Here is a 72,089-nt window from a genome sequence, read left to right as displayed (position 1 = left end):
AAATATCCCCCACACCATTACACCACCACCACCAGCCTGAACCGTTGATACAAGGCAGGATGGATCCATGCTTTCATGTTGTTTACGCCAAATTCTGACCCTACCATCTGAATGTCCCAGCTGAAATCGAGACTCATCAGAACAGGCAACGTTTTTTCAATCTTCTATTGTCCAATTTTGGTGTGCCTGTGTGAATTGTAGCCTCAGTTTCCTGTTCTTAGCTGACAGGAGTGGCGGCCGGTGTAGGTCTTCTGCTGCTGTAGCCCTGCTTCAAGGTTGGACGTGTTGTGCATTCAGAGATGGTATTCTGCATACCTTGGTTGTAACGAGTGGTTATTTGAGTTACTGTTGCCTTTCTATCATCTCGAACCACTCTGCCCATTCTCCTCTGACATCTGACATCAACAAGGCATTTTTGTCCACACAACTGCCTCTCACTGGATATTTTCTCTTTTTTGGACTATTCTCTGTAAACCCTAGAGATGGTTATGCGTGAAAATCCCAGTAGATCAGCAGTTTTTGAAATACTCAGACCAGCCCGTCTGGCACCAACAACCATGCCACGTTCAAAGTCACTTAAATCCCCTTTCTTCCCCATTCTGATGCTCGGTTTAAACTTCAGCAAGTCGTCTTCACCACGTCTAGATGCCTAAATGCATTGAGTTGCTGCCATGTGATTGGCTGATTAGCTATTTGTGTTAACAAGCAAATGAACAGGTGTGCCTAATAAAGTGGCCGGTGAGTGTATATTCCAGCCTTCAAACATCTCAGTTCACTGACTCTTGTTTGGTCACGCTTCCTTAAAAGACCGTACTCACACCTGTAATGGCACAAAATGTCTATGAAAAAGTTTGTTCATGTTTTCATTTAGCAGCAATGCTTTATAGTTCAGTGCTACTCACTTAAAGAGCCATAAGGATCATCTATGTATTTAACATGCTGATTATATGAAGTAAATCTACATTAATAATATACTAAAATTAAAAAGTAATTAAGTCTAAATAGATAGGAGGGGGAATAACCAGTTCATTGACTAAGGCACTATAAAGTACATGACAGCCAAAATAAGATTATTTATGCTTATTATGCAGATTGTGACATAATGATGCAAAATAAAAAGCCATATGCTCATAATGGAGAATGTTTAGGTCGGCTGCTGAAACAAAAGAGATTAGAATATATTTTGTTCCCAAAGTCAAGAATGAATCTATAAAAACATTATAAGAACTACTCATGAATATTTACAATGTATAAAACTATGATATCTACACACCGGTAACACATGCTGTAAACACACTGATGGCATGAAACAAACGCCCACATCTATATATTCTTATCTACACAGATACTCGTTTATTTCATTGCATCAGTGTACTGATGCTGCAGAGGGGCATCAGTACCTCAAACGCCTCACTGGGGCCTGACAAGACCTCTGAGATCTGACCAACCTCTGATTGGCTGTGGTTGTACAGTCATACGCATGATGCATAGACGTTGTGTTTCTTTTGAGTGTAACATTAACACGTGAACGTGATCAACAACAGACAGGGAAGTTGCCGGGCTAACCACTTAGAGGTCCGGTCGCACCCAACTCCTCCCCCTTAAACTAAAAAACTAGTTTAAAATCTAAACAAAAACGAATGGAGCTGAACTACCGGGGTTCTCCAGCTCAAACAAAAGTAAGAAATGTAATCAGGAAAAACCAAACAAAAAGGAAAACATTTGCAGAGAAACAAAAACCTATAAGTCTCTGCAACAGTGTCATTGCCGACAGTACAAAAATAACATTTGTTATTGCAGAGCCTTTACAGGGGCATCTCTGAAAAAAGCTGTTTTCTATGGTAGTTTTTCTTATCAAATAATGACTTAATCTGAATTATAATATTATTAATGATCTCAAGTTTGATTAGCAATTTGTCCTGCACACTTTATTTGGCAAAACCTAAGCAACAATTTTTAGCCACATGTAGAGGCAGGTGTGGCAACAGGTTGCAGTTTTCTTCTTGACTTTAGTTAATAGTAGATTTGCCCTATTGTTTGTTGTATCCACAATGTGGAGGCATTTCAGCTGTTACGGGACATCTGACTTTTATTTCACAGTAGTGTAATTCTGTTAAATCGGTCAATATCTTGTGCCATTATTGACATGGCTCATTTCAAAGAGCGAGCGGCTCAATGCCAAAACATTCCACAAAAGAATGGATGGAGTGGATTTGCCTGAGACTGTATTCTTGGCAGAGTGAACACAAAAGAGTTTAGACCAGTTGTTGCAAATCTTGAACTACTGAGTCCCAACAGAATGCAGGTTCCTGTCTAAATAAGCTCTGTCGTTGGCAGAAACCTGGAGATATTCAGACCTCTTAAAGTGCTGACAAAGAGAGAAAGGCTTATGACAACCCAACATATTTTTTTTGTTTATTTACCACAATGGTTCCCACAGAACTCTGGAAGAATTCATCAGGTTTGAAATGACTGGTAGGATTTAAACAGCGATGGTGTTTTAGAGCCGTCACGGTCGTCTCTTAATGCCCTGGCATCAAATTGAATATTCAATTATTGCAGCGGCAAGAAATGTACGAAACAATAATAAACAGAAGCAGCAGTGCCGAGTGACTGGGAATGTGACAGTATTAAATGTGTGAGATGCTCCCGTTGGTTTAAATGGCACCGAGCGATATTGATTACAGCTCACAGTTAAAAGTACGGAGCCGCCAGCTTAACCCAGTGTGACTTGTAACGAGCGTGACAGCGACGACTGCAGAAATGAAATGACATCTGAATATAAATGACAATCTTTGTGACATGACAGTCCTACCAGTGTATGCCAAATCCACACACCATTGATCCACACACCATTGGTTTAAATGACAGTGATTGATGTTAATTGTAATTTTTTTCCTGCCTGCTTCTCTGCTGCATTCACAAAGATGCACAACTCAAATCCAGTTGTGCAGAGTTAATAGGTTTCTCCTTCAGTGAGCTGTAAACTTTCTCTAGTTTCATCGACGATGAAAGCAGTTTAAGTCCTTGTCGCATCATATTTTGGCTGTATCTATAACTGCTGCAGTAATATAAGTGCATTGTTACAGTTGGGAAGGTCGAGGAGAATCCTTTGTGCTCTTTCGAGTGCTTTCTAGTTACCAGCGGAGACGATTGCTCTGCTGGACTTATAGCCTCAAATAAATCACTGGTTCTTTCAATCTATTACTAAACTCAGAGTGTTTCCAGTGGAGCTGCTCGTTGGCTGACAGCAGTTGAAGTGGCTTGTTCTCTGCTGGGTGAAAAACAGCACACATACTCGGTCAACATGCCTCAGATTAAAGGGTTCAGCTTTAGATATGTGTATGTGCTCGGCAATTATTTAATTTCTTTCTCATCATTAAGCGTGTGGTAGTATTTTCAATGTGCCTGCACCTAACTGAGGCCAATAATAGCCATCTGTATACGGCAAAATACAACCTTCAGGCATCGATCGATGTTGTTATTACACCAGCATGTTCTAAACCCACCGTGAGAACTATAGTCTCCATTGAAAAGTTTATTTAAATGCTTATGTTGATCCAGATGTGAGCATTCTTGCTCCTATGTCTTAATATTGCAGGTGTTTATGTACCTTTAATTGCTGCTGTTGTCTGTTTGCTGTATTTCTCCTCATTCCTTGTAATCCTGTGTCATTTAATTTTCTCTATTGCAGATTCATAAGGTTTCTATAAATGTGTAGATGTCAAAGTAGGCAGTGAAAGTCCAGTCCAGTCCTTTGGCACTAAATCCAATTTAATTTCTTACATTAAATCAATCCTGTTTGCTTATAAACTTTGTAATCATTGATATGAAAATGCTTGGAACAACAGCTTTAAGAATCTAAACAGAGGAGGCTGATGCTTTTCAGCTTGGGGCCGCGTCACTTTCTCCTATACGGCGACAGGCAATAATTATAAAGCCTATGTATTAGTGAGAAATAGTGCCTTTTTTATGTCCTTGTGGGTTACATTCCAATAAATGTCCTTATATTTTACGTTATAGATTAATTAATTCTATGGAATTTTTTTTTTTATGCTTTTATTTTGCGGCAAAAACCCCACATGCTGGCTGGAGAACAATGTGGTTTTTTTAGTGAAACTGAGTACCCTTATTGTCACTGGCTAGAATAGTTTTAAAATGTGTAATAAACTTAATTAACTTATATTATGTCACATGGGAGGGATTGCCTGCGGCGATTTGATTGGCTATTGGCCAAATAGCCTTCTAGTGTCATAATTTGCTGGTAGTAGGCAGAAGTTGGGCGGCTGTGGCGTAGTGGAGAGCAAGGTAGTTCTCCAATCAGAGGGTCGGTGGTTCGGTGCGCTTCGGCAGTCCATGTGTCCTTGGGCAAGACACTTAACCCCAAGTTGCTCCTGAAGGCTTGCCATCGGTGTGGACTGGATGTTGCATGAATGTTAGTTAGAGTCTGATGGTGGCACCTTGCATGGTAGCCTGTCATCAGTGTGTGAATGGGTGAATGATATGTAATATACTACTGACTGTAAGTCGCTTTGGATAAAAGCGTCTGCTAAATGACTGTAATGTAATGTAATGTAAGTTCCTTTTAATTTTAAACAGCATGAACTCTGTGGATTATCTTCCTCAGCACACATTTGAAAGCCTATTGTTTGAAGAAAGAAAATGGGGGATGCTGGTCTAAACCAAACCTCTGGTAAAAAAAATCCTCAGATTAAACATGGAGTGGTTCTCCAGGACAACTGTTAGCGTGTCAGATAAATTTAGCTCCTGGTGTGTGTTGTTCTGAGATGATGGTGCCAAACAGTAGGCTTTCATGATCTCAGGCATCTTTCTAAAAGGATTACAAAACATGAAAATTGAAGGACAACGCGGCGAAATTGGGCAAACGCTACCCAAATTGACAGCGCATGTAGTTTAACAGCAGTTTGAGGGGAACAGGTGTAAATCAGATTATCACCTGTAAAATTACGCATTACGTCAAATGGTGTAATCCCCTGGTTTTGCATCTGTGCAATTTAAATTGTGTCCAGATTCTTGGTCATGAGTGTATTCATGGACCTCAGGGAGATTTGCATTCTCATTAGCAGTTTATATAAATCCTCACAAACATTCTGCATCCCAACGTTCCCCTGCTGTAACTTCCCAGCAGAGATATCAGCAGCCCTCTGTATGCAGCATGTATTTGGTATGAATGTCTCCACACCATCTGTATTAATATGAATTAATTCTACCCAGGCTTTCTCCACAAGAGCAGCATCATCGTCAGTAGCCGGCCCTGTGTGGTGGATCAGTCAGTTATTATTGATTTTAATCCCATAAGAAATGCATCATTCAGGCGGCATCTGCAGCAAGCCAACTGTGGCAGAGCGGCAGCGTGAGACGGACCGACACGCAGATTGACATGATGAGGCAGGCTGAAGTGTTTAGCTCGGTTTCAAGGCTCCTGCTGCGAGAGGGTCACGATCGGTCTGCGAAATAATGTCCAACATGTGGAGCATCGCAGTCAAAGCTTCAGCACTTTGTGAAACCACAGTCTTTGTTCTAATCAAGTCGCACAGAGATCAGACAGCGCTTTTTTAGGACAAATGACCGAGTGGAACATGACAAAACTTGAAAAAATGTAACATGATGTAAAGCAGACACAGTTGTTGAATTTTATAGCACATACATGCATTTAATACCATTTCTGTGAGAAGATTTAAGAACAAAGTGATAACTATAAGGCAATTAATATTGCACAATATTAAAACAAAACAATTTCATTATATCTAATCATGATAAATTGTTGTATAAAGACATATTACCACTTTGCTTGTTTTATTCTTTATCTTATATCTTCCTTTTCATAGAATAGCAGTTTCTTATGAACCTTTGTCAGTTAAAGTTTACAAAATGAATACATTAAAATTCTGTAACTAATGTTTGATGGATTAGATGCACGATGATTTTGTGATAATCTGGCATATGTCATGTTTTGAAAGCTTTGTCGGCCAGAGTTTTCTTTGAAAACTATTAAGAGAAATAGAGAGAAACTTATCCATGAAAGATGAGCTCTGGTGAACTGACTCACATTGACTTTAATGCTGCGAAGTTAGAGCTTATTCACTACTTTATTGAATATATATAAATAAGATGAATTCAACCACATTAGTTTTGCCTCTGAGAGATTCAGTTGGGTAGCAACATTTAGCATTAATTGCTTAAATTATTCTTTAAAGGATGAGGCTGATGTTATTTTAGCTTTTATTAGTAACTACAATTTAATCAACAATAAATATATTCTACTCACAAGTATCTGGGTGTATCAAAGCCTGATATATATTTTTCCTGTCCGCCATAGAGATCCATTGCTCAAAAAAAAAAAAAAAAAAAAAAAGCCAATGTGTGGCATTTGGTGATATAATCCATCATCAGGATGAACACAGCCATTGTAGTTTATTCTCTCAGCTCATCAAACAGCAGTGTTTACATAGAGGTGCGTTCCTGAGCATGCTCAGTGATGTCTGAGCTTCTATGAAATTGTAATTCATGGACTTGTTTGACAATGAATTACATCCGCTCTTTAAGAAAATAGGAAGATTTGATCATCTTGAATAGTGGCTGCATTAGAACACAGCCCTGCATCCAACAAATTCAGTTTATGTTCAACTAATTGCTAGCTGACTGGATTATTTTAATGTTCAGCACAGCCGTCAACCTCTGGTGCTGAGAAATGAATCTAACGTGAAAGTGCCAAAACACTGCAGTTCCTCGTATGGACACTAATGGCAGGCTCCAAAAGTGTGTCAATGTCTGTGGACCAGCATGATAAAATGTCCAACTTAAACACGTTTTCAGCCTGGTACCAAAATATATATATTTTTCTCTGTAGCTAATCTGTATATGTATCAAGTCAAAGATCTGAGGGTCAGAAGGCTACTGTCTCAGGTCGCTAGCTGCTAGCTAACTCCTCTGATGAATGACATGACCCCACCTTTCGCTCCACCAACGCACAAACAGCTCTTCAGAAAACCTATGGGTGACGTCATAGGGACCTCCATGTATTATACATTCTGTGGTTCAGTGGCAACTTTTTCGCTTGATTTACACACCAGTCACGCATTCCCTAGTCCCACAGGGTCAGGAAAGAACACGCTTTTAGTTGACTGCTCATAATATGAAGGCCCTTCACATGGAAGCAACAACATAACAACAAAGCGTACCACTCCCCATCCAATAGTGTCCAACTTTGGCTTTTTTCAATATTCAAGACCTTGATCTTTCCATAACTTTAACCAAGTACCTAAACATGAACATTAATCACGCTTCAGTAGTCTGAGATCAGATATGTTCTGGATTATGTTTCTTTCATGAAATACTTTTACTGATTATGAGGATAAAATGTAATAAAGATGGCAACAAGCCTCTCCCAAGATTACCTTCAGCTTCAAATTAGTTGCTTTTTATTAATATCGATGATAAAAAATTGGATATAGTCGGAAGTGAACAAAAAGGAAAGTAGAACCTAAACAGGAGGAGAGCAAAGTTGTTCTGTGACAGGTCACAGTGCAGGCCACAGCAGCATGTGATGTAGAAGGTGTGATAGAGAGTGCTGTGGATGAATGCAGAGGCAGCAGAGCTCATTGTGACAGAGAAGAAATTAGTTCAGAATATTTACAGTGTGATAAATATGAAGCGGTCGTACCCCTGTCATATTCTATTTCCCTCTGGGGGCCGGTCTCTGTTTCTGTTCCAGTAGCGCACAGCTCGCTTTAGCACAGTGGCCTCGCTTTTCTCTCCACATTGCGCAAGTGTGTGTGAGTGCGTGCACAAATGCTTGTTTGCATATGTATGTGTGTGCACGTTGCTAAAGATGTAGCACAACATCCCCACCAACTGGATGAAAGATGCAACTTCTTTAACATGAAGCGTCTTCTTTCCCTCTCTTGTCTCCCTTCTCAGCCGAACACGCCGCCTCTCATCAAACTCCTCCTCCTTTTCCTCCCCCTGTCCTCTGTGAAAGCTCTTTCCCTTGTTTATTGGCTCCTCTTCTTCATTTCCTTCACCTTTCCATCCTCTCCTCATCCTAGGTATCATCCTCCTTCAGTATTCTTGTTTTCCTTCCTCTAATTCCACCTCCTTTCTCCCACTTGGCTCTTTGCTGTTTGTTGTTTATCTCAGTCTATAAATTGACATGTCACCTGAAATAATTAGCTGGCACCTCAACTGTGTGTGACTGTGCTTTTAGCTGTGAGTCTCTTGGTTCTGTTGTGTATTTTGTGGGCTCCTATGTATGTTTGTGTGTGACAGACTGTTGTGTCGACAAGACGTGTTGTCTCTGTCTATAACCAGTAAACATCCTTGTGTTGGGTTGACCCTCTCAACCTGCTCGAGTAGCACACCTTCCTCCACTGTCGGCGCCACATGAATTTAATGTTGTTTTATTACTACTCAGCATTGAAGCTGCAAAATGTCAGCCTAAGAGTTGTCATTCCTGTATGTGGACTTACTACAGCCTGCACAGCACCAACTTGTTCTTCCATCTCGACAGCTGACAGGAAGAGACTAAACAAACTTCAGGAAGGCCAGCTGTGCGCTGGGGTGTCCACGGTGGAGGTGGTGGGTGACAGGAGGATGATGGCTAAACTATCATCCCTGATGGACAACACCTCCCACACCATGCAGGGCACTCTGGCGGCTCTGTACAGCTCCTTCAGCCACCGGCTGCTTCACCCCCGGTGTTTGAAGGAGAGGTACCGCAGGTCCTTTCTTCCTGCTGCTGTCAGGCTGCACAACCAACTATGGTTACCATCCCAGTAGACCACAAATACCCCAAAAAACGGACTTTATCAATCTGCGCAATATAAAAATATGTGCGATCCACTGTGCAATACAATAATTATACAAAAATGATATTGTCTGTATATATAATATTTTAGTTATTGTGGATTTTTAGCTTTTTTAATTATTGTGGCTTGTGATGTGGCTTGGTCCACCACTTTGGGCCTGACGGAAATTATTCAACAACTATAAGATGGATAGCCTTGATGTTTTCTACAGACATTCATGTTCACTTCGAGATGAATCTTACAAACTTTGGTGATATTCTCTGACTTTTCCTCTAGCGCCACAAGAAAGGGCCCTTTCATTTATTCAGTGAACCATTTCTGATTATACACATTTTCATTGTGTGCCATCTTTAGTTTGAAATGTTTGAAATGCATTAGAGTGAGATGTCTGGATGGATTGCCATTAGGGCTGAGCGTCAGTCACAACGCAGGACAAACTATTTGTCAAACACGTCATGCTACGACTTTTTTGCCACTTTACATGTAAGCTGTTCAGTGAGCCGCCGATCACAAGGCTGAGCTGTGTGATGATAAATGGAGCACACTCTCCAGTCCCAATTTTTTAAATGGGACCCATAAACCCGGCTTGCCGTTTTATAGGCACTGACCCCGACCTCCACGCGACACTAAAAGGACGAGACAGCCCAACAATCTCAAAAGCCTTCAGTATCTCAGTAGAACCTGATCCACCCCCTGGAGTTCCTCCCGCAATAGGGCTTTTGCCTCTTTCACCACTGGTGTCCACCAGAAGGTAGATAAGATAAGATAAGATAAGATAAGATAAGATAATCCTTTATTAGTCCCGCAGCGGGGAAATTTGCAGGCTTACAGCAGCATAGAGGATAGTGCACACAAGAGACATAGCAAAGAAAGACAAGATAAAAAAAAAAAAAAAAAAAAAAAAAAAAGTATTATAAATAAGCAACAAAAACAGTAGAAAAACACAACAACTGAAATATAATATTTCCAGACAGAAAAAAACTATTTTAACTATTATTGCACAGTGTTTTTATTGTCATGTGTCATGTGGTCTGCTGGGAGCAGAGCTGGTTGTGCAACCTGACATCAGCAGGAAGGAAGGACCTGCGGTACCTCTCCTTCACACACCGGGGGTGAAGCAGCCGGTGGCTGAAGGAGCTGCACAGAGCTGCAGGGTGTCCTGCATGGGGTGGGAGGTGTTGTTCATCAGGGATGATAGCTTAGCCATCATCCTCCTGTCTCCCACCACCTCCACCGTATCCAGTGGACACCCCAGCACACTGCTGGCCTCCCTGACAAGCTTGTTCAGTCTCTTCTTGTCGGCTGCTGAGATGCTGCTGCTCCAGCAGACCACTGCATAAAAAATGGCTGATGCCACCACAGAGTTAAAAAAGGTCCTCAGGAGTGCTCCCTGCACTCCAAAGGACCTCAGTCTCCTCAGCAGATAGAGTCTGCTCTGACCCTTTTTATAAAGTGCATTTGTGTGATTAGTCCAGTCCAGTTTATTGTTCAAGTGAACACCCAGGTACTTATAAGATTGCACAATCTCAATGTCCTGTCCCTGGATGTTCACTGGTTCCGGAGGACAGTGTTTACCCCGGCGGAAGTCCACCACCAGCTCTTTGGTTTTACCAGAGTTGATCTGGAGGCGGTTCCGCCGGCACCATCCTGGCACCGGCACCATCCTGGCGCCGGCACCATCCTAGGTACTCAGATCGCCGGCCCGACAGGCGGAGATAACCATCCAATCACAATGGAGAGTGGACAGTGGAGACCTTGAACATGGCCCACTCAGATTCCACATCCTCAGCATCCCCAGAAATTCTAGAAAAAATCTTCTGTAGTTGGGAGTTGAATGCCTCAGCAAGACATTCCCATTTCACCCTCACTACATGTTTGGGTTTATCGAATCAGACCGGCAGCCTCCCCAAACATCTGATCCGACTCACCACCATGCTTTAATCATTTGACAGTTCTTCACCAGAGTGTCCAAGACATACGGCTGCAGATCTGATGATACAACCACAAAGTTGATCATTGAATTATGGCCCACCCCCCTCCAGGTTTCTCCATCGTTGCCCCCGTGAACGTTGAAAGGATACAGCAGAACTATAAAGTTAAAGATGATATGAATGTTTTCACTTTGCATCAATGTATGGATTGTTGATCATTGAATTGACCGATCCAAGTCGAGGGGTCGTGACTCTAACAACAACTGAATCAATGGACAAAAAACATTTTAAAAAGTTCACTTACTTTTGATTAAACATGTACTGTGAGTTTTGATGAGTGGTAGTTGTGTAACCTCACGGTGATCACCACTAAAACTTTTCATTCACCTTGAGCCTGGCTGAACTTGAAACATTCTCATTCATGTGAGAAGATTGGTGAACTCCAGTTGTCCCTCATTATTGCCCACAGGTCCTCCCATCCCCATCATGCGCACACTCCTCAATTACCCATTGACATTTGAGTGTTGGGTTTTGAATTCTCCCGATCATTTCCACTGAATTTATCTCATTCCATTACATCTCTCCCATTACTTCCTCACATTTAGCCCGCATCCTGCACTCTACCCCGTTGTGAGGAAATGTGCACACTTCCTGTTTTGTATTCCGCTCTGCAAGTTGAGGCGCAGTTTGAATATTTCAGCACCGTAAATAAAAGAGAGCGTCTCTTTTGCTCCACTGTTATTTGCAATCGACCTTCCTCCAGTCACTCAGCATCTAACTCAAGGGACCTTTTTAAAGAGCGTGTACATGTTGGGGTGCGCACACGTGCATGAATGTGTGTGTGTGTGTTTGTGTGTTGGCGTGCATTTCTTTGGCATATGACTCCTGCTTGTGTGTGTTTTAGTTTTCTCCTTGTGAATTTATTCAGGGTGCCGTTGAGCCGAACGTACAAACTGAATGGAGGGAAATCAATATCGATGTAAATGTATTCCTTTGTTGCCTCAGCTGGAAAAGTTTAGTCTCATTTTTATGCACATAAACAACTATGAAACTTATGAAGCGAGGCAGATAATCATGCAGAGGATAATTTGTGTTCTTTACTGTTACTCCTAATGTTGTAATCACGAGTGCAGTAAGCTTAATTGATCATGTAAGTAGCCCAGTGTTGACTTTCACTTTCCCAGGACATCTTACTCAGCAGAAAAAGAAACACCAACTGCTGCACCAACAAACTCTTGCTTTCAAACTTTCCTCCTGCTTGCCCTGGTCCTAGCAGTCCTCTGTCATGGTGCATTTACTAAAATACTTTTCCGGGGAAAGTATTAAAGGAAGAATTCCTATGTTGTTTGTAAAAAGCACAGAAAATGTCCAGATATAGGCAGTAACTTCACATCTTCTGCAGCCATTCTCACATGCTGTGTCACTCTGCAGAATTATCTTCATTTATAGAGTCATCAGCAGTGTTACTGGGGGGAAAGGATGGATCTTTGATTTGGGCAAAGCATTGTATTGTTTGACTTTAAAGTCATTTTCGGTCCCCTTCTGGATTTTGAACACCCAGTTTGAGAGCTACATGAACTGACTCCCGCTGTCCCTTCTCTCTCTGTATTGCAGCAGGAGAGCAGCCATGGACGCCATCTCCTCGCTGCTCCACCCGCTCCTCCTCCTCCTCCTCTCCGTCCTCCTGTCCACCCTCCCCTCCGGCGGCTCCTCCATGCTGTGTCCGAAGCGGTGCACCTGCCAGAACCTGCTGCCGTCCTACACCGTGTTATGTGCCAAGACGGGCCTCCTCTTCGTCCCGCCCAACATCGACCGCCAGACGGCCGAGCTCAGGCTGATGGATAACTTCATCACCACGCTGAGGCACCGCGACTTCGCCAACATGTCCAGCCTGGTCAGAGCTCACTTCTCTAAAATGCCTCTACATTTCACTTTGAGTTGCACAATCACTAGATTCTGCCAAGCAGTTTCATACAGATGTATTCCAACTGCTTTTCGTTTCCCAACGCTGTTTTGTTTCTGTGGTGGCCAGGGAGCTACTATAGTCAACAACAAGCCCTTATTTTTTAAAAATCTGACATGATTTATCTGACTGATGATTTTAACTATGATTATGGGAATTTAACTGAGCTGCTTACAGAACTCAAGCTTTAAAATATATGACTCACAGTCATCATCAACAGTTACACGTAATGTACACTGAGCCAGCCATAAAAAAACAGAAGTAGTCAGTCAGTCGTGGATGAATCTTGAATCTGAACCAAACCTTTAGAGAGATGTGAAAGACAACATGAAAAAAGCTTTGACCATGCAGAAGAAGGCATCTTTCATTTCCCTTTATCTTGGCCTTGCTGTAGTGTGTGACCCCCCAATGCAGATGGTGTAGAAACTTTAAAAGCTTTGTAATATAACTTAATGCAGGCTGGTGCAAAACCAGTATATGCATTCTTCTCCTCGCGGCTCAATTTATTCTTGGCCTTTGTTCGCCAGTGACAAACACTCTTCAACATATAAAAGTAGGGATAGATGCATTCTGGTGCTCCATGAAGTGGTGTTGTAGCTATCTAAGCAGAGTAAAGACAGACTAGAGGTCATCTCTGAAAGTAGAGATGATGGACAAGATGTTGCTGGAGTTACTTTAGGGACCCACAATCCAAGACTTCACTGCCGAGGGGCCAACGGATCTGTGGTGGGAATCACCATAAAGGTGACTTACAACTGCAGAGTATGTTAATAACCTAACATATAACATTGTAAAATGGCACATTTTCAGTTACTGCAAGCATTGACGTATTGGTTGCAGCCATGACAACCACTTTTAAAAGTAAAGGTCTTGCCCTGCTCTGGTTGTTTGCTTGTTTTGCAGCATTTTGATCTCATTAGTCTCGGGTCAGGTGGCCTGTGTTTCTCATTCACCCTGTCAAAAAATCCCAAATATTCCTTTAACTTTTGGACAAAAAAATGTGTTGCATCCCAAACCACACAAACATCTGCTGTTACGGCAATCAAGTTGGCTCTAATTGGAGTTTTGTCTCAAACTGGATGGTAATACTTGTCTTTACATTGCAACTTTAGTGAATGGATGCACCGGATCACAACTCAGCTGTGTCCACACTTCAATGCACCTTGCCTTATTGGATAGCGCCCAGATACATTTTGTGGTCAAAGGAGCAGGTGTAAAACAGTTGATTCTTCACGATAAAAGCCCCTTATTATTTTTGCTGCTGACACTTCCCTGCAGTAATAGCAGACTTGTTTTATTGAAGAATTACCGCTAATGAAGCCCTTGTTATTGGGTAATAAATACGTAAGTAATACGTATGTAAGCAGAAGGTATACGTCTTTTATGTAAGGACTATCATAACGCATTCTGGGAAATGTGGGACATCACTATTTAAACCAAAAGTGCACAAGGAAGGCTGAAGAAGTGGGTACACCAAAAGAGTAAATTGCATCAGTACCGAATATCTTCTAGAATGAACTGAGCACCACAGATGATGAGTGATGGCCTGATTAGATGTTTCAAGCATTCTGATTGAAAGATAACTTCTCTCAGTGATGTCAGGAACATGTAAACACACTGAGGACACTTTTCATGTTTATTCCACACTGAACGCAGCAAACATTAGGAACATCTGCTCCTTCCAACACATATTGACTGAGGTGAAATCCATGATGTGTTACGGATTTCACCAATTAATCCCAGTGTAATCACGTAGCGGAGGTGGAACGCAGCAGCACAAAAAAAGAAAAGTAACAACGTCGATATTCAACCGCAAAATAGTGACGCAGCTGGAGACTTCCTTCAGTGTTTGAAAATTAAGTTTCCTCTCCAGTGTCATCTAACAGCATGGATGATGTTTTCTCACACACACGGCAACGTGGGAAATTAGGTTTTAATCACTTGGCGGTGAGCAAGACACGGCTGTTCTCCAAAACAGGTTTAGAAATGTGTGGGTGTTGATTGACCTTTTTCTCGGGTGTTAATGGAATGTATTTCCGCATTTATGTGTTCCATGTACAGTGGAAGTAATAAGCAGCCTGCGAACTCCAGACCTCAGCAGTTTGTTTTCTGATCAGCTCGTATCTATTAATGAAGCCCAGACTTATTTTATAACTATTTTATCAGTAATTCCATGTCTCAACTCTACTCTAGCATTAATTACTAACATTATTATTAATGAAGGGTGACAGGGTGGCTGTGTGTTTAAAGGGAATCTTGTAACCTGACTGTCAGTTTAATCCCCACCAGTGTCCATCCTGCTGAACCGTTCTTAAGTGAAACATCGAAACCCTATTATCACAGGGTGGTGGCTCATCTGCTAACCCTGACCTTTGATCTCCCTGACAGAAGGAGTGTCCCTCTAAAGAAAGGACATAGTGTTTCACAGGAGTAAAACCTAACTATATTATTGCTGGTATTGAATTAAATCATCTTATAGAGTTATATAAAAAAGTGGGAAATTTCTGTGGCAACTTCTTCACAGTCAGAAATCCAGACTGAAAAAGGTGATCCAGTATTCTAGATTTAAAATTTCACACTTTTCTTTGCATGTCCAGATCCATTTGACCCTGAGCAGAAACACCATCAGTCAGATCCGGCCGTACGCCTTCGCTGACCTCCAGGACCTCCACGCCCTCCACATTGACGCCAACCGCCTCACCACCCTGGACGACTCCCACTTCCAGGGCCTGGTGAACCTGCGGCATCTCATCCTGGCCAACAACCAGCTGCACAGCATATCAGAGGGAGCCTTCCAGGTATAGAACACTTCACCTGAACCTAGTTCATGAACACTACCGCTCTTAAAATACATGAAGCTTTTGTCCGGGAGACCGCTGTTAGTGTCTTATGCATAACTAAAAGTAAATGTTGACATTGCATCTCCTCACCGTAAATGTACATCACCTAAAAGTGCAAGTGTTAGGAAGTAAAACGGGTCATAATTATAATGAAATACAATATTATATGTTTCTAAATAATTTAGTTACTGCAGATGTATTTAAGTTCCTCCACAGCTTATTTTGGACTAGCACCAGTGAGACATTGTGAGTGTCTCACTGGTCACATTTACAGAAATATGAGACTGATCGGCTGGTCAGCGGTCATGAAGACCGGCCAGTTTCAATTGGCAACCGATCCATCCATTTCCCCCTCTTCTCACTGTTCATCAATGAAGTCAAAGGAAGAGCTAAAAGTTCCGTTGGAATGTTGGACCCGTCTTCACTTTAACTTGCAGTCGCTGGATTAACAAATATGTCTTTCTAATGACTTTGAATGAAATTGCATCTCTAAATTTTGACTTAAAGTATTTTTTTTGCTTAAACTTAACCATACCTTAGCCCTTAGCAAAGAGGTGGCAGATCAGAAAACATTCACATGATATGACTCACATATATATATAATGGCACCTAAATACAAAACAAATCTGTTGTTTGGACACAAGGACTCTTGGCAGGAGAACTCCAGTCCACAGTTACAAAGCCAGATGCACCGTTCACTGAGCATTTACACAAGTTACTTTCAGTCATTTCTTTCTGAAATGAACAGTCGTGAATTTTTTGGGCCATTTAGGAGAGATTTTCTGCTCACAGAGCTCATTGTACTCCTCCTCACAGCTCTTTAAAGTTTATTTTGTCATTAAGAAATGAGATTCTCTTTGTTCAGAAAGCAATAATGTGGCGATTATTGTAATGAGAGCCGAGGCATTGTGATATTCAGACAGTGTCCCGATTGTGTGAATTATGAGAGCAATTACAGCCACGACAACAACACTTTGGCTGATCAACAGGCTGTTATCGCTCTCCTCCAACCCCCATTTTCTCTCTCTCTCTCTCTCTGTCTGTTTCCCTCTTTGTATTTCTGCTCATTGTTATGAGTGCTGAGTCGTGGTATTTCAACAATTCACTGATTTTGAGAATTGTATGGAGGCAATTAGAGAAAACAACATGTTTTGATTGCACAACATTGACCAGGGTAATTGATCTACATTTCTGTTTCTCTGATATTCACTTCCTTCTTAACACTGTATTTATCTTTATTCCTTCCTCTCTTTATTCCTTAACGACCCTTTATCTTACCATATCTTCTCATATCCCTTCCTTTCTCTTTTAACACTGCATCCTCTTCGTTCTTATTTCTCTCTTGTCTTGTCCTCACCTTTTTTCTTACCTTATCCCCATCTATTACTTTCCATTCTGTCCTTTCTTTTTCCCATTATTCCCTCCCTTCCTTCTTCCTTCTCTGCTCTGTTTTATATAAGATGTATTTAGGAAGCTGTTAAAAACCCAGAATGTCCATGTTTCCTCCAAAATGGCAATGATGCTGTCTGCAATTCAAGTTGTTGATAATGTTGCAATAACAGTTTGAATGGTTGATTATGATCCCCACTTTCTCCCCCAATGCAGGACTTCCTGGAGACTCTGGAGGACTTGGATTTGAGCTACAACAACTTGGTGAACATCCCCTGGGACACCATCGCCCAGCTGGTCAGCGTCAACACCCTCAGCCTCGACCATAACCTCATAGAGAACGTCCCAGAGGGAATCTTCTCCAACCTGCACAAATTGGCCAGGTCAGGATCATGTGCTGAAACTTTAATAATAATAATAATGGATTTTGTTTATATAGCACACTTTAAAATACAAAGAAATCTCAAGGTGCTGCACAGGGTAGAACAATCACAATAATCAAATATAATAATAAAACGCTAAAAAACAAACAAAAAATAAAATAAGAATTTAAATTAATTAATTAATTTAATCATAATGAAATCTAAGAATATCTATTAAAACCGAACAACCACCCAAACACAAGCAATCTAAATTACCAAGACCTTAGGGGAAGGCAGAGAGGAACAGGTGAGTTTTAAGATTTGATTTAAAAGCGGTGAGGGAGTCTAAGGCCCTGATCTTCTCCGGGAGCTTATTCCACAGGCGTGGCCCCAGTGAAGAGAAGGCATGATCTCCCATGGTAGCCAGCTTTGTCCGGGGAACCGCAAGGATGTCCTGATTTCCTGACCTAAGTGTCTTGGATGTGGATTGAGGGGTGAGGAGGTCCAGGAGGTAGGTTGGACCGGTACAGCTTATGGCCTTGAATACTAGGAGAAGTACTTTGAAAGTGATGCGTTGTTTTATGGGAAGCCAGTGGAGGGAGTGGAGGACTGGGGTGATGTGTTCTGATTTCCGTGTCCTGGTCAGAACCCGGGCGGCACTGTTTTGGACATATTGTAACCTCTGGATGGTTTTGGCTGGTAGACCTGCGAGCAGAGAGTTACAGTAGTCAATCCGAGAGCTGATAAATGCGTGCACCAACTTTTCTGCATCACGTTTGGGTAGTGAGGGTCGTAGCCTTGAGATGTTTCTCAGGTGGTAGAATGATGTTTGGCAGACAGATTTGATGTGCGCATCAAAGGACAATGATGAGTCCAGCTTGACGCCCAGGTTTGTGACCAGTGAGGAAAGAGGAATGGGGTGGCCATTGATGGTGATGTGGGTGAGACCGGCCTTTTTTGTCTGATGGGGGGTGCCAATGAGAATGGCTTCTGACTTGCTGCCATTTAGCTGTAGTGAGTTGCTGCTCATCCAGTGCTGGATGTCATCCAGGCATTTGGTAGCCCGGGATAGTGCCAGGTGTTTGTCAGAACACCTGGCACACCTGGCTGATTACTGCATCAGCAGCCTGTGTGGGTTCAACAAAAAGCTTTAACTTTAGCTTTTCAAAGAGAAGTGTGTGTATTTAGGGTCTTCCTGCTTCTTTTTGCCTTCAAATTAAACTTCATTCAGATCCTGACCATCGTTGTACAGCCCAGTATCATGGCAGGTCGTGAAATAGTCACAAAATGCAATCAATTGGTTTCCTGGACAAGAGATGAATTTACAGTTTTTTTCTTGACCCTCAGGACGCAAATGATGCCAATGGAAAGTCAATTAGGAGCCTTATTTGTGGTGGACACACAAATTAAATGCATCCATGTGACTAGTTTGTTGGTGGGAGGGGAGGTGAGGTCGACGAATCCAACAAACACAAGATTTTCAACCACAAGACCAGTGTTTGACACCATGTTGTGGTTTTATGGTTTTGGTTTTGTTGCCTACACTTAACGTTCATGACAGTTTTCCTAAACCTTATCAAGTGGTTTTGTTGCCTAAACTGAACTTTTGTTTTTAATGTCATATCATGTCGAAAAAAGTATTCTGAGCGACAAAGAAATTACGGACAATTGGTGTCACTTTAAATTTCGTGACTATTTCACGAACTGCCTTGAGACTGTGTTGTGTTGTACCAAGAGAGACCAAGTCACCAGCTGGTAGCAGTAAAAATTCCGCACTTCACTGAGGTGTCGTATAACATACAGCCTTAGCTGATACTGATAGCTTGATGGTTGTTTATAGCCTGCTTTAACTCATAGTCTTACAGCACACATATACTGTGTGATGCAGTCTCAGCCACTTTCACCACACAGCATTCATCAAACAAGCTCTCATAAACAGTCTGCACACTAGCTTCTCAGCAACAGACAGACAGAGGAACTGAGAGCTGGTGAACAGAGTGGAACATTTAGCGGCTAAGGAGACATATGTATGTTTCACTTTCATTCATCAGGATGTGTAAATAGGAAACTGTTCTCTGATTAACACAGGTGGTGATATGGTGGTGGTTGTGTGTCTTTCAGAGTGTAATCTTATTTCCTTGCCACCGGTGGCAAAATATTAGTTTTTGCAGTTTTAAATTGAAGTTAAAGGGATATTTTGGATGTTTTTTTACATTTGGTTGTGTGAGTGGCGTCTCCGTAGTCAGTGTGTCACCTACAATTGATGGCGGTCAGCACGTCCCCGGTTTGGATAAACAGACAGGAGTACTAGCATGTGAGGAAACAATGTGCTGCTGTGGACGGGGGCAGCAACAAAACGTATTCTAGCTACTTAAAGATAGCCCTTTACAACAGGGAACTAAAGCTGTTATAGCGAGGTAAAATGACTGATTTTGTCAAAGGAGTCTTCTGGCTTTCAAGAGAGAGCATAGATAAAGTTTTCAGCTCCCCATCAGAAAGGGCTTTCTAACGGCAAGGTGGAGTGGTGAAAATATTCTAAATATAGCCCACTGGTACTCATGTCTGTTTCTCCAAACTCCATCTACTGCAGCTAATACACTGACTACGGAGAAGTACCTCATACAAACCCACATCAAAACAACCAAACCATCCTTTTAAAAGGATGAAAATCACTCAAATCTGAGAAATGGGATTTACACATGATAACAGCCCTGTTCCATTATAACAGCACGCATGTTATCAGGAATGGCCTATTTTCAGAAAACATCCCTAATATAGATGTATTACAGTCATTGGGTGGTGGGAACCAGCTAAATGTGCTTGAGAAAGATCCAAAACCCCAGGAGCTGTGGAAGAGATATATAAAGAAACAAGTAGTCAGTTGCATAATAAATGGTTTTAATTATTAGTGGAAGGATATTCAGAAAGCTGCACATGAACTCTAAATGTTCCAGGGACAAAAATATTTGAATGCATCCAGAATAAAAGACTCAAAAAGTCTTCAGTGCTTTTGTCTTCTGGGAGTACATCTCTTTACAAGTGAATTTTTGTTTTGACTGAAGCACCAGAATCAAAATAAACCAATTTGAATTATGTTTTGTTCAAATGTATCATCCCAGTGATGAGCTGCATTTTCATTTCACCCATTCTCAAAGCTATTAGACAGAAAACTAGAGCTTTATGCAGGATACAACTGAGCCGGAATCACAGAGCCAATCCCTCCATGTCAGGGCTCACTTTAATGGAAGTTGAGCTTTTGAGGCTCAGTTCACTTTGCAGGCAAACTCCCATTCAGCATTAGCTCATACAGCTGGGAGATGCCCAGTAAGACCAGGTCTGCACTGCAGCTCCCCTGGAGCAGCTGGGGGGCTCGGCATCTTGCTAGAGGGCACATCGATAGTAGATGATGGTAAATGTTGCAGCCTTTACTGACTTCCAGACAGAATGGGGATTTTCTGACCTCAGGCTGCTCCTCTGCTGAGCTCTTTGATTTGAATGTTGTTGCACAAATTCACACATAAAAGTCAAATTCAGGCACATACTAAAGGTACTCCTCAGAAACGCAGATTAGAATGCACTTTGGCTATCTATCCTCAATCTCATTTTTAACTGCAGAAATCAGAGCTGAAAATGATTAACCACAATACATAGATTGATAGATAGGGTTTAAAACTGATATTATTATTCTAAAATTAAAAAGGTTAATCATATATATCTGAAGCTAATTAAATCAAAATCTTGTTTAATAAACATTAATTCAACCATACGCATAGTAGAACAGGGCAGGAGCGCCAGACTCATCACCAAATCAAGCAAAAAAGAGATAAGACCTTTCTTAAGGCCTTTGCACACCAAGTCGGCCAGAAATTGTTGCACTTTTAACAATAAACACAACCTTTCGTTGTGTTTTACACACTGAATCTGAAACTGGCGTGCAAAGGCCTTTCCATTGCTGATCTATTACTACTTTAATTTTTTCTATTATCTATTGTATTTTGATGATGCTAATAAAAAGGTATACACTAAAAAATATCAGGCGTCAAGGAAACAACATTACTGTCCCTGATGATGATGATAATTCTTGAAATGCCATCATGGTGGTTTCCACAGTGCACCAACCTCAACCGGGGGAGACAGACATTTGACATCTGACCTAAAACATATTATAAACTCATATTAGAAGAGGAAATCACAAACAAGAATACATTTTATTAAATTTTTTAAGTACAAAACTATTTAAAAGGTATTTTAGACACAGAAAAAAATATTAACACAGCTCCCTCATGTAGCTGGCCTTTCAGAACATGAAGCCAGAAATGTCAAGTCACAAAGAGTCAAAACCATCGATACCATTCAACACCTTACTATCTCTTCTGGTCCTCCCTAAAAACAGGATACATGCCGAGAGGAACACGATGCAGCATATGCTGGGAAGGGGTCAAAGGTCATTGATCAGGAGTCAGTGAATAGCCAGCAGCTACGGTTTAACCTCAGACACCCCAGTTTGTTTTCCTTTTTTCACCAGTTCTGTGTTTTATCTTCCCTGCCCTCTGCCCTGTAAAGCTCTCCTAGTTTGGCCTTTTCTGTTTCTACAAGTAAAGCTTGTTCTCATTATACGTGGATGCACCTGTGCACTGAGTAATTTGGCTCTCCAGGCACAAAATAACATTTGAACCCAATTAATAGCAATCAATTTCAATATGCGTTCCGCGACTAGCAGTCTTTGATATGCAAAACAGAAAAACAGCCAGGTTCTTGATAAAAAGTCATGCATTTAATAAAGTGTCTCTAATGGGTTATTTCTGCCCTTATGGACCAGCTGGTATTACTCAGAATTTGTCTGTGCACAAAGGTGAGTGTTTCACTCACACTAACACACACACACACACACACACTCGCAACCGAATACTCACCACAAGGCTGCTGCCGATGAAATAACATAATTGAAATTTGTAAAGTGCAGCATGCTCGCTGATCTCAACAGCTAATAACTTCCTGTAAAGTCTTCGCTGTTGTCGTATATTTCTGGAGGGACTTTGGGGGAAAATAGACTGTACGGTGTTTGTTGCTGACGACAGTGAATGTTTGAATTGCCTACATTATTACCAGTAATGACCCCAATGTTTGGCCGGCAAAATTTATGTTCAATTCTCCGGGGATGATGGGGGTAGCTGAATGACAAAAAATAGACCCCTTGAATATGAATCCACTTTTGGATCTCATTAGTCTGATGTTATTGTGTGTGATGGACTTGAAGTGGGAGCCCAATTCGCCTCAACTTGCCCCATCTTGTTTTAATGTAATTCGATATTTTTTATATTGTCGGTCAGAATGCCTTTGAGAAGGGTGCAAACATATTTTAATCAGCTACTAATCGAGCATGTTGAGCAGGAGAGAGATAGTTTGTTGTATTAACATGTAGTCCGTGGTATATTTTCTGCTGATATACGGATCTGTGCTTCTTCTACAGTTAAGTTGCATGAAGAGTACTTTGGTCCTTATTTGAGACTGACCTAAAAATGACATTCCAAGCGCCATTAATTGGTTCTCTTGGCCACTAGATTAACCCTCTCAGAATAACTCTCAAGGCCCTGTCCCAATGTTGGGCCGTGGGCCTAGAATTTGTCCTGCTGCCTTGGCACTAGTCTGCCCTTCGTTGGCGACTTTTTGGCCAAATTTGTATGTTTAAACGGCGGAGCCAGTCAGACAGAGAATCATTCTGATTGGCTGTTTGGTTTAAGCAAATAAATGCCCAAGATGTAAAATGGAAATCAGGAAAGCAAACAAACGCATAAAGTTAAGAGGTAACATGTAGAAGGCGCTCCAGTAAAGAAGGTATTTTCACAATAACATCTGATATAAAGTTAAGCGGTGAGCAGAGTGGTGTGGAAACGGTTGGTGAACGCTGCTTTGTTTCATGTATGTATCATGACAACAGCTTGTATATTCGCTGTCCAATGTCTTAAGGTTTCCCCTTCTGGATTAGGGCTGGTATGGAGAGTTATTTCCTCTTACGCAGACACGGAACATACGTGATGGCTTGAAGTTTGCAGTCTTTGAGGTGTGTCAAAGTTAAAACTAGACAAAGGCGAAGTGAGGCGATGCATCAGTTAGCCTTTGTTCCCACTAGTTCTTTGATGTCGGTTTGTTGCTCTATATATATCATTGGGGTTTTAAGGTGATTTTCACCACTGCGTTCTGAAGCCACATGATTACCTCTGTGAGCTGAGGATCAAATACCTTCAAACTTGTACTGCTGTATCTCGCCTGCCCTACATCATAATTATTTTGGAATCACACTTTTGTTAATCTACATTTGATACGCTGCAACAGACTTTCCCGTTATGGGAACTCACCTCTCTGGAAAAAATCTCACCGAATATTAGGAGGTTGTTTCTAAAAGGATGATTCTATTTGTGATCTTTGTGATGATGAAATAATAACGCTGTCCATGTCTGACAGCAGGAACATACTTCCATAATACCTCAATCTGTTCTGTGTGGAATAAGTTTGCATGTTCCTTTTTGTATATAAACAGTATGTGTTTACAGGGATGATTCAGACCCAAATGGGATGCTTTAATCCACACACTCATTCATACACCCACTCCATGCTTGTGAATAGAGCTGAAAAGGAAAAAGCCTTCAAAAAGGTCCTGTTAGACATGTGGTTGAAAATTAAAGAAATTATTGAATTGATCTATTTTTATTTGACTGTAATTCCACTCCAATTTAAAGCTACTTTCCGACTTGACAAAAAAACCCACTAAACCCCACTAACACCTGGCTTTTATCTTCAGTGGAAACTGTATTTGTCTCCAGGGACAAAAGACATCCACCATGTGTAAATCCACTGAACTGCATGTAGAAACCTTGAAAGTAGTTTCCAATACATGTAAACTACTTTCAAGATTTCTACTTCTACTGTCCCAGTAGAAATGCTGAGGACATGACCTTATTGTCCTCTACAGGAGCTCCAGCTCTCTGATTGATTAACATCTTGATTTGGTGTTTTACTATATTGGTAAATGTTATATAAATAAACATATAAATAAATTATATGTACGAATTCTACCTGCCAAAAGTGGCTACATTTTTGATTTGTTGTCCTTTAGCTAAAAATGTTTGTGTGTTACAATGGTTGAGAGTTAATTCAATTTAATATATATATATCTAAAGGATCAGAAGGTTAATCAGACTTAATAACCAGATTTGATATCATCTTTTCTCTGAACAAAGCATGCTGGCAAGCAATCTTAAAAAAAAAAAAGAGGGTCATGATTGTTGAAAAAATTCAATAGTTTCCTTGTCCACTACATGTCTCACAACCAAATAAAGTTCTACACTGATCCCTGTCTTCGTGTCTCTGTCTCCATCACCAGACTGGACATGACATCCAACAAGCTGAAGAAGATTCCTCCAGACCCATTGTTCCTGCGGATCCCGGTGTACGCCAAGATGAAGGGCTCTCCTCTCACAGCGCTGGTGTTGAGTTTCGGTGGGAACCCCCTGCACTGTAACTGTGAGCTGGTCTGGCTTCGCAGACTGACCAGAGAGGACGACCTAGAGACCTGCGCTTCACCTAGAGACCTGGCCGGCAAATATTTCTGGACAATTAGAGAGGTTGGTCACTGCAGTAATATCATGTCATAAAAGCTACTAAACACTGTCAGAATACCATTATGAATCAATGGAGAAGTGAGAGGTTACATTGTCAATACTGAACCAAAGAGCTATTTGTATCTACAATATAGAAACATGGGAATACAGTAATGCACAACAAAGTACAACAAATAAGCCATTGTTTTCTTTTCCTGAACGCAGTGCATTACCACACTTACAACATGGCCATTTGGGGATAAAAAGGAAAATAGTCGAGCTTTAAACTTCATCATCAGTTCAACTTATCCAAAGCTTCGGTGCTATTTCGAGAAACTGAGCAGTGAGTTAAAACATTTATGAAACTTTTAAAGTGTTTTCTGTTTTAAGGTTAAGTGGTTCAAATAAAGATGATATGAAGTTACATAAATCATTCAAATGTGCACACTGCCTAAACGGTCCCACTTGGATAATGTATATTTAGAGAAGAGGATTTATGACTAGAGTGATTTAGCTGTATAATGAGAACCTTAAGTTTACCATAATGGGTACACCAAAGAACCCCACTTTGATTCCATTGGTGGCCACATAGGATTGTTTCCTATTTGTGTAATCCAAACATTTTCAATGTGATCATTGTAAGGTTCAAAAGTCTAAATTCATTTAAAAAAGATAGATTTTTATCATTTCCATAATTCACAACATTATTTTACTTTACATATTCTGCTTCAATAAATATTTGTTGGCATTCAGCATTTCAAAAACTACATTTTCTCTCCCGCTTGCTTCAAACTAAAGAAGGCAGCTCCTGTATTAACAGCACCAAAAATTACATTTATATACCAAAAAGAACAAAATGTATTGTTTTAAGGATGATGAAATAGTATAACGTAATACATGACCACAGACATTTGATGCTTCATGTGAAACCTTAATAGATACTTTGAATTTCAGAAAAAAAGACATTGGGTACAGCCTTACTCAACAAAAGATTCTCCCAGGGCTCGACCTGCTTTGATAAACAATGCTAAGTAAGCAAACAGAGGTCATCTAAAGAGGCCTCTGGTTGATCTTGTTACCTTTTGTGAGAATAATAACACAAATATTGTACTTCTTGATAACAGGAGCCCTAGGTCATCATGAGCTGGCTAATCCTATCACCTAAAAAATGTATGATTTAAACATGTTGGTCATAGAAATTGCATTCTGTGTGTTTGGCATCATAATCCACTAGACCCTGCAGCAAAATGTGTTTGTTTGCTGTCTCAACTTTTAGCCCTCTTTGAGTGCACCATCACTGTCTTTGTCAAGGACACTCGAGCCAGGCAGATGGTTAGTGTCACAGAGGAGTGAACCTTCTGGTGAAAGTGTGGAGTCAGATATATAAAATGAATCAGATACATGACATTGCATTATCTATATCATTGTAGAGTTAGAAAACACAGATCAGAGATGAGAGGCTCCAGTTTATATCACAGCAAATACCCAAGATCTGGTTTAGGATGATAGAGTGTAGGGTAAAAGTAAGCCACAAAGTTTGATTTTTTTTTAGTGCTTTATTTAACAAGGACGTTACACAATAATGACCATTACTGCAAATGTGTCAGTAAAGCTATTTTCCATCAGAAGTCCCTGGAGACATGTTACAAAGGTAACCTAGAGCAGTACATAAACAACTGGGTTTGAAGACATAAATAAAATCTGAGTTAAGTTAACCCTTACAGTACATGTATTCTGCCTGCATGATGGTTTCACACAAAGCAAATCTATACTACTGTCATCGACATGACAAAATGATTACACCTCCTGGAAAAACAGGAAAAAACAGGACTCGATAGCACGACCCAGGCAGCAAGATACGATGTAGATAAAACAGTCTTTCCTTATCAGATCAGGTTCGGTACACTGGTAGGCAGTCAGTACAGGCAAACAAAAAAACAGGCAGAGATATAAAACCAGGAACATGAACAGTAGGAAACTCACTGAAACACTTGAGACAAAGGTGAACAGGCACAGAGGCAGTGAAACACAGGCTTAAAATACACTATGGAGGTGTAGGGGATTAGACACAGGTGGATTCAATCAGGGGCGGGGCAGAAAATCACAGTGGCGGGAAAACACACAAAGACAGGAAGTGAAGTGATTAGAAATAAGACGAGAGGTAAGTAACACAAAATAAAACAGCAAACACTGAAATGACAAAAATAAAGAAAATTGAACTAGGGAACAGGACGAGACATGAAAACAGGAAACAAGCTAAAACAAAGCAAAGATCATGACAAATCTCATATACTGGTCTTCCAGAGTAAAATAAGCTACCATGCTTGATTGTAGACCCTCCTCACATCCAAGCAACATGAGTAACATCAAGGTTTGGTTATTCTTTAGGGTAAAAAACAACCTTAATGGGGGAAGAAGCTGTAAAGAGTTCATTAACTACTTTGATGTGTGATGGATTGATTGTGATTTTTTAGTGAAATATCCGCATTCTAGGTGTTCACTCTTGACCCCTAAGTTGTCAGAAGGTCAATGACATGGTTTGAGTTGAGGTCTGAGTAACAATTCCTTGAGTAAAGTGTTTTTGTTGCAATTCTTGTATTCATTGTGTATAACCCCACCTTTCTATGTTTAGTTCCCACCCCTCTTCCTTTTTCCATGTGTCGAATAAGCTTGTCGCAGGTGGGTTTTTAAGAGGATAAACAGAGGCGTTGTACGGACATGCAGGGTGCCATAATATGAGCGTCGTATGCGAATGATTCACAGTTGATATGTTTTTCTGTTTTTTGCTGAGCATTAATTAAAGCCCTGTTTCAAATTATGTCTGTCCCAAAAATACGCAGAAAGAGTTCAGGGATTGAAGCAATTCACCCTCAAAATCCTAATAAAATATATTTTCCAACAAAAAAAGGAAACATGCTCAACAACGAAAGCCAATAAGACACTTTTAGGAGCCATATAAATGGAAGGATGAAATCACAGGACTGAAGGGCTTAATCTTAAAGTCAGTGCTGTATGTACCAGATAGAAAAACAGTATGTGGCATTGCCAACAGAATATGAAAGCACTTTTCAACAAAACTAAGCTACAGTGTGTTCCACCTGAAGAAACAGCCACATCAGAGGTGTAACGTTGATATTGTTGATGCTCCATTTCTCCCATATTATAAAAGCCAACAGCAATTATAGAGAAGCTCAGAGAGCGCCAAGCTAAGCCATTGGAGATGCGTTGTTGCTACATATCGCGGATAGATGGTGTAGGACTAAAGGTCGAGGAGCCGTTGAGAGAGCTGTTCTTTACCTGCTGGGAAACTCTTCCACACGGTTGCAGAGCTATACTGATACCTGGAGAGATAACTGAAGGAAGTGCTGCAGTTTAAGACCTTACCTTAAAGAGGCTAATATAGAGGATGCTGCCTCACCCTGAGATCTTCAGGAGTCGACCCCTCTTCAATGATAAGTGGAGGTGCGCTGTGAGATGAAGATGGGATTAATTTGTATCATTTCAGAGAGGATGATGTGCAGACCTTTGCCTCACCTCGAGTAATAGTCTGGGCCTCCCTCCGAGAGGTGCTGTAGGATCACTATAAGAGGATTAGCCTTGTAGAGAGGTCGATCCAGAGACCCCCGTGTCACCTAAGTGTCTGGGCATATTAACACTCAGAGAGCTAATAGCCTCTTCCATGCTGCAAGGACAAGTGGGCCTCCACTGCATCCGTCAGCAGTCAGACATTAGCCATCAGCCGCCAAGGGAACTCCTGCTTTGAAATCGATGAAAGCTGCTCGACTGCCATCGGCTTTGTTGACTCTGGCTGGAATTTGAGGGGTTAACTGGACAAAACGGGTATTAAGATGCCAGATGAGCACTTCAAAAAACTCCTTCACACTCTTACTTCTCACACTTCCACAAACTCACATCAGGGAACAGCCCGGTTCAATCACAGCCCTTTTTACTCTGAGCTTTACGGGAGCAATTGAGGGTTAGAATGTAATACACGACTGAAAGGCACTGGAGCCGTATTTGAAGCGACAGCCCAGCGGTCATCAGGTCAGCAATCTTCTCTGCTGGTTACAAGACCCAAGAAGGACCCAGAAAAGGGTTTTCTGAAGATGCACTGAGTGGTAGGAATGATGAGTAAGCCCTGCTAAGCCTTGGCAGGCCCTGCATGGCCTCGCAATAATACTCCACCAGGGTTTCAGCTGGCTTTATTCTGGCTTAGGTGCCAGTGGGTGGGTTTTAAATATTGTCAGGGGTGAACTAACTTAATCTTCATTTGCACACAATAGAACTCCTTCTGAAAGTCTACTGTTAGAAGAACACACAGCTGGAAGCCAGTCATAGAAAATTGACTGTTGTTCTGACATGTTTCCTCGATATTTTATCTCACTCGTTATTGGATTTTTTTTTCAAGTCAAAAACTGCACAATCTTGGTAAGTCTTTCTAATTTCTTTGGTCTGATGTCCCTCAACAGGAGGAGTTTGTTTGCGAGCCACCGATGATAACTCGCCACACCTCCAAGATGTTTGTGATGGAGGGTCAGGAGGTCAGCCTGCGCTGCAAGTCCATCGGAGATCCTGAGCCGTCCACGCATTGGGTCAGTCCTGACGGAAAGCTGATCGGCAACACTTCCAGAACCATATGCTATGAAAACGGCTCGCTGGACATCCTCAAGGCCTCGGTCAAGGTAGAGATGTGGGTTTTTTTTGTCATGGATTATGGTTATGGTTATATGGTAATGCTAAAAGTGTTGCTCTACTATCTATGCTTTCTATTTGGGGCAGCTGTAAGTCAGGGGGTGGAGTCGGTTTTCTTTTAACTCCTTTTTTCTGGGGCTCCACTGGAGCTTCAAATGCAAAGATCACATTTTATGTATGTACCTGTATAGATATGAATAGTGCAAAAAAGCCAAAGTTGAAGATTCATCGTAAAGATTGTAATACCCAAAACTACTAATGAGTAATATTTAGTTTTAGACATTTCTAAGGAAAATAAAAACAACACATTTTGGGGACAGAGTTACTTAAGTATAAATACTCCAGTTGTACAGCAGGAGTCTCAATCTGATGTTAACAGAACCTGGGCTTCATAACATACCTTTTGTTATCTCTGTATCCAAATCACTACAGTAAAATAAGACTCTTATTCTCTGGGGACTCCTCTGTTTTAGTTTTAAGTAGGTCATAAATCAAAGATGCTTGAGCATAACTGTCTTAGTGATGCACATCACAGAAAGAGGTGGACATAGAATGGAGTGTTTACTACTCCTGAACAGCAGATACTTACAGAAATGTGTCCATGGAATATTATATCTTAATAAGTTAAATCATTATGATTTTGTCCATGTTGAATTTACAAAACAACATAACAAATAATGGCATAAAAAGTAAGAGATGGAATATATATGTATATATATATATATATATATATATATATATATATATATAGAGAGAGAGAGAGAGAGAGAGAGAGAGAGAGAGAGAGAGAGAGAGTTCAGACTGTAGTTGCAGCTATTGAAGCGCAACATAAGGAACTACAAATGCCATTCATGGATGCAATTAGCAGGGAATTAGCATATTAATTGGTTAGCTGTTAGCTTGCTCCAAAGAATATCTTTGTTTTACTAGCTTTGTCAGTGTGAAATCTGATCTTCTTCCAAAGTTTGTTTAACTCCCTAAATTCTGTCATGAATTGGGCAAATAAAAGATACAACTTAATAATAACAAAGTTATAATTTGGTTACCAGGGAACAAAGTTAAATATTGGGTCTATTCTTTTCAAATGATTTCTAGGATTCTGGAAAGTTCACATGCATAGCGTCTAATGCAGCCGGGGAGGCCACCGCTCCAGTTGAGTTGGTCGTCAACCCCTCGCCACACTTTGACCCGAAACTGGACCCCGACCCGGGGCCTTCGGACATCCCCACGTCCATCAAGTCTAACGTCAGCGGCGGTCAGGCGCGGTCCGATCAGCAGAGGGTCAGCGTGTCGGATCTATCGTCCGGCTCTGCCACCATCAGATGGCCCCCGCAGAACCACATACCAGGAGTCCGCATGTACCAGATCCAGTACAACAGCTCCTCAGATGACATCCTCATTTACAGGTAAGAGAGAGGGGGCGAGGCTGCTGTGCGTCACCTAGATAGCGTCTCTCGACAAGAATCCTGAAGTGAGAGTATGAGTAGGAATGTAGAAACAGCTTTCCATAGCTAGACAAGCAGTGGATCATGAGTAAACTTTTGGGAAACAAAGACTTGCATGAAACACATTTCCTTCTCTGCTGTGGCCTAACATACTAGTGGAGTTACATCCTAAACATCACATATTAAACAATGGCTTTTTTTTTGAGAGTAATCCATCAATTCTTGGCAAGAGCATTTGTAATTGACAAAGACTTATGGGGAGAAAAAGAGTGGTGCATCTTTCCTAGGGAACATTTAGTACAGAAATCCAGTTACTGCCGGATGGCTGACACGGCTGGATGCTTTGATAAATAGAGATTATTTTCAATTTACATCCCGTGGATTTAAATCCCTGTAAATAGCACATTGTCTACAGCTCCAAGAAATAAAATCATCCCGTTCCACTCTGTCTCATGGTAACACATATGTTCTCTATCATCCTGTTCCAGCTCTCCATTGAAGCTTTATGATATTCACACTGGGTGAAATATTCAAATGTGTGTTTTATGCTTGCACTACAACATCAATTTTGCTACGTCATTTGTGACATGATTACATAAAACTCAGCCTGACATGTTTGGTAAACTTTGTGACGTGCAAACGAGAGCTCTGGGTGAGTTTCAATAATGTTTGGCTGTGCAGCAATTTTTCTTAGTATATCAGGCTCTGTGCAGGCAGCTGTCTGAAAATAGCTGTCTGCGGTGGCTTAACACCCCCACTGTAGCAGCAGAGGATGCTAAGTTTTACATATGGCAGTCTTGTCGGAGGTCTCCAGGTCACAGCGGGAACAGCTGATTGTGTTTCATAAAATGTGCACAACATGGTGTGTGCATGTTTTGTTTGGTAATTTTGCAGATGAGTCCGTTTAGCGTGTGATTTAATGTATATGACCTTTGGCACTGTTGGTTATTTTTATGTATTATATGTTTGTGGTGTGTACTTAGCAGGTGTAGAAAAAAAGATGTGTATGTGTGTGTGCATTTCTTTCTGTCTGTCTTTGCTCCAAACACACATCATCCCGATCTGAGTCGTTATCACCAAGGTCTTCCTCGTGTAGGAGACTGTTTCAGGGTTATTCAGGCTGTGTCAACAGCTCAGCAAGCAACAAAAGACGAGTACACTGAAGGAAAAAACAGTGTGATTTGCTTCAGGCAACACATTTCAGATCAGTTGAATTCTTTATCTCACAAAACTTTTTTTATAATTTTTAGTTATGACATTACCGTCAACATTTAGAGTTAATACATTTTCTTTCTGAAATACACAAACTAAAACACAACAACACTGCATGATTTCTCAGTAAGCTGTACAGGAGGTATGGAGCACCCCTTTGGGTCAAACAACTGTTTATGAAAACCCTAACTCTTCCTGCACCTACTGGTGATGTGCTCTCGGCAGGATTGACACAAGACCGTGTCAGAGCTGGAGGGTCAGGACCCCCAGCAGGGTTCAGGCATCGGACAGGTGGAGCCTGCAATAGACTGCTGAATAAAAAGTAAAAGACATAGTGGCATAAATATAAGAATTAATGAGTAAAGCCAGACAGAACATTTAGATTAATGTAATGTAATCATAATTTACAACTTAAAACAAAGACTATGCAGAAAAAATGCTCGAAGGGGAAAGAGTCCACGCAGCAAAAAACACAAATACATCTTACATAAAGATACTCTCCAGACATTAAATGTTCATGCAGTGCAAATGAGGAAGCCAGAAATCAGATCAAACGCTAATGCGATAATCTATAATGTATATTAAATTGTGAATTGTTGAGGAGGTAAATGAGCAGTGAAACTTCCCTGAAGGAATCTTTTTGGTTCGTCTCCAAACCCCAAGTCCTCCGGGCAGCAGCTGATTTGCACATCCTAATCACCAGATGTGGATTTCAGAGCATGTTTTAGACTCAAGCTGCCAAGTGGCTGAGCTGGGACCCTCGACCGGCACCGTGATACTGAGTGACCGCTGGATGGTCCCATCAGCCACTTCAGCCAGCTCTGTAACCTAGCAACGTCATTCAAGATGCATAATTGAGTGTTATTACCGGGCATTTGGAGGATGACAGTTTGAAATGTGTCCACAGCCTCGGCTCTCATTTTGACCCTTAGTGACCACTCGATTGGAGGGAACATGTGGTCAAGTGCAGAGCGTCCAAATGGATAATTTCAGGTTGATCTGTGGGGGTGATCTCATGGTTTTCCCGTTATTGTAATGAAAAACAGCCAAGAGGTGATGGTGTAAGTTATTTTTCTACAATTGCAATTTCAGAGACTATATATGTTTGTGTTAAAGGCTGCTTTCACACCAGATCAGGTGGAGCGGCATAAACACCCGTCTTCTCTTTCATTTAAGTGGGGTCAGTGCATTCAGTATTCCAGGGAAAAAAAGGCAGCCACCTGCAGCGCAAAATAACTTGCCACAGAATCAGCTTTTGGAGAAATACAATGTCACGTCATGAAGGAATAGGAGACGCTTATCCCATGCATAGCTTGGTGTTAATTGGCCATTAAGGGACATTCCCCCTACACTGCACAACACTGGATAAAGTTTGACTGCAGCCTGAGGGACAAAGACCTCTTGCAGCCGCACTTATTATTACTATCGTCTGGCTTGAGCAAAGGAGGAACCAGTTTTACGTTGTTGTGGAGCTACAGCTTGCTGTTTTCTTCTGGGAGTCCACAGTGGTTTCTTTTCAAACATGACAATGATCATCCCCAGTGCTTAATCCAGCAGTTATTTGAACCATGATGGCTGACTTCTCCCAACTTTAACAAAGTAGTTATTTTACCCCCAGATTAGAAGTAATCCCCAAACCCTATCAAAGTGGTTTAGTTCAAAAAGTTAACCAAACCTTAACCAAGGTGGTGTCAGATCAGCAAAAGTATTCCAAACATCTGCAAAAAAAATTGGGTTCTTGAGAACAAGTCATTTTCAATGGATGCTGGTGACATGGAGATACAAACTGACAGCAACAATTCAAGCTGGCCTAAATCTTTTCCAGCGCTATAATGACAAGGAGAAGTGTCAACCAATCATATGTTTGTATTTCACCTTCTCGGATCTCCACAATTCCTGTTTCATTATGTCTGAAAATAAAAACGATAGAGAAAGGTATCCTTTCCATTAATTAGGTCAACGAAGGAACACTATGGCAACACTTCACGGAAATGTGTCATCCCTGCACCACGTTATAAAACTGGCTAATGAAAAAGGAGCTTTACACTCTTTGTTTGTTCTGTTATTTGTTAGTTGGATTTCTAGTTTATGCTCCATTTCCATTTATGTGGTGACCCAGTTTTATTATTTATCAAAACAGAAAAAGGCTTTAGATTCTTAGTTTTAAAGATGGAAAGCTGAACTTGGATCTGTTCTCCGCACCAATGCGATGCAAACAGAAAGGGAGCTACACAGTTATTTAGTTCACTGTGTGTTTTCTGAGTTCTTAAAGTATTTACAGCAGGTACTGCTGGGCCACTCTCTTCTTTTAACATTCACTCTACTGTTGGCGCCTCAAGGCACACAGATGCAGCCTTCTAGTGCTTCAAAGGTCAATAGTTTGAGTCTCTGGCTCGGCTTGGAAAACGTAAAAAAAGTATGGGAAGTGAAACAAAATAGCTCTCTCCGTTTTTACCCCGGCCGTTGTTGTGCCCTTGAGCCTGGCTTTTACACCCTACGGATGCTCCAGTGGGGCCTCCATCAGATTTAGACTAGGTGAGTCGGGATAGGAGAGTGGTGTTACAACAACATTTGTTTTTGGCAAATATAGTATTTTACGTTATCAGTTTATTTCACACTATGGCAGAAGTATGCGTGATCACAAATAATCAAATTGTTAGTCTATGCAATGAATTGGGTTGCACTTATGTTATTCAACAGACAAAACTCTATAAACATTCAAATCAAACTTTAAATTACTATTCTTTTTTAAATGTATTAAATATACGAAGGTTTCGAGACCCTAATTACATTCCATCTTTGCTCAGAAACTTTGTCCCTGCTGGCCACCGTACACGCTCTTCCATTAAAAACGGACCGCCAGCTCTTTGTTCTGGGGCTTTTCTGGCCTCCCTTGTAGTCCATGACTCAAGTAAAAAGCACCCAATTCAGCTCACAGTAGCAGTGCTTATACTTTTGACTCTGAGTGCAAAACGTTTCATAACACAAGTGGAGCTCTGTGGCAGAGTTATTGGCCACTCCACTGTACGCTGCAATAGAGGAGACTCACAATGCCCACTCTGTCCTCTCTGCCCCGCCTCTGCAGTCTGCTGCCTGTCTTTACCGAGACTCTTCATCATCACATACTGGGGCACGCGTTGTACTCTGGAACGCACCACATCTATTGTTGTAGTTACTGTCACTTTGTCTGCTGAGAACCAGTTAGTTCATTGTAATGGAGACTGTCTTTAAAGTCTCCATGAAATGCCATGTTAGCTTCCTTAATGTGATGTGATTTCTAAAAGATGGTGGATTTTTCTTTTTGCCGTGCCAGTGTGCATATTTACATCATGGCGAGTAATGCTGCAAGGTGTTATGTATATACACAAGGGTGTGGACATCACTAAAATGTCCTTTGAGGCACGGCTAGTGATTTTCACTATTCACACATGCACTACATCCAGAAACATTTCCATCTTGCGCCTTTCCATTGCTGGCAGCACAGCAACACGTATGGATGCCAACCGCCAAGAAACTTAACAAAAGAAGAAGAAGAAGAAGACGAGGAAGAATTTACTGTCAAACTGTAGAGAGGTCTGCAACTCTAAACACTATGTATTTATTGAGTAGCCGATCTTGACAGCTCAAATATGGTGGATGCAAAGACGCACGTCAAATCGCAATAGCGGTATCTACATTTCTATAGCTATGTAGAAATGCGGAAGACGTCTATTATTTTTGCCAGGTGCCCTTGTGCCCCTAACAGCAACCCGGCTACCAAAATATCCTATCAAGTAATTGTAGATTTTGAACTTGAATTTTGACAACAGAGAGCCGAGAGGAAAGTAAAGAATAGGAGTATCCTGGATGCTATAACCAGGCTGTAACACCCTTAAGAATAAGTACAGAATGAGAACAGCATGTTGAACAATATGTCCCATTTTTACTGTAGTATACTTGGATCAAAGTGTTCTAGAAGAGAGTCTGCAGCAGACCTTTTGAAATCTACATGAGGAGGCTCTCTGCACCTCCTCTGCATTCTCACAGAAGTGGCAGTCAGAGCAGTGAAGGAGGGATGTACTACTGTAGGAGTGTGTCCACTGTTATGAAAAGTACACAGATACTGACAAACATTTTGTTCAGTTCATCATATGGACAACAAAGTAAGAACTGTAGTAACGGCAAAAAGTATTGACACCAAATCTTTCCAGTTCTTGGTCAAAGACACCTCCACCCAACGCTGTTCTAAAAGGGAGGATGCAGTCAGCTTCATCACAAATGGCTCTCCCAAACTGTGCACGGCCTTTTTCTAACCCTTATCTTTCCGGGGAGAGTCGGGCTAGCCGGCCTGCTGATACTCCCCGGCACGCTCAAACATTCACATTTGGGAGCTGTCCAATACTGCTGAACTGCATTAACCGTGTGAACTGAGCAGCCGCAGTCAGCTGGTGCAGCAGCTCTGTGTTCATCATGGAGGGAAAAATGGACTGGTTTTTGCTCATTCATTTTCCCAGCTGCTGATCTTCCGGTCCGAAGCCACCGGCTCGTCCCTGCAGGCCGCTGCTGCCCTACCATAATGGCGTGACAAATGGGGCAATGAGATTTTTAGAAGTTCAGTGACCATCATCACGGGTCTCAGTTCTGCCCGTGCCACAGGGGAGCACAATTCAGCTGAACAAATTATGCATTACACATGAAATAGATGTAAAAAACTCTCAAGGCTTTTCAAATCAGGCACTCTTCTCTACCTTTAAGCTGTTACATGAGGGGAAGATACACTGTGCAAGCAATCTGTGACGTGAAGCACAAGTCAATATGTCTTTATTTTACATTTAACAGAAACCAGAATCCCGTTCTGCTACATAGATGATATGGCTTCAGATAGTCTTCCTTTTCAAGCTTGTTTAATGTATTTGGAGCTAGTCATGATTAAACTTTGTCTAATAGTGATCCTCGTTACCTGGAGAGATTGAGAGTAGATGTACTTTTTAAAACGTTACATTTCCCCATAAAAACCTGTGGAGCTTACATCAACAGAGTGAGTTAGCACATCATTGACTAGCGATAGCAATTCCATGCTACCATTGGGAGTGCAGGTAGTGACTGTGTGGGCTCCATGGTAGCTCTGACAGCTTGACAGGAGTGACTGAGGGCGGGGCTTTGCGAAGAGTCAAAACAAAGGAGTAATATCTTAACATAACTTTGAAGAAAAAGTAGTACTGCGAATCTGAATAACATCAATAGTTTTCCAGAAAAATAAGCAAAGTGTGATAGGAATATGGGAGAGGGATGAGAGAGAGAGAGAGAGAGAGAGAGAGAGAGAGATTTGATGGTGCAGTCAGACTGCATGGTCTCTATCTCAGCACTACCACCTCCTCCTCCTCCACCTCCTCCTCTCTGGCACCTCCTCCTCCTCCTCCTCCTCTGTGCCTCTGTGAGTTGATTTTTTTTTTTCATCTCAGTTTCATTGCACTCTCAGGTTTTTCAGCTAAACGTGCTGCGCTGGCAGAAAAGTCATGAACCGAACCGTCGAGATAACAGGTCGACATTTCCTCTCTCTCTCTCTTTCTCTCTCTCTCTCTCTCTCTCTCTCCCTCTCTCCCTCTCTCTGCCCCTCCCCTCTGTGCTTGTTGGAGGGGAGGAAGAGTGGAAAATAAGTTTTATTTTTACATTGTGCCGTCCTTCTTTTTCAGTTCTGCCTCAGGGCAAGAATAACCTGACCAGCTTTATCCTTCACCTTTCTCTCTCTCTCTCTCTCTCTCTCTCTCTCTCTCTCTCTTGCTTACTCTCTCTCTCTCAAACACTAAGGATTATGGGTCCAGGGAGAGATCAACCTCTGTTAGCACCAGGAAATGAATCTATTGATTCCCCCTACTTTTAATATTCTCTTCTGCTCCTCTTTCTCTTTCTGTCCCGAAACGGAATATGTGCGTCCGCATGAAAAGCTTTAAAAAGCTTGGCGTGTGTGTGTGTGTGTGTGTGTGTGTGTGTGTGTGTGTGTGTGTGTGTGTGTGTGTGTGTGTGTGTGTGTGTGTGTGTGTGTGTGTGTGTGTGTGTGTGTGTGTGTGTGTGTGTGTGTGTGTGTGAATTTGAATTTGTGCGTGTGCCGGCTTTCTAATTACCATCCTGCTCGGCCCTCGAAGGAGAGAGATTAAAGAAGAGAGAGAGGCAGAATGGAGAAGTAGAAAGACGGAGAGGAGGCGGTGATGGAGGGGAGCTGGCTTGATGAGGATTTTTCTTTGATGAGGCCGATATAGGTGGAAGTGAAGGAGGAAGGAGGGAGGAAGAAAGGAGGCTAAGGGTCCAGGAAATGACAGCTGATCACATTCTGCTGAGATGATGAGGCATCAGCTTTCCTCTTCTTCTACTACACCTCTCTTTTTTTCTCATCCTCTATTTTTCTATCCCCATCAGTGCACAGACCTTTTAGAAAGTCACTGTAATGTCATCTTTTTTCTCTTTCTCATCCCTCGCTCCATCACGCAGTTTCACCTCCATGCGTATACGCCTCGTCCCTCATCGTCCGACTTTTCCTCCTCTCTCTCTGCTCTCCCTCCATCAGCCAAATGTCATGTGGTCCCGCTGGGTCTCCAGTTAGCAAAACCTCCAGTACAGAAGATGACAGCAGGGCTTTTAGCTTTTCTCCCCTGCTCAGATTCAGAACTCTCAGTGTCACCGCTCCAGACGGTAGGAGGTCAGATCTTACATCATCTTCGCATCCCCAATAAACATTTTCAGATTTTCTTTGTGTCAGCAAAATAAATCAGGTACTATTCTCAGTGGCTCTAAGATTGGCGATGTCAGACAGCCGTTCCAACGGATGGACAATGAATTTTTCCTTAAAATGTCCCCTGGTCCAAAACTTTACGTCATGACTGGCTGCTCATTAGCCACTGTTTTACTGTTGCTAAAATCATTAATGAAAGAAAAAAACAGCCCTGTCTTCTAAAACTTACATTCCCATACAACAAAACTTCATTGTGACTTACAATTAAGAGGAAAATAATTGTGTTTCAAATTGTTAAAACTGTGACATAACCTGGGAGAAAATACGTACCCTAGAAACGTAATTGAGGGATCAGTTTAGTTTTAAAGCGGTAAAAGAATTTTGTAGAAAAGCAGGGCTGGTAAAAATGTGTGCATACTGTAACATTTAAAAAACCTTGTGTATACAAAAAAGACGAAATAAGAGAAACGGACAATCATTTACACTTTTGTTTCAGAATATAGAAATACTAAACATAAATATATTCAAATAAATGTATAAATCCACCACAATCAAGAGGAAAGTCCATCTGGGGATGAGAATTAAGAGTTTGCTGACTTAAACCTAAAGTAGCACATTGTCACCTGTGCCAAGAAGTGATGACGATAAAGGAGATGTTTTTGGTTCAGTTAGTTTGTTCGTCAGCATGATTCAGAAAAAAACTACAGGCCCTGTTTCCATGAAACTTGGTGGAAGGTGGAGTACAGGTGGAGGAATAACCCACTTCATTTTGGGGCGCTGTTTCCTTGGTCTGCGCTCCGTGACTGCCCTTCTAGCTAGTAAGTAGGCTGTCAATGTTTTTATGTTTACACTAGGCATTGTATTTATTCTGTATACACAAAGAGACACTATGTCATTGATGAGTCCTGTAAATTAACATGTACAATCAAACAGGTTACTCCTTGCTGACTTGAGTCTCTGTATAAGGAGGAGTAGAAGTAACATCTCAGTCATCCGTTGGGTCCCCCACACAGCAGACAGTATCTATATCTGACACCATTATCTCTTGGCCTCGCTCCCCTGCCTCGCTCACTTGTTCACCCTCCCTTTACCAAACACACCCACACGTGTCTCCATGTGTGTAGCTCCTATAGGAAACCCAACCCAAGGCCACGCTGACCTTTTCCCACTAATGATGGCCACTCTCTTCTCTGCCAGCTGTCTCTCTTTTCATCTTTCTCTTTGTCTGACTCACTCCCTCTGCATTGTATGTCCTGTCAGTGTCTCTCTGTCTGCTTTTCCATTCAAATCTCAAGCAGGTATTCAGACTGATAAAATTGAACAAAAATAACATCTGAAAAGGCTACTTCCATTCAACTGCATTGTAGTCAGTGTCTTTGTTGTGCTCTTTAGGTAAAGGCAGGAAAAAAATGGCCTCTTGACATTTACTCCTCTTTGTTTTATAAAGAAGTCTTTTACATTCTTGCACCACTCATCAGTGTCACAATAAGGCCAGACGATCAGGACCATCGAGACAATCACCACCTGATCAACAAGCCTTAAAGGGTCAGCTCGCCCATATTACAACAAAATGAAATCTCGTTATGTAGGTTTTTGATTGGGCTGAGATATCAGCCTACAAAACTGAGGCTGCACTTCTGTATTTTGATCCAAACTAGGATATTTTACTAAACCTAATTTAGTAGTTTTGTGTAAAGACGAAAGTTTGTATTTTGTATGAAAAATGTGTGGTATCGTATGATAGCGCACAAACCATTGTATGATGATATCTGCAACCATGGAGATGGATAGTGAGTTTCATTTGTGCTCCTCGGACATAGAAAACAATTAAATAGCAACATGTCAATAGCTTTTACAGAGACTTTTTTTTTCAGTGGAAAGGAGTAGGAGGGAAAACTGATGGCATTTGCCTCTATGGATTATGAGGACTAAGGACGTTGTTTGTGGATAAACACTCTGTTGTTGAGTTTTCAATGCTGTGAATGCCAAAAGCAAACAATTTACCTTCATTTTAACGTGGTGATGAAAAGATTCTAAGCAGCCGAGATCTCCAAAGCTCAGCAAATTAAAACTAAATCGTCCATATGGCTATTAGGTTTCAACTCACCCTTTAAATGCCACAGTTTAATGTATTTAGTAATAAACTCTGTTGGCTCCAAACATGACGGATCAGTTATTGATCTATTCAGAGCGTAAATTAAATTAATCAAAGACCAAAATGTGTATTCTGGAATAACTTTAGTTTCGTTTTATGCCTGTGTATCTGCTAACAGGGCCAAACATTTTACCTGCCAAAAGTGTTAATGCCGATATTTCCCTGAGATAAAATCTTCAATGTTACTTTTTGTTTTTTCATCCTCCACATCAGTTTAAACATCCGTCTATGCTCAAGCAGTCTTTGTGATGCTTATAATTTCAGGTGACAAACAGACATTGGTTATTACTTTCTTTAGCTGCTCCAGCTTTAATTATCTGTGTTATACCAAACACACATTTTGTTGAGTATTGAGCTGTGAATGAGCCATCGTATTTAATGTGTGCCTGGACAGGTTTCATGCTCCTTTTTTATTCATTTATATTTTATCCGGACCTCCATCTACACAAGGATGCTTGCTCATTCTTCCTCCACTCATCCTCCTCGCCACCCTCCTCTCTTAAATGTATCTTGTCTAGTTGGTTTCCCTCTCCTCTGCTCTCTTTCTTTCCTTGTTGCTATTCAGAAGATGAGAGCCGATGAAACTGAGGATATGTGTAGAAACTCTCCCCCTGACCTTGTTTCTTTTCTAAGGGAATCATCAATGTATTCATTTATACATCAAGTGTCCTGTGGAATCTCCATAAAGTCACCTTTAGGATAAAAGATAGTTCTGTTGTGCTGTTGTTTGGATGTTGATTGATTTCAAAATTGATTGTCAGGAATCGAGGTCCATGTTCCATGAAAGCACATGTGGTAATTAGACGGGTTCACATTTTTTTCTTGGTGTTGGATTATTGGTGAGCTTTTCTCCCTGCTTCTCCTCAGCTCAGTGTCTTCAGATGGCAGACGCCCTGTCAGGTGTTTCCCTCAGGTCCAGAACTAATTGTGCAGCTCTGACTCACTGCTGTCAATTACACACTTGGCTTGTTGGCCGGTTCTCACCCCCTGTAGGGTTTTGTCTTAGTACACCTTTATTTAAAAGCCCTTCTTGGTATGCTCCCATCATGCCTCTGTGGTTCTCTCCGGTGGAAAATAACTGGACAGTTTAGGGGACGTTGTTTCTGTCTTCAACAAAATGCTGTGATGCCATGTAATGTTGCACACGTTTATCTTTGAATGCTTTTGTTTTATGTCATGGAGTTTGTCTGTTATCGTGGTTTTATTTGTGTGGCTGCCTGTCTGCACAAAGCCTCTTTGAAAATGTGATCAAATCAAGGCATTGGTCAAGTGGATTGTCAGGTTCCTAGCCATCTGCATAAAATAATTTACCATACATAACATTAAATCATCATGCAAGCGATGCTGTTATGTTTTAGAAGTTTTAATGCAATTTATTTATAAAAAATGTCCCCTCAAGCTGCTGTAACAACAACAGTAGCTACTTCACTGGGCTCGACATAACACATTTATAATACTTCAGTGAAAAAAGCTATACAAGACTCAACTCTACACAAAAAAACACATGAAACAACACGATAATTTAAAACCTGTCTAGTACAACAGATAGCTCTACATCATTTTGCATAATTATCACCTCTTCCAGATTTAAAAGTAATTAAAAAGCAACACACTTCCTCTTATTTCAAATAAAATATTTCACATCTTTTGGACCAACAAAGACAAGAACATGTTTGACAACTCAAACTTGGTCCATAGTTAAGGGCATAAAGGGTGTGCATTTTAACATGTTTTGAGCCACCAAACATTTAACTCAATCTTTAACTAATTTAAATTCTTTATTCAAGGACTTTTCTGGTTCTTCATTTAACAACAAACAAACAAAAGAAAATGTGTTCACCGGATGGATTACACAAATCAGGCTTAAGAGTCATATATAAGATTTCAATACCATATGGAGGTGAATAGAAACCAAAAGCACTTATTGCACTCGTATTAGTTGCTGCACTTACTGTATTCGTATCAGTTCGCTGCACTTATTGAATTTGTATTTATTTACTGCACTTATCCTATTCGTAGTAGTTTGTAGCACTTACTATATTCGGATTAGTCTGTTGCAATTATTGTTTTCATAGTAATCTGCCTCTGCACTATACTTTTGCTCTGGCTTATGCTTTGAGATGCTTGTTTAAGAAAGGAGATGCACTTATGACTTCTGGTGACTAGTAGTTCTCTTGAATACCTATGTTGAATACACTTCCTGTAAGTCGCTTTGGATAAAAGCGTCTGCTAAATGACTGTAATGTAATGTAATGTAAAAAGCTGCAAATGGAGAATAAATGCTATGGGAAAATATAACCAAAATCTAAAACTGTAGCCAACAGTATTCATTCAAAAGGGGCTACAGAAATGATTAGTATGCATGATTTGCATGGGAACCACTTTTTAAAATATGTTATTTAATATAATATTAAATCAATACATAAATAAGTCAAATTAATTAATTCTGCCTATGAAAAAAATAAGCATGGCGTTGAAAAAAACTGAAACAATTAGACCAGGCAACAAATATATACATATATGAATACATTGTGATTTATATAATTATAAATACATACACATATACATGAGTCAATGTAGTTCAATATATAAATAATTATTATTATTATTTGAGGAAGCCACGCCCCATTAATTTGAATAAAACAGGTGGAAAAAAGATAAGGGTAATAAATGTGGTATTATGAAACAAAAATGAATCAATAAATTTAATAAAGACATTTAAAATTATGAAATTGTCCCCTGAGTTATATGAAAATAATCATCTTTAAAAAATAAAAACATATGTATTTATTTATTTATCAAACCATATTGACTCATTTATATATTAAGATTTATTTATATATGTATTGACTGACTTCTTAATTAAAGGATGATTGATTTCATAGCCATATTCATTAATTTTAATAGTATTTATGTATTAATGTATTTATTCAGTATTGAATAAAAAGTGTTGTACCGGAACAGCTTCGTCAAGATTGATTCCTATGTGAAAGTGTTTCGGATTTGCCACAGCCATTGGTTCAGGTTTGGCACAAAAACAATGCGATCAAGGCTATGCAAAGATTGCATAATGTTGATATGGGAAACTGGCAACAAACAGCTGACCAACCTCCACCTTAAGAGCTTTCCCTGACGCCACCATGCTACTTCCATATTTGTACGTGAAAGAGAAGAGTGATAATTCTCACAGCCGTCAGCTCAACATCGACCATTTAAGGCAATCAAATAAATGACAAAGGCTGTCATTGTTCATGTGAGAACAGGATCTCAATACTCGGTGTTAATGGCCTTAAAGTTATTGATCTTATCAAGAGTGAAGTAGGAATGATGGCAATGTCATGTTGACCGTTAAACAGGATTTACAGTGCTAGAATCAAACCTTCGACCTTTCCTCTACAGAAAATAAAAGATGTATGCCTGAAGCAGGTTGAAATACAATCCTCTAAGTTCAGCACTGTGTCATTTAATAATTGAGCATAAAGCCAATGGGAGCATACGGGCATTTCATACATATAGCTTGTGAACATGGAGTGGTCGGAATGAAATGCAATCCGAGTGATGGGTTGGATTTAGTGTCGCGCCTTGTATGAAATCCTGAGTGGCTCTATCTCATACGGCCGTGGCCACTGAATTATTCACAACGCTGTCATGACCTGACAGAGAGGAACACTTGCGGTCATGCTTCTCTGTAAATCCTATGTGGCATTCAACGTATTTCAGGTCATTATGAGCATTGCATTATTCACAGCCTTAAATGAGACACACTGCCATGCTGATGTAGTTAAGCTGCTGTTATCTAGGATCTGTACCTGATTTTACATTGTGAACCACTCTAACTTGTTCCGTGCCCAAGGCAAGGGTAATCTAGACCAGTGGTTCTCAATCTTTTTTCAGTGATGTACCCCCTGTGAAGTATTTTTTCAGCCAAGTACCCCCTGTACCTGAATACTGACAGAATTTTGGTTTGGCCTTCTTTGGCACTTGTCCCTCCGTGTTTTCAGCAGCATTGCTGCTACGCTACAACCACGACTCCATTGTTTGAGTTTTTTAGGATAATGAAATTGAATAGCCTACTGAATACAAAATTCAGTTTATAGTGAATATTTATAAAATAACAATTTTTAAAGGATTTTTGAATGGATGCTAATTTTAAATATATTTTTAAAAAATCTCACGTACCCCCTGGAGTGCCTTCACGTACCCCCATTTGAGAACCACTGATCTAGACTATAAAGGATGACCTTCACTGTCTGCACGCTCCAACTGCTGCTATACATTTCATTTGAGTACGTCATAACTCAGTCTGTTTCCAAATACACTAAGAACCTGGGTTAACACAAGGGCTCAAAGCCTGTTTCGTAGGGCCTTAAAATACCAAGTCCGTATTTTCATGTGTTTTTTTTTAATCCGTTGTGAAATAAAAATCTCATCCCGATGCATTGTATTATATATTCGTTGAGAAAATTGCAATACAGGACATAAGTGAATTCCTTTTGAGGGAGCAATGGCTGATGAATGAAGGACATTAACAATAAGCTATCGTTTAGCTGCCTCAAACACAATCCCCTCACTGTCTAATCTTTTTTATATCCTTGTTTTGCAATAAACGTTGATTCCGAACTGTTCTGCAATCACCTACCACAATCTTTAAATTCCGTGTCTCTGTACTTACTTTGTTTGTCGTTTTATTTGTTTTAAACGTGCAATTGACTTGACAATTTTGGGTGAAAAAGATGGACTTTTTTGTGCAAAAGCCTTTAATCCTTTATGATTGGCACGTAATGGGTTAAAATGACATGTTAGCACCGTGTGTACTACATTTTCTTTAATACAATCACCTTAAACTGTCGTCCAGCTTCCCGTGTGTGTCTCCATTTGAACCCTACTCCTTTACCTGCCTACTGCCATGTGCTGACGTGACATTAAATGGTCAGGTAGTTAAGATGTTTGCTAAATTTTAGTTAGCCCTTAATACATGATGACATAATGCGCCTTCCTTTGCCCTTTGAGCTACACAGGGTGTCGAACAGTCAACCCTGACAGGGCTGCTGTATTTGCCGCCGGCTGAGACAAGAGTTACCTCCAGCAACAACAGGGCCACAGGCAACAAGTAGCTGTACATTCAGTGTGTGTGTGTGTGTGTGTGTGTGTGTGTGTGTGTGTGTGTGTGTGTGTGTGTGTGTGTGTGTGTGTGTGTGTGTGTGTGTGTGTGTGTGTGTGTGTGTGTGTGTGTGTGTGTGTGTGTGTGTGTGTGTGTGTGTGTGTGTGTAAGAGAGAAAAAGCCTGAGGCCTTCATTCAACCATTACTGTGACCCAGAACACTGCAACACTTATATACCAGACCTCTATCATAGATCAGGTGTGTCTTTCTTTAGTTCACAAACACACACACACATTCCCATACGCACACTGAGGCACTTTTCTGTAGAGACACTATTGCTCTATCTCTTTCTTTTAACTCTCCCTCCCTGGTTCCCTCTCTGAAACAGACACACAAACACACACACACACACACACACACACACACACACACACACACACACACACACACACACACACACACACACACACACACAAACACACACAGAAATGCCCAGTGGGTCAGGCTAGGCTTTATAATTCCATTTCTTGTCTCGTCACCTCCGCTCCAGTGTTGATTAATAGGTACTGCCCTGCACCTGCTGACACCTGAATAATATATAGGACGTACACACACACACACACACAGATACACACACACACTCACAGACATAGAGGGCATACACAGACCCACAGGTACACACACATACAAAGGACACGCACACATGCAGGACACAAGCGTAGAGAGAATACAGGTGTCAACACAAATACAAAGACATAAACAAGCACACACTCTCACTTGGTCTCTCACACTCACTCCGTCTCTGAGATTCAGCTGTAATCCATAATAAAGTACAGTACTGCCAAACCAAATTGTACAAGGTTGACACTGTAAGTATGGTCATTTAAAATGTTTAAAGCTGTAATCTCAATACAAGTGTGTGTATCACATTCGTAATGTGTAAAAAATTATCTTAATGCAATCTCAGACAGGAATCTGCAAATGTGTATTCAGAATCTGTGTGTTGCGTGATCAGATTTATAAATGTGTAAAACATCTGCAAAGCTGTATTGAGATTTGTGACCAGCACTTTTTGCAAAGTGCACAAAGTGTATCAAGGGAATCGAGTGTTGACTTGCTGGTAATTATTAAATAAACGTTGAGTCAGGAAATTGATTGATTCGTGGCTCACATTTGAAATAACTTACTTTTTTAATCTTTGTGGGTGAAGGTATCAAAGATTTTGAAGTCAAAAGTCTCAACTCTAAGTGAAGTCACCAGTCAGTGATGTCAAAGTCCAAGTCGAGTTGCAAGTCTCTTGATTTGCTGCAGGTTTTGAATAGTCTTGACTTAAGTCATCAAATTTGAGAGTCCACACTTCTGGGTGTTTATGTCTTCCCGATGAATGCAGGTCCAACATTCTTTAAGCTCTGGTTTGGTTCAGCCTGGTATAAACAAGAGATAAGTCCATATTGACCTCACAATTTACATCTAATGACAAGTATTGTAGAGGTGTAGTAAGTAAAGTAGAGTTGTGGAGATGGGGGTGGTGGATGGAGACGATATAGTTACCTAAACTGTATGTGTATGTAACACAGCGGATGAGTGGTTCCAGCGTTAGCAGTATTCTTGGTGTTTCAGAGGGTGGCCTACTTCACAGCTCCCATGTTTCTCCGCTCCGTTATCATTCCATCGATAACATCTCCCAGAATACCCTGTCTTTGTTCTTTCTTTTTTCTTCTTAGTTCCTTTTAAAAGCTGTTCGCTCGTCTTTTCTCAATCACTATCTCAACTCAAATTAGTTAAGGAATCAAGGCCGACTTATGATCGTCTTAGGGGTGGCATAGTTAAAGCAGTTAACTGCTGTTTTTGAGTCTGAATGGCCACCGCATGGCCAGTTTTCTAGCACAGAGTGGCTTTGTTTCAGAAGTTTAAAGGATGAAACCTAACTTCCTGTTATGGTGAAGAGGGACCAACTTACAAGTAGATGTTCTATTACCATATGTATTCTGACAGTGAAGGCGCTGTCCATGTTCATGGAGATTTGCACCTACTGAATTTCTTGGGATTTCTAAGAGCAGAGTTGTTGATAAAATGGCGGCTAGAAAAGCTGCTAACAGATCTACGGCCCTCACATGTCCTGGATTTGGACTGGCCGATCCCAACTGTTTATCTACATGTGTGAGGATACACAGGGTGCCACCTGGGAATTCCATGCTGTTATTGGTCGAAATCGTCAAGGATGCAGCTCCGGGAGAGTCTGTGATTCTGGAGAAATAATAAAACCTGAGAATGAAATTCTGGAGCTTTTTACTGGCGGGAGGAGAGCTCCAAGATGACTTTTACTTTTTAAACTATGCACAGCAACAGCGAGTAAATCGTTAGCACGTTAGCAGAGCAGCTGTGACACAACAACAGTTCTGTGCGCGTGTTTCTGCTTAGCAGTGTTCATGAGCACACAACTTCTGCATGCCATCGCACCAAGCAAAGGGCCGCCCCAATATGAAGGACCACCCTTAATACTTTGGATTGGGTTCTGCTATACAGGTCTTTTTTTAAATCTGTATAATTGTTTCCACCCAGTTTGAGCAACACAACCAGGGAGATTTGTCTTCAGCCTCTTTTTGAGCAAAGCGTTTAGAGTCAATGAAGGAACATGTCACCCACTGCAACAGTGTGGCTCATGATGTGTGAAGAAGACCGATCAGGCTTTGACGCACACACACAATACTGGTTAGTAGAAACACACTTCTTGTGGATTTATTGAGGATAAAAAGTGTATGGAATATCACCATTTATCCTTGTAAGCTTCCCTTCTACCCACCTTATATTTCAAAGAAACAAAGAAGAGCTCTCCTGCAATATTTTCTCTTTTTCCTCTCAATCTACTCTGAAGGTGGAAACCAATCATACAGTATAATTTGAAGTGTATTGTACATGTAACAATATGATATCTTAACAGAAGTTGACAGGTTGTGAACATTCAAAAAGTGTGCTAATACAACATTTCTTCATCAAAACACAATAGAGACTCATTTGGTTTAGTTAACCTATGACACCATGCAGGATTTTCTTTTCATATTGTATAATTTCATAATTATTGACAATCACAAAGTTCTTTGTCATCAAACCAAACTTCCACACAGGCTCATGTTCATACCATCAAATGTCTGTAAGAGGTTCAGTAAATCAGATAACATTAGTCCAGTTTCTATGAAATTGACTTTTTCTAATTAGTAGATTATATGTTTTAATCAAATATATACCATATAGTAGTGTGAGTCAGCTTCCAGATCAAGGAAGTGAAAATTGGCCTGTGTAGTAATTGTTAGGGTTATCATTTAATAACATGCATCATCCTACTCATAAGTTCAGCATCAGTGCTCCTGAAAATTTGAGGAGCTCACAGAGTGAGCTTGTTTAGCGTGAGGCTGGAGATAAATTTTCCCTAAAGATCATCTTTTTAATCCGATACCAGACATGGTATGATGTGATGGTGTCAGGTCATGAGCCTACCATTATTATGGATTATTGTTTCCAGCTCTGAGAGATGTGTAGTAGGCTGTGTAAACGGATCAGGACAGAAAGCAAAGAGACTAAAGTGGAACTGGAACAAATGGAAAAAAATGGGTGTGCTGCCTCAGATCAATATATTTTCATAATTTGTTCAGTGCAGGCCTGACTCTCGTCATCTGTCTTTTCGGTCATTTCTGTCTGTGTTGTGTCTCATCTTCCCCTTGTTTCTCTGTGTCCTCCGCTGCAACGCTACTTTATTTTCACACCCTCACCTCCTTTTCCATTTTCTCTGTCTCACCTCGTCCCCTCCTTCTCATCACTTCCCCCCAGCGTCTTCTCCTTTGTCTGCCTTCTCTTTTCCCATATTTCATCCTTTCACAACCGTCTTCCTCGCCTCTCCGCTCTCTTTAATCCCATTCTACCTTGTACCATTTGATTTTCAAGTTGAAATTGAAATTGCTACAACGTTCTCCATTGCCTCTTCTCCTCTGCTCTGTCTCTTTTTCCTCTGTGTGTGTATTCTCTACACTTAAGTTTTTCTACATTCAATCTTTAACTGAACCATTGTTGGACGGGAACATCATTTTGTAGGAGACAGGGTTGACAATGAGCACCATCTTAAGGGCAATGAAGTTGCATGTCATTTAGAAAACGCATTATAAGTGTCAATGTGCATGCAAGTTGAGATTTTGATCTGTTTGAAATGCATCTTTTGTTCAATCGATTGCATTCTATTCTGGCAACTGGGTTTCCTCTGAAGACCTTTGACTTTACTTGGACTAGTGCCAAAACCACTTTTCTAAGATAACTAGCATTTACTAGTTTGGCAGAAAACACAAGTTGTATTTTTAGCTGGCAGGGTTCCATGCTTAACTCTCTTTGAGGCTGAATTGTTTGAGCATGGCTCTGAGACCACCAGTAACAGTGAACAGTTGTGGTATTTTCTGATATTTTTGATAACAATGGACGGAACAACCCATCGAGCACTACAATAGTATGAGAAATACTTTTGTAAGAAAGGTTTTCCCAAGTTTTGGTAATCATCAACTTATTGTGCAAGGACGAAATTACTTGGACATTTCGTGTAGACAGAGGAAGTTCCTTTGTGTCAGAATTCAGTTTATTCATTCTGTCTGGTTCAATACACAGCAGCAAACCTTTTCACTGTAGGTCTCCCCTGTTCTCCTCTAGCACAGAATAAATAAGCGGATACACAGAGAAAAAACAAATAGATTTTTGCTTCTGTGGTTAAGCTCCATGCCTGTAATTACTGTAACAATAATATGGGACTTTTAGGGAATTTCTTCTTAGATGATAAAAAGTGCATAAGATGAATGTTCAGACTGTTTAATCTGAACTCTATAGTGTGTGCTTCTGTTGTTTAGTTTGTGTGTCCAAATATGAGTGTTGACCTCTGACCCAAAAATGGCATCAACATGTAATCTAAGCTATAAGGTCATTTTGGATGTGGATGTATTTTATCTCCATCTGTCCACAGACCACAGGGCGATGACTTTTGTCTCCTGACAATAACGATGCCTTGACGGTTTCGGTCATGACTGTCGTTTTTTTACACTGGCCGTCAGCATCTAATACTGTTGCATAACGCACCCTTGACTGTCTTTAGGAGATGCACCGGGACTCCACTGAAACCCATTCACTGTAATTTTAGACACATTTGAGAACAAAGGTAGAAGTCAGGTGATGTAGTTCGATGAGTGACAAAGTCCACATAGTGAGGAGGATGGGTTGGATGGATGGGTAAAACAAACACATGACATTGACCCAGTTCGTGTGGTGTGAAACCAAAAGTCGTTGTGGCTCATTTATTTAATTACCAATACATATAACTTAACTAACGTAAACAAACATCCTTATTTTAACCCAAAACCATCATGTTTCCCTCAACCTAAACAAGTAGTTTTGTTTGAAATCACAACAATAACCATGTGGTTAAAGCGCGACTGTAGTGGAGCGTAATAGTAAGGTATAATCAACGGTTTGTATGTCTCACAAAAAGTGAATCCTTATTTTTCGGCTTTTTCTTATGAAAGACAGCAACAATTGTCAATTTGCGTTACCTCCAAACAATCCTTTCAAGATAAACTTTCTTCTTTACAAGAAACAACTTAGTTTAGGCATCAAAACTACTTATTTAGGGTTTAGGAAATAAACATCTTAGGTTCATGAAAACATCTTCAACTACTAAGTAAGGTTACTGAAGTACGCAAGTTCCGTAACAAATAAATGAAGGAAACCTCTCGTTTCACACGAGCCATGAACAGCGTCGTCATGGGTGAATGATTTGTTTTTGGTTAACCCGTTCATAGCCTCTCCCAACCTCCATGTGGGCTTTTGCTGGCTGGTTCAAGATTACGGTGATGACATACAATTTGATTTTGTGGGATATCTACAAATTACCGCTCATTATTTTTGTAGGTATAGCTACGAATGCTGGATGAGAACAGTCTGCATAGTTTGAATGGTACGGCTACCCAGTGCCTTGAAAAGTGACGCCAAGGGGTCCTGGCCAAGTGTCTTTAACGGACAAGTTGGGAATGAGAACCTGTTTGGTATTCATAGACAGAAATGTGCTTCATAAGGAGTGAGAACATAAAACTAACCAACCACAAGAAGCAACCTGAAAGAAGAAGAGGTCTGGATTGTGACTCTTAATACATCTCTGACTAATATGAGCACCAAAAAAAGAGCACCAAATAATTCCGTCTCAAACAACCTAAACCCCTTTTTAATCAATAATCTACAAATCAGGACAATGTAGAATAAAATGTGTTTGTCTCTGTGTTCCTCTCATTCAGGATGATCCCAGCCAACCACAAGTACTTCCTGCTGAGTGACCTGGCGTCATCGCGGGACTATGAGCTGTGTGTTCTGGCCGTCTACGATGATGGCATCACTGCCCTTACTGGCACCAAACTGGTGGGCTGCGTGTCCTTCACCACGGAGACGGAGTACGGACGCTGTCACTCCATACGAGACCAGGTCAGTGTTTTTCACATCAGACCACCAGTCTGACAACGTATGGAGCCGAACAGCAGGGATTTGGATAAACACTTTATTTCACAGATCCTGGACTTTGTAATCCAGTGATCAATTATCTGATTCCAGTTATTTTGTAGTTTAAAGAGTCTTTCACTCAGTGCTCAGCAGAGATGATCATACAACAGTTTCTGTTTGGTTGTAAATTACAGACAAGAATACAGTTTTACCTATTTAAACTTTCCAGTAATAAATTACTATTTACCAAGGATTAAATGTATCCATTATTTATTCAGTTTTTAAGATTGTTGCATTTATTTTAAGGAAATACCACCCAAATATTTTATTTCTATTTTAAGTGTAGCAGCTATATATTTCCCTTGTTTGAACACACTTCATTTTTTGATGTCATGATAAATCATCTAAGTAAAAGGAGAGGTCAAATACAATGAAGCTGCGCTCATACACTATAGGATCTGCACACCGGGCTAACTGTCTTTCTGGATCTTCTATTCCAGTTCCTGGGAGGTACCATGATCATCATCATTGGGGGGATCATCGTGGCCTCTGTCCTCGTCTTCATCTTCATCCTCCTGATGAAGTACAAGCTGCACAGTAACCACTACAAGCAGAAAGCCGCCGCGCGCCACGCCAACGTCTGCTCCCAGACCAACGGAGGGGGGGGCGGGGGAGCCAACATCCTGGCTCCGGCCTCCTCCTCTGCAGGGCAGGGTAACTGGAGGAACAATGGAATAAAAAAAAGCAAATATGTGACTCGTCTTTGCCATCCGTCTCCTAATAACCTGCCTCCGTCTCGTTGTCTCCTAGGTGGAGGTGCTAATAAAAACTCCCAACCGTCATCGTCAACGGAGGGGATGGGAGGCGCTTCTCTTCGAGGGACGACTGTAGTAGACTTAAATCCCACCCACGACGATGACACCATCTCCCAATAACACACAAGAAACTGTCAATCAAACCCACAACTCACCAATCTCTGAGCCCAAACCAATACTCCACCTCCTGCCCCCTTTTTCTTTTAATTTGTTTTGTTTTGTTGCTGGTACCTGGAGCCAAACTCCACTAAACCCTGAGGAGCGACTCCTGTCATTGGTGAGTAGCTGCTGTACAAGGTGAAGGAGGCGGGAGGTGGTCCAGTGATATGCAATAGGGGTTCGGTGTAGGGGTCCAGTGTAGGTCACGTGTAGGGGTCCGGTGTAGGTCAGGTGTAGGGGTCCGGTGTAGGGGTCAGATGAAGGGGTCAGGTGTTGGGGTCCGGTGTAGAGGTCCGGACCGCTGGTTGGGTTCTTCGTAACTTGCGTGTTTTTTGGGGCGTGTTTTTGCCTCTGCTGCCTTAAGGAATGAATTCAGTTAAATATGGTGCACAGCAGTGCAGACAGCGAGACGGGGGAGGTGAGGCAGAGAGCGGGAGAAAGAGAGAGAGAGAGAGAGAGAGAGTTTCATTTGAAGTTTGTTTGAAATTGAAATGTGAAACCGACGGGTGCTGTGAGAGGAAGTGACAGAGAGGACAGGCAGTGGGCTGCTACAGTTAACCATGTGGACGAAGTTGGTTTAGTCTGCATGGCTGAGCATCGACTGAACACTCTTCCATTAGAAAAACACGCTTTAATGAACAGCCACTCACCTGGATAGGCCACACACACACACACACACACACACACACACACACACACACACACAAGTTCTCACACACCTGGGTGTTGCAGGTACGCAATGCTGCTTCCTCAGGTTGAATGGAATAATTTGGGCGGCTGTGGCACACGAGGTAGAGCACTCGTCCAGTAACCACAAGGTTGGTGGTTTGAACCCCTTTACAGCCAACATGCCGAGGTGTCCCAGAGCGAGACACCTAACCCCCAGTTGCTCCCCCGGCGCTTCTTAGCAACCCACTGCTCCTCCGGGATGGGTCAAATGCAGAGAATTGTAATTTCTCCATTGTGGGACTAATAAAGGCTTAATTATTATGAATAGGCACTCACCATTAAATTGCTCCATGCAAAGAGCCTTTACAGTACACACACACACACACACACAGATCAAGCTTCTAACATTACTAGTGTTTTCATGTTTGGACTGTACACATGAAATACTACTTTCATTCTAGGTATAAAGAGACTTTTGAGAATTATAGCACTTGGAATGTGAGGAATGATGATTCATCGTCATACGGACGTTTAGGAACAGTAAACATTTGTTCTCAATTAACTCGTATCTACATAGATCTAATTCTTTGAATCCAGAATTACTCAAGAAATTTGTTTTAGCTATTGAATTGTTAATAGCGCTGCAAATGAGGATTTACTGCCATAGTCAGAAGTATTAATCCACATTTTAGTTTTCTTTATCGGATATCTGCAGCGTTCCTCCACCAGTTGAACAAAGGAGGCTCCTTAATGTAACAATGCCATAGGATTATGTTACAGCCATGAATTTGAATTGTTTCAACCTCATTTCTGAGACATTGTATTTTTACAGTTTGTTAGCTTGGATCTGACAACACAAGCCTCCGTTTTGCCATCGTGTGAGTCAGAGTGTTAGCAAATTCAAAACACTTCATCGTTGCACAATCAATCAAGCCCATGCCGATCATCATCAACTCATCGACACTCCAACAACAGTGGATATTTTATCTCATTCACTCCTAGGGCTAGGTGAATATTTAACACAATCATTTAAGTATTATGGAATCATATTGTGATAATATCATCATAGTATGTGTTTTACAGCAATATTACCAAATTACTGATTTAAAACTATGGAAGCCCTGATAGGGAAAGTAGAAAAAAAAGTTTTGCCAGGATAATTGTTCAAAGTTACTTTTTTTTTTAAACTAAAATTGTTAATGTTTTATTCCAGGTGAGTTATAATTTATTTGTGCACTCTAACAAAACGTACATATAGTGTATGTCAGCAAACTAAAAAACAGGAATGCTTTCAGTTGTGCGCCTCAGACCCTTGTGGCCGAAATGTGTGTTACAACGACAAACACTTGGCAAAACTTGTTTTCATAGAAAAATGGAAGTTGATAAAATGATCCCATCCATGAAGATCATTTTCAACTGCCAAAAGCTTTTTCTTCACCTGTTCTCAAGGGGTTAGTCATAAACACAGGAGAGAAAACAATTTAGATGAGATTTTTTTAATTGGATCAGAACAGAACAGAATTTTTTTCACAGGGCTTCCATACAAAGCCAAGTTTAATTTAGATAAAAACTAAATGAGTAGATTGTTTTTCACTCAGAGTATGATTCAAACCTAGCACATCCCAGCAACCTTGACCTTTACTTATGTCTTCTAATATAATAATAATACTCCACAACATGGCTGAGAACCACTTAGCTAACTGTTGACGTAACTTTGTGAAGAATAAAGCCTCAGATGAAAGGAACTGACAGTGTGAGTTAATAAATAGTTCAGACAAAACTCAAATGTCTCTGATTTTATCAACTAGCACAATGAAAAGTCATCTATCGGAGCAAGGTTATTACGAGGTTATTACTTGAAACCAAATTCACATTTCCACAGTTCTTCTCAGGAGAAAGCCTGAATGAGGCTCTGCTTGAAGTTTACTCTCTGGCTTTCTCTCCCTACCACTGACAAACATATTCTCTCCATTACTTCCTGTTTCCTCTTCCTCCCAATACAAACAAGTGATCGTTTCCCTCTCAGTGTCTCTCTCCATCCCTTTAGTCATTTGTTTGATTTTAATGAGTTGTTTTGTTTCGATGCCTTCCTCATCCTTTCATATCTGAGTTCAAGGTCGTTTTGTTTGTCTGTTATCCCCCGCCACGTTTTTTTTCTTTATCTTGTGATATAATACACGTCACCAATTTATCTCTAAAATTGTGACGTGTATATAGATTGTGAGGTATCTATCAAAGCTCTGGATTCATCATGAATCTTTCAGAACTCTTCTCAGTGTCCTGCTTTAAACTGGGAGTCTGTCCTCAACGTAATTAATATAATTAGTGGTTAAATGTAGCTGAGGTTTAAACATGACTGCTACAGCTATACAGATAAAAGTATCAAATAGTATCGTCCTGGCCCAAATATCAATTAAACAACAACAATCATTAGAATGCAGCTGTATTTGGAATAAGACCAGGGGTCTCATTGATAAAAAAAAAGTGCGTTGGATCCACACAAAATGTTTGCATACATATAAGGAAACATACTTGTGCAAAATAATATTTTGAACGTATGTATTCCTGCTAGTGCGAAATTTCCCTTTATAAATCCCAAGTCATCCTGTAAATGTGCGCACGTTGATGAGCCTTCTACACGCCATCATTTAACCATAAATGTACAAAAAGCCCCTCATAGTTGATGGACAGAGATGAGTTGCTGATCAGTGGTTTACTGTGAATCGCGGCAACTAAAGGAAAACAAAGAGGAGGATTTTTTTTCAGACCTAAAAATGGAGGTGCTTGTGGGTGAGCTGGTCCCTGAACGAAGTTTGTGTTTGTACAGTATACCGTATCTGCCCCTATCAAATAAACCAGAAATTCATCAACAAAGTAATGTTCACTGCAGCCATTTTACACACAAAAAAGTTATGAAAACTGATATCATACCTATTTAGAAGATGCTATTGGAAACTATTGACACACTGCTCTGCAAAGCTTTTATTGCTATTTGAGGTTATCTTGGATTACTACAACCAAAGATTTCATCAGCTGCTCCAAAAGCTTACCACCAGTGTAATGACCTCTTCTCTGTTCTCTGGTTGCAGACAGCGCTGATGAAATATTGAGCTGAATTTGACTCAAGATTTGAGTCTCTCCTGTCTCAGTGACATATATGTGTGCGCATAGGTCAGAGTTTTTGTACACATGCTGGCAAAAGTTGTTTTGTGTGTGTGACATCACTCAAAAAGACCCATAATGCAACACTCGTGGCCTCACCTTGTAAGGCATTTTCTCCACTCAAAGAAAAAAACATCTGCTCTTTTGAACATGTAAATATTGTCAGATATAATATGACTCTTTTATAGGACGCAATAATATCCATAAGAAAATGCCATTTACTATAATGGTAATAAACAAATACTGCAGACAGTTACTGCTGTAACACACCAGTGGTTAGTTTTGGTTTGTGTTTCTCCAGATGAGGTCCATATTTCCCCATCGTCACTGCTTCCTGTCCCCAGTAAATAAAAGGAGGTAATGCTGGAAGTAATTATTCAATCGGTCCTGGAGAGAGCCAACCAATCACAAGACTCTGCCGAAAGTCAAGTTTTTTCATGAATCAGAAAGACATATCTGATATTTAAATATGTCTTTCTGATTCATGAAAAAACTCGACTTTTCTTGCAAACTTATTGAATATCTAATACATTAGAAGAACATTGACATTGGAAAAAAGGCTCCTCGCTCGCCATGTTCCTGAAGAGAATAAGAGACATTATCCTCTGCGCCGTCTTCTTCTTATTCTGTTGAGTTTTATGGCGGTTGAAATCCATAAGTGTTGCATTATAGCATTGTACTTGACTGTCCCTCGCCCCATCTATTCCTGCATCACCATGGTATGTGTGAAAAAGGTGCAAGATGGAAATGGTCCTGAGTGTAGTTCCTGTGTGAATAGTAGAAATCACTAGCAGTGTCTGAAAGGTTAGATTTACCAGGAACCAAGTGTGAAAGAGACTAAGACTCATGTCTCTACGTTATTTGTCTCTTTCCTCCTCTCTTCTTATTTCACTCTCCAGTTGTTGTCTCCTCCTTTTCACTTTTATCCGCCCGCAATTATTTTCTCATTAAGTTCTAAGATTTAAGAGTTGACTCTTACTCCTATTTCTTTATGTCCACCTCCTTAGTTTTTTTCCTCCAGTCATCCATCCATCATCCACTACTCTACTTTCACACTATACCTCTATAATATCACATGCCCTTCCTATCTACTCATCATATTGTCCCTCCTTGCCTTCCTTTAATAACACACCAGCCATCTAAAAACACACAGTTTGTCATGTGTGTATGCACACACACACACATACACACACACGTAGGAGTACACATTTATTTTCGATGGAAGTAATCTGAGCAGCCCCCGCTGGACCATTTGTTGTGGGTTTAATATCTAACACACATACACACACACACACACACACACACACACACACACACACACACACACACACACACACACACACACACACACACACACACACACACACACACACACAAACACACACACACACACAAACCAAGGCAATCTCAACGCGCCTGCATTCTCTCCAACCCCTATGAACTGAGATAGTGTTTGTTGGTCAGCCTGACTTACACCTCCTCTAAATGCCATCAGTATCCTCTCCCAGTAGACACACACACAAACACACAAACACACACACACACTGAAAATAGGGATGGCATGTCAGTCTGCCACTTAAAGGAGCAGTTCACCCCAAAAAATATTTTAACTTCCGTCAACCTGTGATGGGCCCATAGAGCAAGCTCACTAGCGTTTCCTTTAATGGGGGAAGGAAAATAACTTCTGATAGGGCTATTTGTGAAAATTACAGATTTTAGGACCCAATTATGTAAAATGTGTTTGTACTGGTAAATTGATTTACCTACAAAACAATTGTCCGCAGATGTACAGATGTCTCTTTCTCAATGTAAGTCTTTGGAAAAAAAGTATTTTTGGGCCCGATTGCATCACGAGATGGTCCCGGAAATTGTAATTCCACCTGTTGGCCACTATGTGAATTTAGCTTCAAAGCCCGTTGCTCTAGCTGCTGGGGTTAGGGTCAGGGTTACAAGACAGGCCATCCAGTGTATTGTAAGTCCAGCAGCCTGTTACATTAGCAAGTGTGTGATCAAGAGAGAGAGAGAGAGAGAGAGAGAGAGATGGGAGGGCAAGCATAGGTGACGGTGAGTTTGAAGTTAGGAGCAACGTTATAGCTGTGAACGTAGCAGTGCAGTGTTTTCAGTTCATTAGCTAGGGGCCTCTCTGGGCCCCCTCCATCATGGGCCCCTAGAATCCGTCTCCTTTACCCCCTTTTCGGCGCCCCTGGCATGTGAATTAATGCTATGATTTTTCAAGAAACAAGCCAAGCTCCTGTGTCTTCTTGTCACCTGTCGTCCTGAAGTCTAACATTGTCTTTATGGAGTTTTTGGCCTTCGCCATCTTGGTCTGTTTCACCAGTGAACGAAAGGGAATATACTTGGATGGAGTGGAGACGTAGAGACCTTGTATAGGGCTCTGTTAGCGGTAGCAACCTGTCAATCACAAGGTAGCCCCGCCCTAAAGCATACCCTATGGTCTATTTGACTCTAAATGGACCATCATTTACTAAATAAACGCCATGCTGTATTGATAAAGACTTGAATCTAGAGCTTAAAAGGCTCTCGCTACAGCCAGTGTCTGGTTTGTCCATTCTGGGCTACTGTAGAAACATGGCGGTGCACACATGGGACTCTGTTGAAGAGGACGATTCTTATTTCAGGTGATTATTCAATAATGAAAACATAGTTATGAAGAAATACCCCTTAAATCCTACACACTGTTCCTTTACTCTACTTGATGGATCGGCACAAAGTTCGATGCAGACATTATGTTTCATTTTATGACCATATTGGTTGATTCAGCACATTGCCACTTGCGTCCAGTGCCAACACTCGGGGTCTACACAGGAAGTAGTGTGTTCTTTAAGGAGCAAGGCAAGCAAGGGTGTGGAACTCAGAGCGATGGATGGACGAGTCACATTTCTGACTTTTGGGGCAAATACCGTTTAATAATAGTTCTGAGTGTTCCGAGCTTTCCCAGACCTTAAGCATATTCCTTAACCATATACTGTAGCTGCATGTGTAGATGTTGCAGAAAGAAAGAATAGCTAAACATGTTAAAGTAGACATTCAAGAACATAATCTTTTTTTTTTTTAAGAATTTGTCTTTAAATCGAAAACACAAAGAGGAAGATTGATATCAGAGGCAGCAGCATTACAACATGTAGGCCCTTTTCCCTTATTCAGTACAGATATTATAGATATAAATGTAAACAGCAGTTCTCTGCTTTATTTACTGTAATGAGATTGCATAAACCTGGAGGTTTGATAAGCAAAAAATGGTATTAATACTAGTGTTTGCAGGGCCAGCAGCCTCATTATACAGAACACAATGATGAGCACAGGTTCAGACTATGAAAGTATTAGGACAATGCGTGTATTTGTCTAAAAAACACTGGAAATATAACATATAATGTCTTCCAGGCCTGATTTTCCAACAAAGATGACATTTGGGAGATGTAAAGGTTCCACATCGCTCACAGAAACATGAACACATGCTACAAATGGTAAAGAAACATACACCTTAATTCAACACCTCCTGGCTCCCTCCGATACAACCCCACCATCCCAACTCGAGTACCACAGAGAAAGGTAGAGAGAGAGGGAGGAGAGACAAAGGCAGACACAGGAATCCTGCACAAGGAATCAGGGCCTAATTCAGTGTGCCTTTATGTTCCCGAAGCCTGGCTCAGTGACTAAACTGTTAGCGACCGCCACAGAGCTCACTGAGGACGGCAGGCTGAGCCCCACGCAGAGCCACAGTGACACCTGGTGGTCACACAATGCAGTCGCTTTTCATTCCTATCCTCGTGTATCCAGGGAAAGTAAATGCCTTCATTCACATTCATGCATTCACACGTTCACACTGTGGAGCTACCCAATGCACACCTGCAGTCTGCTACCGGAGGATGCTGGGAAAGATTTCTGAGTGAAACCAACGTGTTTATCAGTGAAACCAGCATTCATCAGGGTTTCTAAAGGTTTATAAGAGGTGTCATGCTTGATTTTGTCAACATCTCAACATCATCAGAGCATGATGAGATACGATCACACCAAAGATACATTTAGGAAATTGAGAAGGCCCTGCCTGCAGCAGCCATGACAACAATCATTAACCAGGTCCAGAACCTTCCGTTCCATTAAACAAAAAAGCCTCCAAGTGATGGGTCACCCTTTATCACTCAAATTAACATCATCATTGTATCATCGTTACATATTTGGAAAAGCCAGCAGTAATTGTAAGTGAGTCGGAACACGGCTATAATCTGATTTTATAGCCATGTGCCCCTTTTCAACATGCCACATACATAAATATCAAACTACTTCCTGCATTCGAACTGAATGTTGGCATTAGCCACAGCTGTGTGCTCCAGAATGATCCATCAAACATTGATTAGCGTTAAAGGAAAACTGATCAATTGCTACCAAAATAATATTGAAAAAAATTATTAAAACGATTCTTATGTTATCTTAACAAAAGTTACTCCTCATTTTTTGTGTGTTTTTCTACAAAAGTCCAGCAAACGTGTCAATTTTTGCTCATTAAATGCATACAGTCTTTTAAAAATAAACTTCCGTCTCTGCAGGAAACTCAGTTTAGTTTAGGCAAAAAAACAACTTTGTTAGGTTTAGGAAAACATAGTTATTTGGGATAAAATAGCTATGAAAGTGCTGTTACTGAAGTACCCAAGTTACGTAACAAATTATTAAACATTGACTTCTCGTTTCACATAGGGAATGAACAGCGGTCTGAAGGATTACTGTTTGTTTGACCCATCCGATTCTTGCTCTGAGATCTTAACATTATACTCACCCTTAATTTGCTTATGTGCCAAGAGCACAGAGAAACAGAAAAAAATGAAATGCGACGAGGTGCAGAGGCATTCCTCAAAACTTCAGGCCAGGATTTCTAAGTGAAAGAAAAAAACACTTTTTGGGATTTAATGTCACAGTCTGTCAGTATAAATGTGTTTCCCACTAACTCTCTGAAGACGCTTATTACATTACATTACATTACATTACAGTCATTTATCAGGCGCTTTTATCCAAAGCGACTTACAGGAAGTGTATTCAACATAGGTATTCAAGAGAACTACTAGTCACCAGAAGTCATAAGTGCTTATAACTTCACTGTATGTGTGTGGCTATCATCTGATCTTTGTGGATTGGACTGATTTTGCAACGAGGCTCATTTGCATATAAAGGAGCAAATTGTTGGCCAAATGTTTGCAAATAACCAGATTTAAATACGTGTAAATAGCAAAGGAGCACTGAGACACTATATATCTGCTTGGCGGCACAGTGAGGGGTGCATTTCACCCTTTGCGGTGCTTTGAGAACTACTTGGTTTCTTTTTTGACTTATTCGTGCATGTTTAACGGCTGCACAATCCTTATGTGGATTTGAGGTTTTATTTTTTAAGCTTTTTAAGCTAGTTTTATTTTTTAAGCTATCATCTCTAAAGTTTTTTAAAAACTGATGACAAGCTTGAGGTTCCGTTGCATCCAGTACCAATGTGTAAGTCATGCGTTGCAGCCATGCCGATGCTAAAAGTAAGTAATTAGGTTCCCAGTTTAACCATTATATCTGCGGTGAGAGCACCGGTAAACACAGTCCACGCTGAACCAGGAAGTAGCCCTCCAACATCTAGCACTTTTCTTGTTTTCACTTTTAAAGCTAGCTGCAATAGCATCATTGTAAAAAGAAACCAGAATAAAGTAGATTTAAGGTTTGAAGTCTACACAGCTGCTTCCTCTAAATAACTTCTTGTGAATGCACATTAAATGAAAGAAGAGAAATTTCAACTCAGGCTCTGCTGTTTCCTGATATCTATTTTCACAGGGAGGCCTTTGAATATAATTTGCAGAATAACATTGCCTGTGGCTTTTCATAAACCCTTTGACTACAATGAAACAAAGTCAAAGTCATTTTAATCTCCATGTGGAAGAGACCTGAGTGTATGTGGAAAGGAAGTATAGAGAGACAGACAGAGAGGGACAGACGGGCAGACTGTGGGTTTGGAGTCGGTGAAGGAGCGAGAGACATTCTGAGGAAGACAGAGAGAGAGAGACAGAAGGGAGGATTATGGACTTATATTTAGTTAGTGAGACAGAGAAACAGCCAAGCAAACAGAGAGAGAAGTACAGATGAGTCACTGAGCCCCGGGACACAGTTATTGACGAGCAGAGATGCGGGGATAAAGAGAGATGGAGAGAAAATGAAAACTCAGGATTGAGGGGGAGGTGGAGGAGGGACGAAGAGAGGGATTGAGAGGAGATTGGATGTGAGGAAGATGAGGAGAAGTCTGCAAATAGAAAGTTGAAGCCCAGATTTACAGCTCACTGAGTATCTAAATGAATATGGATTGTTGATTTTTCCCTTATTTATAACATCTGTGTTGTTTATTTGAGGATGTGCTGCTTTTTTCTGTTTCAAATAACTGTATATTAAATTATTAAATGTTTTTGGATTTTTGACTGTTGGTCGAACAAAATGAGATCTATGAAGACGGGATTTTGGACTTTCCAAACTTGTGATTTGGAGTTTTTTCCATTTTCTGACTAGCCAATAAATTTATGAAAAAAGATTTGCATATTCTTTAAAATGAATTTACTAATTTTGTTGCACCTAAAGTAATGTTCTTATGGTAAGGATGCCGAAGAGACAAATGTCCTTAAAGATATATGTACACGTTTTCTTTTATGTTCTTTCTGTGCTATTTTAAGACCAGAATCTGACATCAGTATACATGGTACTGTGTTTATCCTGATGTTAGACCTTGTGTATATTTTATTTGACCAATGAGTTATCAGTTAAACCCTAAAGATTGGCGTTTCCTATATCCTAATGACAAAGAGCCTCTGAGCGAGGCCACGGTCCTGAAAGATACATATACATGTTTCATTTTCTTGGGCTGTCTGTGTTATTCTATGAACATAAAGGAATATTAAAATAATTAAATATACTTTGCGCTCCTCTGCTCGCGGCACCTCAGAGTTTAAAGGTGGCATCTGTGCTGTGATAAGGCAGATCCAAGCATACAGACTGAGCGATGAGGTTCTTTGACAAAAAATAAAACACCATTTTTATGATTTCTTATCTTGAAAATTTGTGACTTTAATCTCAGAATATTTATGATTTTTTTCTTAGAATATTACGCCCCTCCCCGTGCTCATTATTATAAAAAAAATGTGTATATTTTTGCTACAATGGCCACAATAGGCTGTCATAACAATCGGTTGATTTGAGTGTAAAAAAATTTTTTCACCTTATACAAATAATACACAATATTTTACTTACACAATATTTCACTCACCACTAACTGTGTTTTCTTTTTCAACCACATGTCACAATCTTCAGCAGCATATTGGAGATTCCCAATTATAACATATTTTAGTTATGAAAAATGAATTCACTGTTTCATCAGATCTATCTTTTTCTTAAACAGTGGATCAATCAAAAGAAAATAAATCGTCAGCAATTTCAATAATCTATATAATGGATTGGGAGAATAGTGGAGATGCCCCCAAAAACAAATGCATCTCGTTTGTACACAAACATGCAAAAACACACCATCAAACTATATCTGTTTACTATCTGAGCTCTCATTCTCTATTGCTCCTGACATTTTTCTGTGTCGGTTGTGGTTTTTGTATTTTTCAGATTTCCTTACGGTCAGCTTCACAGCGCTGGAGGGAGAGGAGGCGGGAGAGGTGAGAGATCAAAAACACACACACACACACACACATGGAACACACACACACTCAGGTGAGAGAGGGTAACCACCCCATTGTTCCAGCGGAGATGCTTACACCGGAGCGTCTTGGAGGGAGGGAGGCGTGGGAACATGCTGGGCATTCTTAAATAGGATAAGGATGGAGAGAGAGAGGAAAGGGTGAGAGAGTGAATGAGGAAGAGAGCAGCAGCGAGCAGCCATTAGCCGGCCTGGAGTCTGTCTGCCTCTAAGTGCTCTGTAAATATCGCCTTGCCTTAGTAAACAACATTATTCCTCTTTCTTGGCCCATTATATAATGGCCCGATCCCCCACAGTATGCAGATTGGTGTCGCTCCATTATGTAAGCTCTCTCTGCCATTATGTAAGCATTCTCCTCCACTCCTCCTTTCTTCCTCTCCCTCACTCCCTCGTCTCTCTCTCCTTATCTTTTCCGACTCCCCTCTTTTCATTCCTGGCTTTTTTACTTTCTCCCTCTTACTGCATCATCACCTCTCTCCTCCTTCTGCCTCTCCTCTCTCTCCTGATTCCTCTCTCCTCTCCTTCCATTACCTTGTTTCTTTTCCTCACTTACTTCTCATGTCCTCTCTTTTTTCCCCCTCCTCTCCTGATATTTCCTCTTCCCTTTCCTCCCGCTCTTGTGTATCATGTTTTCTTCTCCCCTTTCTCAGTTCCTTTTCTCTTCCGTCTATAAAATGTTTTCATCTTATTTGATCTCCCGTTTCTCCCCCCTTGCCTCCTTTCTTCAGTTTTTTTCCTCCTCTTTGTTTCACTTCTTTCCTTTTTTCCTTACATCTTTCTATAACTCCCTTCCTCTTTCCTCATGAAGACCTTTCCACTTCTTCCCTCGTCTCTTTTCATCACCTTTTTCCCCTACTCTCGTCTCCTTCCTCTCTTTTCCCTGCTCATCATCTCTTGTGCCACGCCCTTCCTCCCCCTCCACTTCCTCTCCGTCACCTCGTATCAGGAGACCCTCGACAGGCAAAAGCTCATTTCTTAGCTGCATTGCGGACGACTGAAACAAACTGCTGAAGATCAAATCTGCTGCTGCAGGAGACGGCTGAACAAAACGCACAACAAAACTGAAGCAAATAATAGCTGTGGATACTTTATATTAATGTTTCAATATATTAACTGATTCTCTTTTTTTATGCATTTCCGAAATAGCACTAGAGTAATGTTTTATCCAAAAGACAATAATTATACATTTACATATAATTGTGATATATGGGTTTCTTATGAATCATTTTGTATTAATATCTATGCTTCATATTTTCAAACTTTTGGGCTTTTATTTAGAACTTGATATTGTCCCATGAACAATGCTTGGTTGCTCAACAGGACTTGATGGATGTTTGGTGGTTAAAGGAGCAACCTTTGAGACTCTGAAGATTTTTTTCTAATACCTTTCTGGTTTTGGAATATTTTAGTAGCGGACATAATGGAGTGTGGACTGTGTCGTCTGATTAATTGCAGAGCTTTACAGCATTTGTTTTTAATGGAATAATTGCTAATTGTTAAAAAGCAATTATAAATTGTGACAGTCATTTTCCATTTAACGGATTCATAAACTCAATATCAAGTACAAATGATACAAATATTTTTAACATTTAACATGTGCATTATATTAATGGGCTGCAGCTGAGCAGCTGATTAGCTCTCTAGCCTGCAAACTGACATTAGCAGAGCAAATTGGACTATATTATAATAATATATATTATAAATTTATATATAAATTGGACATGCAAATATGGTATATTTGCCAATTCATATTTTCTTTTTTCTATCTTTAAATGATTCATTATTGCATTTACTTATTTTCCATCTCACAATTAATTTCTTTCCTTCGTAAAAGGTTAGCTTTTTACCGTCATGTTCATTGTAATTTAAAACACAAAGTGACCAGCAGCTTGAGCTCTCATTGGACGGACTCACAGCAGCTGACCACTCAGAGATCTTGCTGCTGACCTACAGCTTTTAAAAATATATTAAATTATGAATAAGTTATAATGATATACCTAATGTCTATATTTACTCTGGCTGCATAATCTAGGCTCCATCATGCACAATTCTTACTTGTCAAATTCATTGACACTTTAGTTGCACAGTGGGAAACCAACCACTATCGGCCAAGTCATAAGTGATTATTCACATAGAGAGTTTGTTCCAAAGCAGTTCCCTTCTTCCAGGATGACTTGTAATATGAAAGGCCTTTCTATGAATCACCTCCGTACCATTAGCTGACTGTCATCTGCATTCACTGAACTTTGAGGGCCCCCTACTGACAAAATTAGAGTTGAAGTACTTTACTTTACTACACCTGTTTTTATTATTAGTATGGCACCATGCACCAGAGCACAGCTTTACTATCTGCTTTATTAACCAGACAAAAAAAAAAGATTTGTGATTCCATTTGTTTGTGTTTCAAGGACAAGTACAAAAGAGTTTGTGGGTGTGAAGGGGGTAGTTTCCAAAGCAGAGTGCTTTTCAAGCCTGAAATCTCAGCAGTTGGCGAAGCAGTCAATGAGTCATCAGTACTGAAAAACAACTTTACAGATGCCTGCAAATACTGCAGGGTGTTTTTGTGGATCTGGACAAGGTGGGAGAAGATATCTGCACTCTTCTTTATGGGGGGGTCTCAAGCGCGTAGGTTCAAGAACAACAAGCAAATACTAAAGGAACATGCCGAGAACAAGAGGCCAACTGAGGAAAATTAAGATCAATTATACCACTATACAAGTACAAGACCATTTATCATTTACAAAGTACCTTCAATTGACAACCAGTGAATCATAGTTCGATCCGTTATCTTTTTATTAAATACAACATATTTGTACTTTTAAAATAACACTTACTGAACCTTGACTCACAGTTAACAATCAATCACCCGTTCAATCTGTACCTGTCTCCCTCTCTTGTCTCCTGCAGGTGCCCCAGTGGTTGCATGGTCACATCCTTCTAAAGAGCCCCGATGATCAGGTATTTGACCCAGATACACACACCCAACCCCTGACACCACCTCAGAACCAGATGTGAGGTGATATGAACATCCAGCGGGAAGCCAGAGGAGGAAAGACAGCTTTCCTGTTGACACCAGAAAAGTCTGATCACCGTTGGATACAGGTCTGGCTCTGGGCTTTGAACCCTGCTCATGATCAGTGCTTAACTGGAGCTTCAAACCTTGGATCAGAGGAGCCGGGCATGAACATGGTCTGGAATCTCTTCTTCTTTTTTGAAAGAAGTATCAATTGATCTGACCGGGCTCTTAAGGGTGTTGCGTGGATTTTTGCCATCTGCATTTGACAGTTGGAATCCATACCAACACTTAATGCTGTGCAGGAGTACACGGAACCGATTACGGGATTACAGAAAACCCCTTTTATGACATTTTTCCGGGATCCTCTCGATCGTGGTTTGTCGATGGTTTGGTGGCACTGCTCCTCTCTTTCCCCCAGCATACAGTCATATGCCAAAGGATTACTACAGTATTATGACAGCATTATTACAAAGTCGGAAGAACATGCAGACTTCCAAAAGCACACCTCTCTATTATCTTTTGGCAGTCAAAGAGGAAATATATGTTGGGCCTTGGATTGAAAATAAGAGCACATTGTCAAACGTCTTGTCTCAAAGCATCAATAATAACAAACTGTCAAACTAAACGGTGAACTTCTCTGGCACTTTAATCGTATGTCTTCACCTTCCCGCTCTCTCTCTCTCTCTATCTATCTCTCTCATATTCATGAACAACTGAATAGTATACTCTCCAGTATTACCAATCTAACTCGTCTGGCTGCGGACGACTTAGATAATGTTGAAATAATCAGTGTGTTTGCGTCCATGGTGGATTGGATCTCTCTGTGTTGGAGTATTAAAAAAGAAAACCTTAGTGTCCCGAGAACGGAGCCTTGAGGAACTCTTGCGAGGATTTATTCACAGCCAAACTTAAAGCGCTGACGTCCTTCTCGACGTTTGATGGTGAATCCTGATTTTCAGTTTGACACTGGAGAGCTACTGTACCTGTAAGAAACACTGGTGAACTTCCTATTACTAAAAGCTGGCGCTCAAGTTAAATGTATAAAGCGGTTTAAAAGATGGCCAGCAGAACTTGCGCTGTCCCGTCCACTCCCTCCCCCCTTTGCTCCCCCTTTGCCGTTTGACAGTGTCTGTGTTTGTATGTGACATACACCTTACAGTCTTCAATGGTTTGATATCCATGATTTACTTTGAATATTACGAAACAAATGACCACAATAAGGAGAAAGAAAAAAAACAATATGCGAAATGGGGATTTTATGCTTTCATAGATACAATTATGTGGATTTATAATGAAATAAAAAGGTATTTTTCTTGGAAAAAGTGTGTGTGTTATTCAAATTTCAAACAAGCTGTGCTTGTCTTCTCTTTTTTAACCTAGCCAGGCAACCTGTTTCCAGTCTTTTTTTAGAGCTAGCCTTTCAATTCTAACCCAGGCTCTGTTCAAGAGTGTTGAACTTCTCATCTTCGATCACCCTTCTATAACAGAGCAACAGTCTTTTCAGATGACCCCTTGAAACCTGCACCACTAAAAGTCTAAATAATTACTCATGGGGTTTCATTGACAGAAATGATCATGTACAGTTCTTTTTATACAGTCATGTCTGTCAAAGATCTTGTTCAAGCCTGATTTGGATTGTGATGTCTTGTTGACACCTCACTTGCACCGCCGTGTTTCAGTGCACCGAGTTTCTGTCGTGCTTCAAACAAACAACCTTCTATGTTTGTCAGTGTATAATACAGAAGCTGTTGTGTTGTCGTGGTTAGACATTGATAAATGTTTTTAGATTGCCTGAATTTTCTGTTTTTCATTTGCAAAAAGAGACAGATATAATCATCCCCCTCAGAAAAATCTGGAGATTGTCAGCATGTCGAGAATAAGGAAAGCTCATGTTCCAGTTTGAGACGGACATTTTTGTTGTTTTTACAAAGAACTTGATCCTTTGGCGATATCTGACTTTTTGTGTCTCAGAAACAATACAGTCCTTAAATAAAGCTTTAAAATAGTTTAGTTGGCACTTTTACCAGCCATCAACTGTTGAGAAATAAAGCTGTGTGACGACCCTCCTCCCATGCACTAGGTGTTGCTGCTGTTTTGTTGGTTTGTTGCAGGTGCTGATTGGAGGGTCTTCAGCTGGGTGAGCCACACCTGAGCCGGCGTGGCTCTGCCATAAATACCGTCATTTGGCAGCCTCTCGGGGCTGGGAGAGGACATCCTTCCTGCCACCTTGCACTACAGCGTTCTTCATTGTGTTCACTAATATACATTGTCACACACACCCATACATGCACCTTAGAACTGACAACTGATAAATACACTTCATGTGGTTTTCATTTGTGTTAAGCAAGAAAAATAAAGATGTTTTTCTTGGCAGCCGGCTCGCCCGCCTCCCCTTCTTGTTTCAGCCTCTGAGTCGGGCTGTGACAGCAGCAAAAGGGACGAAGAGGCTTTTTATCCTACAAAATGCATAATAATGTGTCACTGGGTATGTCTGAACATGTGTAAGAGGTGAAGAAGTTTTACACAGTGTAAGGAGTATAAATCTTAAACTGCTAGAGCAATTTTTTTTAACATTGGGTCTTATGTCTGTGTAGCCATTTTCTCATCTGAATTCCAGACAAAGTTCTGAGAATCAGGTCCTGACATTTCATACAGGTAGATGAAGCTCTAGCGTGAGTTCAGTCAGGAAGACAATACTCTTGTATGCTTAGTCTTGTAATTTATTTCTCATACAACTGCCATTCTCTCCTCACGCATGCTCACTCATGATATCGCTGTCATTGTTCGGGGGTGTCAATCATGATATCAGCTGTTTAGATCAGCCGGCCTCCGATTACATTGTTAGCCTTACATTGTTACCTCAGTGTCAGCGACACTGAGGTAACCCAGCTCAAAGTTGTTTGTCTCCTCTCGTCCTGGTGGATTCCATCTGTTTGCCTGGAGAGCATAAAAGAAAACGTCTTTAAGTTAATGGTTACATTTACATTACATTACATTACAGTCATTTAGCAGAGGCTTTTATCCAAAGCGACTTACAATCAGTAGTATATTACATATCATTCACCCACTGATGACAGGCTACCATGCAAGGTGCCACCATCAGACTCTAACTAAAAAATTATGCTAAGTACTCAACTCAAGCCCCCAATTAGGTAGGGGTCTCACAAATACTGTTACAGAAGGTTTGGTGCAACATGCTTGTTGCAGTTCAGGATATCCTATTGACTAATTAATAAGTCTGAATAGTCTCAACCGTCCTATTACAGTCTATGCCTGGAGCTTGGTGACCTGAAATTCAAAGCATGTTATTGTTAGCTACCATATGTTCTCAAATAAAAGCTGATAAAAACATTGGCTGAGGTTACCTATACCACTAACAGTAACCTCAGTATAATGTATATATATTTCCATAATATATATTTTAACAGCACTCAAGTGCTGTTTTTTGGGTTTTTTTGCTCTTACCCTATCATCTTTGAAAAACAGCAGTTCTGCTATAGACCGTTCTGCTGATGTTTCAAATCAAAAGCTTACAGGAAAGTGAGGGTTGAGCCACTCGAAGGTTTTTCATATGAAACCTCAGTGTTTGGTTTGATGCATAATTGCTGAAAAAGATGTTACTTTTGGTCCCAATGCAAACTGAACACTTGAGTTTTTGGATATTACATTCCTATCCGAATCTCTTATGATTCGTATAGTACCTTGCAGTAGCAAAACAGGGCAGCACTGAACACGACAATCAGCACCATGACCATCAGTCTGATGAGTAGATGTGTTGTAAAGGCTGGAACAGACACACAA

At 40.6% G+C, this 72,089-nt stretch overlaps 1 protein-coding gene across 1 annotated transcript; it reads left to right on the top strand.

The window, feature by feature from the left end:
- The first annotated feature begins 12,386 nt into the window (after nt 1–12,386).
- On the top strand, nt 12,387–68,333 carry si:cabz01090165.1 (uncharacterized protein LOC100333421 homolog). The gene is made up of 11 exons (XM_054599624.1): nt 12,387–12,653; nt 15,320–15,520; nt 17,168–17,334; nt 24,695–24,935; nt 29,381–29,593; nt 30,699–31,009; nt 52,537–52,720; nt 53,236–53,449; nt 53,546–53,827; nt 65,182–65,231; nt 68,180–68,333. Exons 1-9 carry the CDS (start codon nt 12,387–12,389, stop codon nt 53,668–53,670), a joined length of 1,923 nt encoding a protein of 640 aa, XP_054455599.1. The 3' UTR covers nt 53,671–53,827; nt 65,182–65,231; nt 68,180–68,333.
- The last annotated feature ends 3,756 nt before the right edge of the window (nt 68,334–72,089 follow it).

The sequence above is a fragment of the Anoplopoma fimbria genome, chromosome 1, assembly GCF_027596085.1.
Source record: "Anoplopoma fimbria isolate UVic2021 breed Golden Eagle Sablefish chromosome 1, Afim_UVic_2022, whole genome shotgun sequence".
NCBI lineage: Eukaryota > Metazoa > Chordata > Actinopteri > Perciformes > Anoplopomatidae > Anoplopoma > Anoplopoma fimbria.
This window is presented reverse-complemented; position numbering and strand designations above follow the sequence as displayed.

Coding starts and splice junctions, on each gene's coding strand:
- si:cabz01090165.1 (XM_054599624.1), top strand. CDS start 12,387: ATGGACGCCATCTCCTCGCTGCTCCACCCGCTCCTCCTCCTCCTCCTC. Junction 31,010..52,536: donor GATGACATCCTCATTTACAG/GTAAGAGAGAGG, acceptor CCTCTCATTCAG/GATGATCCCAGCCAACCACA. Junction 53,450..53,545: donor CTCCTCCTCTGCAGGGCAGG/GTAACTGGAGGA, acceptor GTTGTCTCCTAG/GTGGAGGTGCTAATAAAAAC.